This window comes from Triturus cristatus, chromosome 1_1 (genome assembly GCF_964204655.1).
Source record: "Triturus cristatus chromosome 1_1, aTriCri1.1, whole genome shotgun sequence".
Classification (NCBI taxonomy): Eukaryota; Metazoa; Chordata; class Amphibia; order Caudata; family Salamandridae; genus Triturus; species Triturus cristatus.
The window spans coordinates 212,087,883-212,159,971 of NC_140579.1; positions in this window are offsets into that span (position 1 = coordinate 212,087,883).

Sequence of the window (72,089 nt, forward strand, 5' to 3'; positions counted from 1 at the left end):
AATCTTGAAGTGAGTGCCAAACAAGTATGGCCTCAGCTTCTTCAGGGCCCACACCACAGCAAAGGCCTCCCTCTCAATAGCTGACCAATTCTTCTCTCTGGGGGTCAACCTTCTGCTAATAAAAGCAATGGGTTGGTCTTGACCATCTACATTAAGTTGTGACAGCACAGCTCCCACACCCAACTCAGAAGCATCTGTTTGGACAATAAACTCTTTGGAGTAGTCAGGACTTTTCAGGATAGGTGCAGAGCACATGGCCTCCTTCAGGTCATCAAATGCCTTTTGACAGCTTACTGTCCACTGAACCTTTTTGGGCATCTTCTTGGATGTCAGATCATTAAGAGGAGTCACAATGGACCCATAGTTCTTAACAAACTTCCTGTAATACCCAGTCAAGCCCAAGAAAGCTCGAACTTGAGTCTGGGTGGTTGGAGGGGACCAGTCCTTGATGGATTGTATCTTACTCTCCAGTGGTTGAACTTGGCCTCCACCTACAAGGTGGCCCAAATATACAACCTTACTCTGCCCTATCTGGCACTTAGTAGCCTTGATAGCGAGGCCTGCCCTCTGCAGGGCCTCAAGAGCCTTCTTCAGGTGGATCAGGTGATCCTCCCAGGTGGAGCTAAAGACAGCAATGTCATCAAGATATGCTGCACAAAAGTCATCCAACCCAGTAAGGACTTGGTTCACCAGCCTTTGGAAGGTGGCAGGTGCATTCTTCAGACCAAAGGGCATCACCACAAACTGATAATGCCCACCTGGGGTTGAGAATGCTGTTTTGGCCTTAGACTCCTCAGCTAACCTGATTTGCCAATAGCCAGCTGTCAAGTCAAATGTGCTCAAAAACTTTGCAGAAGCTAGTCTGTCTATGAGCTCATCTGCCCTTGGAATAAGGTGTGCATCTGTCCTGGTGACAGCATTGAGTCCTCTGTAGTCCACACAGAACCTCATCTCTCTCTTGCCATCTTTGGTGTGAGGTTTGGGGACCAGAACCACTGGGCTAGCCCAGGGGCTCTCTGAGGGTTCAATGGCACCTAATTCCAGCATTTTATGTACCTCAGCCTTTATACAGTCCCTGACGTGGTCAGGTTGTCTGTAAAGTTTGTTCTTTACAGGCAGACTGTCACCAGTGTCCACAACATGGGTACACCAGTCAGTTTGACTAGGTATCAAGGAAAACATATGTGAAAATGATTGTAGAACCTGTCTACATTCAGTCTGCTGATGGGCAGTGAGGTTGCCTCCAAGGGTCACTCCTTCAACTGAGCCATCTTCAGGGTTCTGAGACAACAGGTCTGGGAGAGGGTCACTCTCTTCCTCCTGTCCCTCATCTGTAGCCATGAGCAAGCCCATGTCTGCCCTGTCAACATATGCTTTAAGCCTGTTAACATGGAGTACCCTGTGGGGACTCCTGGGAGTTCCTAGGTCGACCAAGTAGGTGACCTCTCCCTTCTTTTCCAGGATTGTATGGGGTCCAGACCATTTGTCTTGGAGTGCTGCTGGGGCCACTGGCTCCAACACCCATACCTTCTGTCCTGGCTGATACTCAACCAAGACAGCCTTTTGGTCATGCCAAGCTTTCTGTAAGGCCTGGCTTGCCTCAAGGTTTTTAGATGCCTTCTCCATATACTCAGCCATCCTGGAGCGGAGACCAAGTACATAGTCCACTATGTCTAGCTTAGGCTTTTTGAGAGGTAACTCCCATCCTTCCTTCACCAAACACAGTGGGCCTCTCACAGGGTGCCCAAACAACAATTCAAAGGGGCTGTAGCCAACTCCTTTTTGTGGGACCTCTCTGTAAGCAAACAGAAGGCAGGGTAGAAGGATATCCCATCTTCGCCTGAGCTTTTCAGGTAATCCTTTGATCATACCCTTTAGGGTCTTGTTGAATCTCTCAACAAGCCCATTGCATTGTGGGTGATAAGGGGTGGTGAACTTGTAGTTGACACCACATTCCTTCCACATAGCTGTCAAGTATCCTGACATAAAGTTGGTACCTCTGTCAGATACTACCTCCTTAGGAAACCCCACTCTGGAGAATACTCCCAGCAGGGCCCTGGCCACAACAGGAGCTGTAGTGGTCCTAAGGGGAATTGCCTCTGGATACCTGGTGGCATGATCCACTACCACCAGTATAAATCTGTGCCCAGATGCAGTGGGAGGATCCATGGGACCCACTATGTCTATTCCCACTCTTTCAAAGGGGACCCCCACCACAGGTAGTGGTATTAGGGGGGCCTTTGTTGTGCCACCTGATTTGCCACTGGCTTGGCAGGTAACACAGGAGCGACAAAACTCCTTTGTATCTTCATTCATATGAGGCCAGTGAAAGTGAGGGACAAGTCTGTCCCAGGTCTTGTTCTGGCCTAGGTGTCCTGCTAAAGGAATATCATGGGCCAAGGTAAGAAGGAAGCCCCTAAATTGCAGAGGTATGACCAACCTCCTGGTTGCACCAGGCTTGGGGTCTCTAGCCTCTGAATAAAGGAGCCCTTCATCCCAATACACTTTATGGGTACCTTGAGCATTCCCAGCAGCCTCAGCAGCAGCCAGCTGTCTGAGGGGTTCAAGAGAGGGACAGGATAACTGAGCCTGCCTCAAGTCAGCCCTTGAAGGTCCCCCTGTCCCCAGAAACTCAACCTGATCAGGTTCAAGCTCTTCAGGGACAGTTCCTTCAGGGTCCTCTAGATCAGCTTCCTGGGAAGGCTGATCATCACTCTGAGGCAGGGGGGAAGGCACAGCCTTGACCCTCCTGTTCTTCTTCTTGGTAGGTGCTTGGTCCATTGTTCCAGGATCCAAGACCTGTGGTTCAGTGAGGCACTTTTTGGCCTGTGACCTGGTCACAGCAAGGACATGTGATGATATACCTAACATCTCTGCATGAGTCCTGTACTCCACTTCTGACCATAGAGAACTCTCTAGGTCATTGCCCAACAAACATTCTACTGGGAGGTCTGCACTAACCACAACCCTTTTGAGGCCAGTTACCCCTCCCCATGAGAAGTTAACAACTGCCACACTGTGTGAAGTAGTGGCATTGCTGGCATTGGTCACCAGGTAGTTCTCACCTGGTATGTACTGTCCAGGGTCCACAAAGCCTGGTGTCACCATAGTGACACTGGCACATGTGTCCCTGTAGGCTTGAGCCACTTTGTCATTAATTAAAGGAGTCTGTCTGTACTTGCCCAGGTTACTGGGGCTCACAGTCAGGGACAAATCAATGTCCCCATCACAGATCAAGACTGCCTGTGTAAGGGTTCTGTCTAAGTCAGAATCTCCTTCAGTTCCCATAGTGATTCCCACTACACCCTTTGTCTGGGGACCAACACTGCTAACAGTAGTACTGGGAGCAGGTGCCTTAGGGGCAACAGTGTTGGGGGCTCCACCCTTTTTGCAATCACTAGTCCAGTGAGTTGTATTTTTACAATGATTGCACCAGGGTTTCTTCTGACCTTCTTTCTTCTTCTTGGACTGTTGGGACCCACCCTCCTTAGCAGTAGTTTGGGGCCCTGTTGAAGACTTCTGGTCTTTAGGTTTCTGATCTCCACCCTTTTGGTCTGTTTTCTTCTGATCACCCCCTTGGCCCTGGTTCTGGTTCTTTTGCTTAACCCTGGTTCTGACCCATTTGTCTGCCTTCTTTCCCAATTCTTGGGGAGAGGTCAGATCAGAGTCAACCAAGTGTTGATGCAGTTGCTGGTTTTGACAGTTATTTAAAATCTGTTCTCTCATCATCAAATTATACAATCCTGTAAAATCAGATACCTTACTTCCCAGCAACCAACCCTCCAAAGCCTTAGTGGCACATTCAATGTATTCAGACCAGTCCTGAGTCTGTGTCTTTTGGGTGTCTCTGAACATTAACCTGTACTGCTCAGTGGTTAAGCCTAACCCATCAACTAGAACACTCTTCAGGACTCTGTAGTTTCTGACATCCTCTTCTCTAACAGTGAGGAGTCTGTCTCTGCCTCTTCCTTCAAAGGAGAGCCAGAGGATTGCTGCCCACTGATCTTCAGGAACCTGCTGTACTTTGCAGGCTCTCTCAAGAGCAGTTATCCACTTGTGGATGTCATCCCCACTTTTGTAGGGGGGCACAACCTTAGACAGGTTTCTATTATCGAAAACCCTATCTTTGTCCTTAGGGACAATGCTGCCACCAGTGGGTATAGACCCACTCTCTTTATGCTGTCTAGCCTTGCTAAGTTTCTCTTCCATCAGGGCTACTTCTAGCTCCTGCTTCCTGATCCTCAGCTGGGCCTCTTGCATCTTGGCCTCATGTTCCCTCCTCTGAGGGGTGGTCATCCTTCTCCTGGAGTGACCTTGAGAGCCTCTAGAGCCATGGGAAGCATTGGAGTCACCTGAGCGATTCCTTTGCCTTCCAAGCCCTGTGTTAAGTCCACTGGGGAGATCCAGTGGGTTGAACCCACTGTCAGTCCCCAATAGCCTTGGTTTAGCTGGGCCAAGTATAATACTTGGCACTGGGCTAGTTCTCCCTTCATCCTCACTACTGTCAGTATCCTTTTCACTCTCATCCTCTGTGGTAGGCATCCCATCTAAGGGGTGACTATTGGAACTGGGTACCTCTGTAGTATCTTCAGAAGGGGGGCCTCCTGTTCCTGACCCTAAGGGGGCTAACTGGGAAGCTTTCTTGAGTGCTCTCTGATTCTCATCATTCTGTAAGAGCTCTCTGAGCTCAGCAGAGTTTGGGTTCTTGGGCTGTTTAAGGCCTCTAAGAGTTGCCAAATGCCTGAGCTCATTCTGATTAAGGGTAGCAAAGCTGGATGGTGCCCTCTGGGGGTCACTCTCAACAGAGATGGGTACAGTGGACCCCTCTGCCCCGGCCATTGCTCTTAAGTGTGGGTGGATGTGTTGCAATCTACCTACACTTGGGTTTACCTACTAAACCTATCTAGTAGTTGTAGTCAGGGTGTGCTACTCCCTTTGCTCTACAACAACTAAGTTCAGTAGAACTTATGTATATCTAATCTTGTTTTATATGTACCTACAGGTACCTATGTGATCTTTCAATTGGTAACCAAGAGATTACAATGGTAAAACACAGCAAGCTCAAATCCAACCGCTGCTCACCAATGTGAGAAGTTGGCCTGGTATATGCTGTTCACTAGTTCTAGTGACCACCTTGTACCATGCCAAGCAACCCTTATGGTGTGGTTGTAAGTCAACCTTTTTGGACTAGCTGCCCTAGTGGTAGCGTAGGCTAAGCAGTCTTTGAGGCTAAACTCGTGATGCGTGTTAAGCAAGCTGTTTTACCAATAGTAACCCCCTTTTATACCAATGAAAGGACACCACACAGATATATATTCAAAATATATATGTATTTATTTCTCAAAGTAACCCCTAGTCTCTTTATGAGCACAGGAGCACAAATCGTCAAACAAGATTATCACAGAATACACAGAAGTTGCACTTTATATGGATAGGCCCTGGTGGCCACTCGAACCATATACTAAAATAGTGGTATAAGTACCACGAACAGAAAAGGGAAAAGGCCTAGGGCCTCTAGAATCGCTGGGCCTACGAGGAGCTAACGTCAGTTAGTGACCAGGAGGTCCACGGGTGGCGTGTGCAGAGCAAATAGTCACACGCGTGCTCCCATAGGTTTCAATGGGTGCGTAAAAAGTACAAAGTTACTGCAAAAGGAATCTTCCGGATGACCTAGGAACTTAAGATTTGGAACACAGGCACTAGAGATGTATTACTACACATGGGCACCGGAGTACCAGCTTTACCTCACCCACAGGAAGCGGGTGCATAGGCCTCAAAGTGCGTCGGGTTTCTTCTATCTGTTCCGTTGAGCCTGGGACAAAGATGCTGCAGGCGGTCGGTCGGGAAGAGATGCAGTGGATCCAAGAGTGGATCGGAGATGTTGAAGACCTGTAAGCAGAGGGGACAGTGTTCACAGTCACTAGCCAGTGACCAGCGTGGCACCAGGTGGGTACCAGGCGATGTCGGGTGCAAACAGGTGATGAGGGGTAGCTTGTCTCCGCAGCCACGTGGTCCCTGAAGGTCGACGACGTCCAGGAGTCGGCTCACGAGCTGTCCCACGCAGGCTCTCGCTGTCGGCGGTGTCGGCGACTTGATCGAAGCAAACAAGCCTTGGCAAAAGCAATTGCAGGAGGATTCGGAAATCAGCTGTTGGTTCTGACCAGCAAGGTCAGAGGGATTGCTCCTTTGGAGGGGAGCAAGGGCCAGTCTGGAGCAACCAGACCAGCGGTGTTTGTCGTAGATTTCGTCGCCAAGATGGCCACTAGCCAGCGGGCCAGCAACCGGTTAGGCGCATCGAGTGGCAAAATGCAGAAGGGCCCCACGCAGATCGTGGAGATGCTGGAGGGCTCACCTTTGGTGCAGATGCTGCTCGAGGGTTGGGCTTCTCAGGACCCAAAGCACAACTTGGAGGGAGCCTCGGTTGTTGCACTGGTCAGCTTGTCGTAGTCGTTCCAAGATGGCTGGCTCCACGTGTCTCGGTGCCTCCACGGGTCTCCTCTTTTCAGGGACTGTGGATCGGGCGGTGAGAGGTCTGGAGGTCCAGGTCTTGTCAGTCTCTGGGCTCGGGCTCCGGCGGGAGGCGGCGGCAAAGCAGACGGTGATTCGCTGGATGGTGCTTGCGTTAGCAAGGTGGTCACTCCCTGACCACAGGGGAGATTTTCTTCAGTCTTCTGTGCAGCAGAATGTCGAAGTTCCCGTCTTCTTCTTAGTTTCAAGTTGATTCCAGGATGTCTGAAGTCTTAGGACACAGCTCCTACCTTTATTCGGATTCTAGGGGCCGGACTACCTGCTAGGTCCCTCCCTATGGGTGGGACCAGGAAGGGGGGTGGTTACACCCCCAATCCTTTGTCCAGCTCGCCCCAGGCCCGGGACTGGTGTGCCCCAGGACCGGTTTGAACTGGCATATGCACCGAGGCTCCTTGTGAGCCACAGGCATGTCTGGTTTCTTTCAAGCCCTACCTGACCAATACACAAAATCCTGTCTGGGGTGGTGCATGCACCTCCCCTGGCAGGAAACCCTTTGTCCACACCTCCCAAGCTGGAAGGACTCCCAGCAGCAGGAGGGCAGACTTGTGTCTGTGGTGGCAGCATCCATTTTGTGGAGCTGAGGCTATGTCTGATTTTACCCGGGTTTCAGGTACTGTACATGTCGTGTCCCTCTAGAAGGGTGGAATGCTAACCCCGTCGCCAGAATTGGCGAGGGGTTAGTATTCCAATTCGTATGACACCTTACTCGACATGTTTTGATAAAGCCAAACCAAAGATAGCATTTAACCGCGAGGTTCATAATGCACTTAAGAGTATATGGTATGACGATATCTGGAAACAGTAGAAGGAAGTTGTTCCGACCACTGCAGACAGGCTCAGCTCATGCCAGAGCACCATCTCACATGGAACCAAGCACTCTGCCTTCAGGATTGTTAAGGCCTGCCATAGGAGTGACTTATAGGTTACCAGGTGTCCCATTTAAGGTTAGGTATAGGTATACTACACCTAAGTAAGAGGTGATTACACCAACTTACCCCAGCTGAGTGATCAGCCAGTTGTGTCAGATTGTTAGGCCAAGCCTGGGGTGGCATAATACATGCTGCAGCCCCTGGCAGGCCTTGGGTACACCAATGCCCTGGGTACCTAGTGTACACTGGTACAGGGGCTGACAGGGTGATCCACTTCCAATTGGTTATGCACCTAGGGTGCATAGTTTTAATTTAGTAGAGAGAACAGCAGGCTGGGGGTCTGATTGGCAGGCCCACAGCCTCAATATGTCAAAAACCAGTGAAGCAAAAAGCAAAAATTTGGGGTGACCATAGGATAGCAGACCCTACTCTCCTACAGTCAGTTAGTGACCAGGAGGTCCACGGGTGGCGTGTGCAGAGCAAATAGTCACACGCGTGCTCCCATAGGTTTCAATGGGTGCGTAAAAAGTACAAAGTTACTGCAAAGAGGATCTTCCGGATGGACTAGGAACTCAAGATTTGGAACACAGGCACTAGAGATGTAATACTACACTTGGGCACAGGTGTGCCAGCTTTACCTCACCCACAGGAAGCGGGTGCATAGGCCTCGAAGTGCGTCGGGTTTCTTCTATCTGTTCCGTGGAGCTTGAAGACAAAGATGCTGCAGGCGGTCGGTCCAGGAGAGATGCAGTGGATCCAAGAGTGGATCGGAGATGTTGAAGACCTGTAAGCAGAGGGGACAGTGTTCACAGTCACTAGCCAGTGACCAGCGTGGCACCAGGTGGGTACCAGGCAATGTCGGGTGCAAACAGGAAGAAAGGGGTAGCTTGTCTCTGCAGCCACGTGGTCCCTGGAGGTCGACGACGTCCAGGAGTCGAGTCACGAGCTGTCCCACGCAGGCTCTCGCTGTCGGCGGTGTCGGCGACTTGATTGAAGCAAACAAGCCTTGGCAAAAGCAATTGTTGTAGGAAAAGGAAATAAGCTGATGGTTCTGACCAGCAAGGTCAGAAGGACTGCTCCTTTGGAGGGGAGCAAGGGCCAGTCTGGAGCAACCAGACCAGCGGTGTATTTCTTGAAGTTCGTCGCCAAGATGGCTACTAGCCAGCGGGCCAGCAACCGGTTAGGCGCGTCGAGTGGCAAAATGCAGAAGGGCCCCACGCAGATCGTGGAGATGCTGGAGGGCTCACCTTTGGTGCAGATGCTGCTCGGGTGTTGGGCTTCTCAGATCCCAAAGCACAACTTGGAGGGAGCCTCGGTTGTTGCACTTGTCAGCTTGTCGTAGACGTTCCAAGATGGCTGGCTCCACGTGTCTCGGTGCCTCCACGGGTCTCCTCTTTTCAGGGACTGTGGATCGGGCGGTGAGAGGTCTGGAGGTCCAGGTCTTGTCAGTCTCTGGGCTCGGGCTCCGGCAGGAGGCGGCGGCAAAGCAGACGTTGATTCGCTGGATGGTGCTTGCGTTAGCAAGGTGGTCACTCCCTGACCACAGGGGAGATTGGCTTCAGTCCTCTGTGCAGCAGAGCGTCGAAGTTCCCGTCTTCTTCTTAGTTTTAAGTTGATTCCAGGATGTCTGAAGTCTTAGGACACAGCTCCTACCTTTAAGCGGATTCTAGGGGCCGGACTACCTGCTAGGTCCCTCCCTATGGGTGGGACCAGGAAGGGGGGTGGTTACACCCCCAATCCTTTGTCCAGCTCGCCCCAGGCCCGGGACTGGTGTGCCCCAGGACCGGTTTGAACTGGCATATGCACCGAGGCTCCTTGTGAGCCACAGGCATGTCTGGTTTCTTTCAAGCCCTACCTGACCAAATACACAAAATCCTGTCTGGGGTGGTGCACGCACCTCCCCTGGCAGGAAACCCTTTGTCCACACCTCCCAAGCTGGAAGGACTCCCAGCAGCAGGAGGGCAGACTTGTGTCTGTGGTGGCAGCATCCATTTTGTGGAGCTGAGGCTATGTCTGATTTTACCCGGGTTTCAGGCACTGTACATGTCGTGTCCCTCTAGAAGGGTGGAATGCTAACCCCGTCGCCAGAATTGGCGAGGGGTTAGTATTCCAATTCGTATGACACCTTACTCGACATGTTTTGATAAAGCCAAACCAAAGATAGCATTTAACCGCGAGGTTCATAATGCACTTAAGAGTATATGGTATGACGATATCTGGAAACAGTAGAAGGAAGTTGTTCTGACCACTGCAAACAGGCTCAGCTCATGCCAGAGCACCATCTCACATGGAACCAAGCACTCTGCCTTCAGGATTGTTAAGGCCTGCCATAGGAGTGACTTATAGGTTACCAGGTGTCCCATTTAAGGTTAGGTATAGGCAAACTACACCTAAGTAAGAGGTGATTACACCAACTTACCCCAGCTGAGTGATCAGCCAGTTGTGTCAAATTGTTAGGCCAAGCCTGGGGTGGCATAATACATGCTTCAGCCCTTGGCAGGCCTTGGGTACACCAATGCCCTGGGTACCTAGTGTACACTGGTACAGGGGCTGACAGGGTGATCCAACCAATTGGGTATGTACCTAGGGTACATGGAGTCCATTTTAAAGAGAGAACAGCCAGGCTGAGATCCTGAATAGCAGGATCTCAGGCCAACTAAGTCGAAAAACCAGCTAGACACTAGGCAAAAATTTGGGGGTAACCATAGTCAGATATCCACCTTCCTACAGTCCCTGACTGTGAGCCCCAGTAACCTGGGCAAGTACAGACAGACTCCTTTAATTAACGAAAAAGTGGCTCAAGCCTACAGGGACACATGTGCCAGTGTCACTATGGTGACACCAGGCTTTGTGGACCCTGGACAGTACATACCAGGTGAGAACTACCTGGTGACCAATGCCAGCAATGCCACTACTTCACATAGTGTGGCAGTTGTTAACTTCTCATGGGGAGGGGTAACTGGCCTCACAAGGGTTGTGGTTAGTGCAGACCTCCCAGTAGAATGTTTGTTGGGCAATGACCTAGAGAGTTCTCTATGGTCAGAAGTGGAGTACAGGACTAATGCAGAGATGTTAGGTATATCATCACATGTCCTTGCTGTGACCAGGTCACAGGCCAAAAAGTGCCTCACTGAACCTCAGGTCTTGGATCCTGGAACAATGGACCAAGCACCTACCAAGAAGAAGAACAGGAGGGTCAAGGCTGTGCCTTCCCCCCTGCCTCAGAGTGATGATCAGCCTTCCCAGGAAGCTGATCTAGAGGACCCTGAAGGAACTGTCCCTGAAGAGCTTGAACCTGATCAGGTTGAGTTTCTGGGGACAGGGGGAGCTTCAAGGGCTGACTTGAGGCAGGCTCAGTTATCCTGTCCCTCTCTTGAACCCCTCAGACAGCTGGCTGCTGCTGAGGCTGCTGGGAATGCTCAAGGTACCCATAAAGTGTATTGGGATGAAGGGCTCCTTTATTCAGAGGCTAGAGACCCCAAGCCTGGTGCTACCAGGAGGTTGGTTATACCTCTGCAATTTAGGGGCTTCCTTCTTACCTTGGCCCATGATATTCCTTTAGCAGGACACTTAGGCCAGAACAAGACTTGGGACAGGCTTGTCCCTCACTTTCACTGGCCTCACATGAATGAAGATACAAAGGAGTTGTGTCGCTCCTGTGTGACCTGCCAAGCCAGTGGCAAATCAGGTGGCACAACAAAGGCCCCCCTAATACCACTACCTGTGGTGGGGGTCCCCTTTGAAAGAGTGGGAATAGACATAGTGGGTCCCATGGATCCTCCCACTGCATCTGGGCACATATTTATACTGGTGGTAGTGGATCATGCCACCAGGTATCCAGAGGCAATTCCCCTTAGGACCACTACAGCTCCTGTTGTGGCCAGGGCCCTGCTGGGAGTATTCTCCCAACTGGGGTTTCCTAAGGAGGTAGTATCTGACAGAGGTACCAACTTCATGTCAGGATACTTGACAGCTATGTGGAAGGAATGTGGTGTCAACTACAAGTTCACCACCCCTTATCACCCACAATGCAATGGGCTTGTTGAGAGATTCAACAAGACCCTAAAGGGTATGATCAAAGGATTACCTGACAAGCTCAGGCGAAGATGGGACATCCTTCTACCCTGCCTTCTGTTTGCTTACAGAGAGGTCCCACAAAAAGGAGTTGGCTACAGCCCCTTTGAATTGTTGTTTGGGCACCCTGTAAGAGGCCCACTGTGTTTAGTGAAGGAAGGATGGGAGTTACCTCTCAAAAAGCCTAAGCAAGACATAGTGGACTATGTACTTGGTCTCCGCTCCAGGATGGCTGAGTATATGGAGAAGGCATCCAAAAACCTTGAGGCAAGCCAGGCCTTACAGAAAGCTTGGCATGACCAAACGGCTGTCTTGGTTGAGTTTCAGCCAGGACAGAAGGTATGGGTGTTGGAGCCAGTGGCCCCAGCAGCACTCCAAGACAAATGGTCTGGACCCCATACAATCCTGGAAAAGAAGGGAGAGGTCACCTACTTGGTGGACCTAGGAACTCCCAGGAGTCCCCACAGGGTACTCCATGTTAACAGGCTTAAAGCATATGTTGACAGGGCAGACATGGGCTTGCTCATGGCTACAGATAAGGGACAGGAGGAAGAGAGTGACCCTCTCCCAGACCTGTTGTCTCAGAACCCTGAAGATGGCTCAGTTGAAGGAGTGACCCTTGGAGGCAACCTCACTGCCCATCAGCAGACTGAATGTAGACAGGTTCTACAATCATTTTCACATATGTTTTCCTTGATACCTAGTCAAACTGACTGGTGTACCCATGTGGTGGACACTGGTGACAGTCTGCCTGTAAAGAACAATCTTTACAGACAACCTAACCACGTCAGGGACTGTATAAAGGCTGAGGTACATAAAAGGCTGGAATTAGGTGTCATTGAACCCTCAGAGAGCCCCTGGGCTAGACCAGTGGTTCTGGTCCCCAAACCTCACACCAAAGATGGCAAGAGAGAGATTAGGTTCTGTGTGGATTACAGAGGACTCAATGCTGTCACCAGGACAGATGCACACCCTATTCAAAGGGCAGATGAGCTCATAGACAAACTAGCTTCTGCAAAGTTTTTGAGCACATTTGACTTAACAACTGGCTATTGGCAAATCAGATTAGCTGAGGAGTCTAAGGCCAAAACAGCATTCTCAACCCCAGGTGGGCACTACCAGTTTGTGGTGATGCCCTTTGGTCTGAAGAATGCACCTGCCACCTTCAAAAAGGCTGGTGAACCAAGTCCTTACTGGGTTGGATGACTTTTGCGCAGCATATCTTGATGACATTGCTGTCTTTAGCTCCACCTGGGAGGATCACCTGATCCACCTGAAGAAGGCTCTTGAGGCTCTGCAAAGGGCAGGCCTCACTATCAAGGCTACTAAGTGCCAGATAGGGCAGAGTAAGGTTGTATATTTGGGCCACCTTGTAGGTGGAGGCCAAGTTCAACCACTGGAGAGTAAGATACAATCCATCAAGGACTGGTCCCCTCCAACCACCCAGACTCAAGTTCGAGCTTTCTTGGGCTTGACTGGGTACTACAGGAAGTTTGTTAAGAACTATGGGTCCATTGTGACTCCTCTTAATGATCTGACATCCAAGAAGATGCCCAAAAAGGTTCAGTGGACAGTAAGCTGTCAAAAGGCATTTGATGACCTGAAGGAGGCCATGTGCTCTGCACCTATCCTGAAAAGTCCTGACTACTCCAAAGAGTTTATTGTCCAAACAGATGCTTCTGAGTTGGGTGTGGGAGCTGTGCTGTCACAACTTAATGCAGATGGTCAAGACCAACCCATTGCTTTTATTAGCAGAAGGTTGACCCCCAGAGAGAAGAATTGGTCAGCTATTGAGAGGGAGGCCTTTGCTGTGGTGTGGGCCCTGAAGAAGCTGAGGCCATACTTGTTTGGCACTCACTTCAAGATTCAGACCGACCATAAGCCCCTCTTGTGGCTAAATCAGATGAAGGGTGAAAACCCCAAACTGCTTAGGTGGTCCATTTCCCTACAGGGGATGGACTTTACAGTGGAGCACCGGCCAGGTACTGACCATGGGAATGCAGATGGTCTCTCCAGGTACTTCCACTTAGGACATGAAGACGAGACTGGTCAAGGCTAGTTTAATGTCCCAGCGTTTGGGGGGGGGGGTTGTGTAGGAGAGTAGGGTCTGCTATCCTATGGTCACCCCAAATTTTTGCTTTTTTGCTTCACTGGTTTTTGACATATTGAGGCTGTCGGCCTGCCAATCAGACCCCCAGCCTGCTGTTCTCTCTACTAAATTAAAACTATGCACCCTAGGTGCATAACCAATTGGAAGTGGATCACCCTCTCAGCCCCTGTACCAGTGTACACTAGGTACCCAGGGCATTGGTGTACCCAAGGCCTGCCAGGGGCTGAAGCATGTATTATGTCACCCCAGGCTTGGCCTAACAATCCGACACAACTGGCTGATCACTCAGCTGGGGTAAGTTGGTGTAATCACCTCTTACTTAGGTGTAGTATACCTATACCTAACCTTAAATGGGACACCTGGTAACCTATAAGTCACTCCTATGGCAGGCCTTAACAATCCTGAAGGCAGAGTGCTTGGTTCCATGTGAGATGGTGCTCTGGCATGAGCTGAGCCTGTCCGCAGTGGTCGGAACAACTTCCTTCTACTGTTTCCAGATATCGTCATACCATATACTCTTAAGTGCATTATGAACCTCGCGGTTAAATGCTATCTTTGGTTTGGCTTTATCAAAACATGTCGAGTAAGGTGTCATACGAATTGGAATACTAACCCCTTGCCAATTCTGGCGACGGGGTTAGCATTCCACCCTTCTAGAGGGACACGACATGTACAGTACCTGAAACCCGGGTAAAATCAGACATAGCCTCAGCTCCACAAAATGGATGCTGCCACCACAGACACAAGTCTGCCCTCCTGCTGCTGGGAGTCCTTCCAGCTTGGGAGGTGTGGACAAAGGGTTTCCTGCCAGGGGAGGTGCATGCACCACCCCAGACAGGATTTTGTGTATTGGTCAGGTAGGGCTTGAAAGAAACCAGACATGCCTGTGGCTCACAAGGAGCCTCGGTGCATATGCCAGTTCAAACCGGTCCTGGGGCACACCAGTCCCGGGCCTGGGGCGAGCTGGACAAAGGATTGGGGGTGTAACCACCCCCCTTCCTGGTCCCACCCATAGGGAGGGACCTAGCAGGTAGTCCGGCCCCTAGAATCCGCTTAAAGGTAGGAGCTGTGTCCTAAGACTTCAGACATCCTGGAATCAACTTGAAACTAAGAAGAAGACGGGAACTTCGACATTCTGCTGCACAGAAGACTGAAGGAAATCTCCCCTGTGGTCAGGGAGTGACCACCTTGCTAACGCAAGCACCATCCAGCGAATCAATGTCTGCTTTGCCGCCGCCTCCCGCCGGAGCCCGAGCCCAGAGACTGACAAGACCTAGACCTCCAGACCTCTCACCGCCCGATCCACAGTCCCTGAAAAGAGGAGACCCGTGGAGGCACCGAGACACGTGGAGCCAGCCATCTTGAAACGAGCACGACAAGCTGACATGTGCAACAACCGAGGCTCCCTCCAAGTTGTGCTTTGGGATCTGAGAAGCCCAACCCTCGAGCAGCATCTGCACCAATGGTGAGCCCTCCAGCATCTCCACGATCTGCGTGGGGCCCTTCTGCATTTTGCCACTCGACGCGCCTAACCGGTTGCTGGCCCGCTGGCTAGTAGCCATCGTGGCGACGAACTTTAAGAAATACACCACTGGTCTGATTGCTCCAGACAGGCCCTTGCTCCCCTCCAAAGGAGCAGTCCCTCTGACCTTGCTGGTCAGAACCATCAGCTTATTTTGTTTTCCACAACAATTGCTTTTGCCAAGGCTTGTTTGCTTCGATCAAGTCGCCGACACCGCCGACAGCGAGAGCCTGCGTGGGACAGCTCGTGAACCGACTCCTGGACGTCGTCACCCTCCAGGGACCACGTGGCTGCAGAGACACGCTACACCTTTCTTCCTGTTTGCACCCGACATTGCCTGGTACCCCCCTGGTGCCACGCTGGTCACTGGCTAGTGACTGTGAACACTGTCCCCTCTGCTTACAGGTCTTCAACATCCCCGATCCACTCTTGGATCCACCGCATCTCTCCCGGACCGACCACCTGCAGCATCTTTGTCTTCAGGCTCCACGGAACAGATAGAAGAAACCCGATGCACTTCTAGGCCTATGCACCCGCTTCCTCTGGGTGAGGTAAAGCTGGCACACCTGTGCCCAAGTGTAGTATTACATCTCTAGTGCCTGTGTTCCAAATCTTGAGTTCCTAGTCCATCCGGAAGATCCTCTTTGCAGTAACTTTGTACTTTTTACGCACCCATTGAAACCTATGGAAGCACGCGTGTGACTATTTGCTCTGCACACGCCACCCGTGGACCTCCTGGTCACTAACTGAAGTTAGCTCCTTGTAGGCCCAGCGATTCTAGTGGCCCTAGGCCTTTTCCCTTTTCTGTTCGTGGTACTTATACCACTATTTTAGTATATGGTTCGAGCAGCCACCAGGGCCTATCCATATAAAGTGCAACTTCTGTGTATTCTACTGTAATCTTGTTTGACGATTTGTGCTCCTGTGCTCATAAAAAGACTAGGGGTTACTTTGAGAAATAAATACATATATATTTTGAATATATATCTGTGTGGTGTCCTTTCATTGGTATAAAAGTGGGTTGCATTTGGTAAAACAGCTGGCTTAACACGCTTCACGAGTTTAGCCTCAAAGACTGCTTAGCCTACGCTACCACTAGGGCAGCTAGTCCGAAAAGGTTGACTTACAACGACACCATAAGGGTTGCTGGGCATGGTAAAAGGTGATCACTTTAACTAGTGAGCATCATATACCAGGCCAACTTCTCACAGATACCCACACAACACCACACCCACACTCAACACCACACCCACACAACACCACACCCACACACAACACCACACCAACACAACACCACACTCACACACAACACCACACCCACACACAACACCACACCCATACAACACCACACCCACACAACACCACACCCATACACAACACCACACCCACACAACACCACACCCACACACAACACCTCACCCACACAACACCACACCCCCACACAACACCACACCCATCACCACACACACACACAACACCACACCCACACAACACCACACCCACACACAACACTATACCCACACACAACACCACACCCACACAACACCATACTCACACACAACACCACACACAACACCACACCCACACAACACCACACCCACACACCACACCCACACAACACCACACCCACACAACACCACACCCACACACAACACCACACCCACACAACACCACACCCCCACACAACACCACACCCAACACCACACACACACACCACCACACCCACACAACACCACACCCACACACAACACTATACCCACACACAACACCACACCCACACAACACCACACCCACACACAACACCACACACAACACCACACCCACACAACACCACACCCACACACCACACCCACACAACACCACACCCACACAACACCACACCCACACACAACACCACACCCATACACAACACCACACCCATACAACACCACACACACACACAATATCCCACACACAACACCACACACACAACACCCCACCCACACACACCCCACCCACACAACTCCACACCCTCACACAACACCTTACACAACACCACACACACACAACACCACACCCACACATAACACCACACCCACACAACACCATACTCACACATAACACCACACACAGCACCACACACACAACACCACACACAACACCACATCATACCCACACAACACCACACACACACAACACCACACACACAACACCACACACACAACACCACACTCACACAACACTACACCCACACTACACCACACCCACACAACACCACACACACACACACCACACACAACACCACACACACACACACAACACACCCACACACGACACCACACCCACACAACACCACACCCACACACAACACTAAACACAACACCAAACACACACACACAACACCATACCCACATACAACACCACACCCACACAACACAACACCACACCCACACAGAACACCACACACAACACCACAAACACACAACACCACACCCACACACAACACCACACCCACACACAACACCACTCTCACATACAACACCTCACCCACAAACAACACCACACCCACACAACACCACACCCACACAACACCACACCCACACACAACACCACACCCACACAACACCACACCTACACACAACACCACACCCATACAACACCACACCCCTACACAACACCACACCCAACACCACACACACACACCACCACACACACACAACACCACACCCACACAAAACACTACACCCACACACAATACCACACCCACACAACACCACACCCACACACACCACACACACACACACCACACACACACACACCACACACACAACACCACACACACAATACCACACCCACACAACACCACACCCATGCAACACCACACCCACACAAACCACACCTACACACAACACCACACCCACACAACACCACAAACACACACAACACCACACCCACACACACCACACACACACACCACACACACACCACAAACACAACACCACACACACAACACCACACTCACACAACACTACACCCACACAACACCACACCCACACAACACCACCCACCCAACACCACACCCAACACCACACACACACACTGTGAGAAGTTGGCCTGGTATATGCTGTTCACTAGTTCTAGTGACCACCTTGTACCATGCCAAGCAACCCTTATGGTGTGGTTGTAAGTCAACCTTTTTGGACTAGCTGCCCTAGTGGTAGCGTAGGCTAAGCAGTCTTTGAGGCTAAACTCGTGATGCGTGTTAAGCAAGCTGTTTTACCAATAGTAACCCCCTTTTATACCAATGAAAGGACACCACACAGATATATATTCAAAATATATATGTATTTATTTCTCAACGTAACCCCTAGTCTCTTTATGAGCACAGGAGCACAAATCGTCAAACAAGATTATCACAGAATACACAGAAGTTGCACTTTATATGGATAGGCCCTGGTGGCCACTCGAACCATATACTAAAATAGTGGTATAAGTACCACGAACAGAAAAGGGAAAAGGCCTAGGGCCTCTAGAATCGCTGGGCCTACAAGGAGCTAACGTCAGTTAGTGACCAGGAGGTCCACGGGTGGCGTGTGCAGAGCAAATAGTCACACGCGGGCTCCCATAGATTTCAATGGGTGCGTAAAAAGTACAAAGTTACTGCAAAAGGAATCTTCCGGATGACCTAGGAACTTAAGATTTGGAACACAGGCACTAGAGATGTATTACTACACATGGGCACCGGAGTGCCAGCTTTACCTCACCCACAGGAAGCGGGTGCATAGGCCTCAAAGTGCGTCGGGTTTCTTCTATCTGTTCCGTTGAGCCTGGGACAAAGAGGCTGCAGGCGGTCGGTCGGGAAGAGATGCAGTGGATCCAAGAGTGGATCGGAGATGTTGAAGACCTGTAAGCAGAGGGGACAGTGTTCACAGTCACTAGCCAGTGACCAGCGTGGCACCAGGTGGGTACCAGGCGATGTCGGGTGCAAACAGGTGATGAGGGGTAGCTTGTCTCCGCAGCCACGTGGTCCCTGAAGGTCGACGACGTCCAGGAGTCGGCTCACGAGCTGTCCCACGCAGGCTCTCGCTGTCGGCAGTGTCGGCGACTTGATCGAAGCAAACAAGCCTTGGCAAAAGCAATTGCAGGAGGATTCGGAAATCAGCTGTTGGTTCTGACCAGCAAGGTCAGAGGGATTGCTCCTTTGGAGGGGAGCAAGGGCCAGTCTGGAGCAACCAGACCAGCGGTGTTTGTCGTAGATTTCGTCGCCAAGATGGCCACTAGCCAGCGGGCCAGCAACCGGTTAGGCGCGTCGAGTGGCAAAATGCAGAAGGGCCCCACGCAGATCGTGGAGATGCTGGAGGGCTCACCTTTGGTGCAGATGCTGCTCGAGGGTTGGGCTTCTCAGGACCCAAAGCACAACTTGGAGGGAGCCTCGGTTGTTGCACTGGTCAGCTTGTCGTAGTCGTTCCAAGATGGCTGGCTCCACGTGTCTCGGTGCCTCCACGGGTCTCCTCTTTTCAGGGACTGTGGATCGGGCGGTGAGAGGTCTGGAGGTCCAGGTCTTGTCAGTCTCTGGGCTCGGGCTCCGGCGGGAGGCGGCGGCAAAGCAGACGGTGATTCGCTGGATGGTGCTTGCGTTAGCAAGGTGGTCACTCCCTGACCACAGGGGAGATTTTCTTCAGTCTTCTGTGCAGCAGAATGTCGAAGTTCCCGTCTTCTTCTTAGTTTCAAGTTGATTCCAGGATGTCTGAAGTCTTAGGACACAGCTCCTACCTTTATTCGGATTCTAGGGGCCGGACTACCTGCTAGGTCCCTCCCTATGGGTGGGACCAGGAAGGGGGGTGGTTACACCCCCAATCCTTTGTCCAGCTCGCCCCAGGCCCGGGACTGGTGTGCCCCAGGACCGGTTTGAACTGGCATATGCACCGAGGCTCCTTGTGAGCCACAGGCATGTCTGGTTTCTTTCAAGCCCTACCTGACCAATACACAAAATCCTGTCTGGGGTGGTGCATGCACCTCCCCTGGCAGGAAACCCTTTGTCCACACCTCCCAAGCTGGAAGGACTCCCAGCAGCAGGAGGGCAGACTTGTGTCTGTGGTGGCAGCATCCATTTTGTGGAGCTGAGGCTATGTCTGATTTTACCCGGGTTTCAGGTACTGTACATGTCGTGTCCCTCTAGAAGGGTGGAATGCTAACCCCGTCGCCAGAATTGGCGAGGGGTTAGTATTCCAATTCGTATGACACCTTACTCGACATGTTTTGATAAAGCCAAACCAAAGATAGCATTTAACCGCGAGGTTCATAATGCACTTAAGAGTATATGGTATGACGATATCTGGAAACAGTAGAAGGAAGTTGTTCCGACCACTGCAGACAGGCTCAGCTCATGCCAGAGCACCATCTCACATGGAACCAAGCACTCTGCCTTCAGGATTGTTAAGGCCTGCCATAGGAGTGACTTATAGGTTACCAGGTGTCCCATTTAAGTTTAGGTATAGGTATACTACACCTAAGTAAGAGGTGATTACACCAACTTACCCCAGCTGAGTGATCAGCCAGTTGTGTCAGATTGTTAGGCCAAGCCTGGGGTGGCATAATACATGCTTCAGCCCCTGGCAGGCCTTGGATACACCAATGCCCTGGGTACCTAGTGTACACTGGTACAGGGGCTGACAGGGTGATCCAACCAATTGGGTATGTACCTAGGGTACATGGAGTCCATTTTACAGAGAGAGCAGATAGCCTGAGAGCCTGAATGGCAGGATCTCAGGCCAACTAAGTCGAAAAACCAGCTAGACACTAGGCAAAAATTTGGGGGTAACCATAGTCAGATATCCACCTTCCTACACAACCCCCCCCCAAACGAAGGGAGATAAGGCTGACCTTGACCAGGTAAGCCTATATTGCCCAAGTGGCCATATAAGGAGGAACCAGCACTGGCATGGTTACCCCCTGTCTCATGGTCCACTAAGCAATCCCTCACCCTAAGGGTATCAGAGGGTCTCCACCATAGGGAATCTCTACCTGTGGTGTGTCTTGGCAAAGTAAAAGGCTGGTGTTGAGATGGAGTACTGAAGTGAGTGTCCTCAAAGTGAGGCCTCAGCTTCCTCCAATCATCCTCCACCATGGATGCCTTTCTTTCTTTAACTGAGTTGCACTGTGCTCTCAGGGTCAGCCTCTGGCTACCTAAAGCTGGAGGCTGGGTCCCTTTTGTGGGCTTACTGGAGGGACAGGTCAGGTTTGGGGCCCTAAGGTCCCATGTTTGCCTGTGCCCAACAGAATCCCCCTGGGGGAGGTCCCTAACTACCTGTAAAGGAGATCCCTCAGGAATGTTTTTACCCATCACCTGACTAGGGCTACTAGCCAGGCAATCCTCATTCTTTTGATGGGGGGGTTCTTGTGGACAGGGGCCCTCTGGGGGTCCACTGGCCTCCCTGACCTCTGCAGCCCTGGGCTGACTGAGGCAGGGTAGAGAGAGGCAGGCTACCTGCACCAGACTGGATCCCACCTTGGAAGGGGCCACTGACATCAGAGGCTCTGCCAGGCCAGGCCTGGCTACCTCTGGGGCAGTTCCTTCACAAGGGGTGAGGTCAGATCCCTGAGGAGGCTGACCTTTTCCTAATGTCTGGGGAGAGGGAGACTTTTCTTCCTCCCCACTACTCTCAGTTTGTGTGGAGTGATCCATTGTTTCAGGCTTCACTACACCTATGTCAGTCTGAGTATAGGCTGAGACCATTACAGCCTTGCCAACCTTTTCAGGGGGGCACTCAGTTTGTGTTTGAGCTGTGACTGTCACAGCTCTGCCAGTCCCTACAGGGAAGTCTGTCTGTGCCTGGGCTGTGGCTACCACTGCCCTTCCAACCTTTTCAGGGAGGAAATCTATTTGGACAGGGGTTGTGAATGGCACAACCCCCCTACCCTTTTGTGAAAGGCCTACCATTTTAGAATGGGTGTCTTGTTCAACTCCAGCCCAAGCTGAGAGTTCTAAGTCATTCCCCAGTAAGCAGTCTACAGGCAAGGTTGGGGACACTGCTACCCTTTTAGGGCCAGTGACCCCTCCCCAGCTGAGACATACCTCTGCCATGGGATGACTGTTCTGTTTGCCATCAATGTTAGTCACCTGGTAGGAGAAACCGGGCAAAAGCTGCTCAGAGGGAACTAGCCAATGGGCCACTGTGAGAAGTTGGCCTGGTATATGCTGTTCACTAGTTCTAGTGACCACCTTGTACCATGCCAAGCAACCCTTATGGTGTGGTTGTAAGTCAACCTTTTTGGACTAGCTGCCCTAGTGGTAGCGTAGGCTAAGCAGTCTTTGAGGCTAAACTCGTGAAGCGTGTTAAGCAAGCTGTTTTACCAATAGTAACCCCCTTTTATACCAATGAAAGGACACCACACAGATATATATTCAAAATATATATGTATTTATTTCTCAAAGTAACCCCTAGTCTCTTTATGAGCACAGGAGCACAAATCGTCAAACAAGATTATCACAGAATACACAGAAGTTGCACTTTATATGGATAGGCCCTGGTGGCCACTCGAACCATATACTAAAATAGTGGTATAAGTACCACGAACAGAAAAGGGAAAAGGCCTAGGGCCTCTAGAATCGCTGGGCCTACAAGGAGCTAACGTCAGTTAGTGACCAGGAGGTCCACGGGTGGCGTGTGCAGAGCAAATAGTCACACGCGTGCTCCCATAGGTTTCAATGGGTGCGTAAAAAGTACAAAGTTACTGCAAAGGAGATCTTCCGGGTTGACTAGGAACTTAAGATTTGGAACACAGGCACTAGAGATGTATTACTACACATGGGCACCGGAGTACCAGCTTTACCTCACCCACAGGAAGCGGGTGCATAGGCCTCAAAGTGCGTCGGGTTTCTTCTATCTGTTCCGTTGAGCCTGGGACAAAGATGCTGCAGGCGGTCGGTCCGGTAGAGATGCGGTGGATCCAAGGGTGGATCGGAGATGTTGAAGACCTGTAAGCAGAGGGGACAGTGTTCACAGTCACTAGCCAGTGACCAGCGTGGCACCAGGTGGGTACCAGGCGATGTCGGGTGCAAACAGGTGATGAGGGGTAGCTTGTCTCCGCAGCCACGTGGTCCCTGAAGGTCGACGACGTCCAGGAGTCGGCTCACGAGCTGTCCCACGCAGGCTCTCACTGTCGGCGGTGTCGGCGACTTGATCGAAGCAAACAAGCCTTGGCAAAAGCAATTGTAGAAGGATTCGGAAATCAGCTGTTGGTTCTGACCAGCAAGGTCAGAGGGATTGCTCCTTTGGAGGGGAGCAAGGGCCAGTCTGGAGCAACCAGACCAGCGGTGTTTGTCGTAGATTTCGTCGCCAAGATGGCCACTAGCCAGCGGGCCAGCAACCGGTTAGGCGCGTCGAGTGGCAAAATGCAGAAGGGCCCCACGCAGATCGTGGAGATGCTGGAGGGCTCACCTTTGGTGCAGATGCTGCTCGAGGGTTGGGCTTCTCAGGACCCAAAGCACAACTTGGAGGGAGCCTCGGTTGTTGCACTGGTCAGCTTGTCGTAGTCGTTTCAAGATGGCTGGCTCCACGTGTCTCGGTGCCTCCACGGGTCTCCTCTTTTCAGGGACTGTGGATCGGGCGGTGAGAGGTCTGGAGGTCCAGGTCTTGTCAGTCTCTGGGCTCGGGCTCCGGCGGGAGGCGGCGGCAAAGCAGACGGTGATTCGCTGGATGGTGCTTGCGTTAGCAAGGTGGTCACTCCCTGACCACAGGGGAGATTGGCTTCAGTCCTCTGTGCGGCAGAGCGTCGAAGTTCCCGTCTTCTTCTTAGTTTCAAGTTGATTCCAGGATGTCTGAAGTCTTAGGACACAGCTCCTACCTTTAAGCGGATTCTAGGGGCCGGACTACCTGCTAGGTCCCTCCCTAAGGGTGGGACCAGGAAGGGGGGTGGTTACACCCCCAATCCTTTGTCCAGCTCGCCCCAGGCCCGGGACTGGTGTGCCCCAGGACCGGTTTGAACTGGCATATGCACCGAGGCTCCTTGTGAGCCACAGGCATGTCTGGTTTCTTTCAAGCCCTACCTGACCAATACACAAAATCCTGTCTGGGGTGGTGCACGCACCTCCCCTGGCAGGAAACCCTTTGTCCACACCTCCCAAGCTGGAAGGACTCCCAGCAGCAGGAGGGCAGACTTGTGTCTGTGGTGGCAGCATCCATTTTGTGGAGCTGAGGCTATGTCTGATTTTACCCGGGTTTCAGGCACTGTACATGTCGTGTCCCTCTAGAAGGGTGGAATGCTAACCCCGTCGCCAGAATTGGCGAGGGGTTAGTATTCCAATTCGTATGACACCTTACTCGACATGTTTTGATAAAGCCAAACCAAAGATAGCATTTAACCGCGAGGTTCATAATGCACTTAAGAGTATATGGTATGACGATATCTGGAAACAGTAGAAGGAAGTTGTTCCGACCACTGCAGACAGGCTCAGCTCATGCCAGAGCACCATCTCACATGGAACCAAGCACTCTGCCTTCAGGATTGTTAAGGCCTGCCATAGGAGTGACTTATAGGTTACCAGGTGTCCCATTTAAGTTTAGGTATAGGTATACTACACCTAAGTAAGAGGTGATTACACCAACTTACCCCAGCTGAGTGATCAGCCAGTTGTGTCAGATTGTTAGGCCAAGCCTGGGGTGGCATAATACATGCTTCAGCCCCTGGCAGGCCTTGGATACACCAATGCCCTGGGTACCTAGTGTACACTGGTACAGGGGCTGACAGGGTGATCCAACCAATTGGGTATGTACCTAGGGTACATGGAGTCCATTTTACAGAGAGAGCAGATAGCCTGAGAGCCTGAATGGCAGGATCTCAGGCCAACTAAGTCGAAAAACCAGCTAGACACTAGGCAAAAATTTGGGGGTAACCATAGTCAGATATCCACCTTCCTACACAACCCCCCCCCAAACGAAGGGAGATAAGGCTGACCTTGACCAGGTAAGCCTATATTGCCCAAGTGGCCATATAAGGAGGAACCAGCACTGGCATGGTTACCCCCTGTCTCATGGTCCACTAAGCAATCCCTCACCCTAAGGGTATCAGAGGGTCTCCACCATAGGGAATCTCTACCTGTGGTGTGTCTTGGCAAAGTAAAAGGCTGGTGTTGAGATGGAGTACTGAAGTGAGTGTCCTCAAAGTGAGGCCTCAGCTTCCTCCAATCATCCTCCACCATGGATGCCTTTCTTTCTTTAACTGAGTTGCACTGTGCTCTCAGGGTCAGCCTCTGGCTACCTAAAGCTGGAGGCTGGGTCCCTTTTGTGGGCTTACTGGAGGGACAGGTCAGGTTTGGGGCCCTAAGGTCCCATGTTTGCCTGTGCCCAACAGAATCCCCCTGGGGGAGGTCCCTAACTACCTGTAAAGGAGATCCCTCAGGAATGTTTTTACCCATCACCTGACTAGGGCTACTAGCCAGGCAATCCTCATTCTTTTGATGGGGGGGTTCTTGTGGACAGGGGCCCTCTGGGGGTCCACTGGCCTCCCTGACCTCTGCAGCCCTGGGCTGACTGAGGCAGGGTAGAGAGAGGCAGGCTACCTGCACCAGACTGGATCCCACCTTGGAAGGGGCCACTGACATCAGAGGCTCTGCCAGGCCAGGCCTGGCTACCTCTGGGGCAGTTCCTTCACAAGGGGTGAGGTCAGATCCCTGAGGAGGCTGACCTTTTCCTAATGTCTGGGGAGAGGGAGACTTTTCTTCCTCCCCACTACTCTCAGTTTGTGTGGAGTGATCCATTGTTTCAGGCTTCACTACACCTATGTCAGTCTGAGTATAGGCTGAGACCATTACAGCCTTGCCAACCTTTTCAGGGGGGCACTCAGTTTGTGTTTGAGCTGTGACTGTCACAGCTCTGCCAGTCCCTACAGGGAAGTCTGTCTGTGCCTGGGCTGTGGCTACCACTGCCCTTCCAACCTTTTCAGGGAGGAAATCTATTTGGACAGGGGTTGTGAATGGCACAACCCCCCTACCCTTTTGTGAAAGGCCTACCATTTTAGAATGGGTGTCTTGTTCAACTCCAGCCCAAGCTGAGAGTTCTAAGTCATTCCCCAGTAAGCAGTCTACAGGCAAGGTTGGGGACACTGCTACCCTTTTAGGGCCAGTGACCCCTCCCCAGCTGAGACATACCTCTGCCATGGGATGACTGTTCTGTTTGCCATCAATGTTAGTCACCTGGTAGGAGAAACCGGGCAAAAGCTGCTCAGAGGGAACTAGCCAATGGGCCACCATTGTGATGCTAGCCCCAGTGTCTCTGTAGGCCTCAGCTTTTGTACCATTGATGTAGGGCTCCTGTCTGTACCTACCCAAAGTGTTGGGACAGGCAGTGAAGTTGGCAAACCCCATGCCACCATCACAGACAAGAGTGGTTGCTGTAGGGGAATTGGCTAAGCCAGGGTCCCCCTGTGTTCCCCAAGTAAACCCACCCAGATTTCTGGGGGCACTCCCACCACCTGGGGGATTACTGCTGACAGTAATAGGTGGTGTGACAGGAGTAATTGGAGGAACAGTTTTGTTTTTAGCCCTTGGGCAACCGCTGTCAGTTTTCCAATGCCCAGGAGTTTTACACTCATGGCAGTAGGGCTTTTTAGCTGTGGTAGAGGAGGGAGCTTGGGACCCACCACCCTGTGTGGAGTTTTGGGGCCCTGAGGAAGGTTTCTCTTTTTCTTTATCCCCACCCTTCTCTTGAGGCTTGGTGGTATCTTTCTTTTGGTCACCACCCTGGTTTTTAGGCCTGATCCTGGTCCTGACCCATTTATCTGCCCTCTTTCCCAATTCTTGGGGAGAGGTCAAATCTGAGTCTACCAGGTGTTGATGGAGAAGCTGGTTTTGACAATTACTTAAAATCTGCTCTCTCATCATCAAATTGTACAATCCTGTATAATCAGACACCTTACTTCCCAGCAACCAACCCTCCAAAGCCTTAGTGGCACATTCCACATATTCAGACCAGTCCTGAGTCTGTGTCTTCTGGGTGTCTCTGAACATTAACCTGTACTGTTCAGTGGTTAAGCCTAACCCATCAACTAGGACACTCTTCAGGACTCTGTAATTTCTGACATCCTCTTCTCTAACAGTGAGGAGTCTATCTCTGCCTCTCCCCTCAAAGGAGAGCCATAAGATTGCTGCCCACTGGTCTTCAGGAACCTGCTGCACTTTGCAGGCTCTCTCAAGAGCAGTCATCCATTTGTGGATGTCATCCCCACTTTTGTAGGGGGGCACAATCTTGGACAGGTTCCTATTGTCAAAGACCCTATCTTTGTCCCTAGGGACATTGCTGCCACCAGTGGGTATAGACCCACTCTCTCTATGCTGCCTAGCCTTGCTCAGTTTTTCTTCCATCAGGGCTACTTCTAGCTCCTGCTTCCTGATCCTCAGCTGGGCTTCCTGCATTCTGGCCTCATGTTCCCTCCTCTGAGGGGTGGTCAGTCTCCTTCTGGAGTGACCTTGAGAGCCTCTAGAGCCATGGGAAGCATTGGAGTCACCTGAGCGATTCCTTTGCCTTCCAAGCCCTGTGTTAAGTCCACTGGGGAGATCCAATGGGGTGAACCCACTGTCAGTCCCCAATAGCCTTAGTTTAGCTGGGCCAAGTATAACACTTGGCACTGGGCTAGTTCTCCCTTCATCCCCACTCACATCTGTATCCCCATCACTTTCTTCCTCTGTGGTAGGCATCCCATCTAAGGGGTGACTATTGGGAAGGGGTACTTCAGTGGCATCTTCAGAAGGGGGGCCTCCTGTTCCTGTCCCTAAGGGGGCTAACTGGGAAGCTTTCTTGAGTGCTCTCTGATTCTCATCATTCTGTAAGAGCTCTCTGAGCTCAGCAGAGTTTGGGTTCTTGGGCTGTTTAAGGCCTCTAAGAGTTGCCAAATGCCTGAGCTCATTCTGATTAAGGGTAGCAAAGCTGGTTGGTGCCCTCTGGGGGTCACTCTCGACAGAGATGGGTACAGTGGACCCCTCTGCCCCGGCCATTGCTCTTAAGTGTGGGTGGATGTGTTGCAATCTACCTACACTTGGGTTTACCTACTAAACCTATCTAGTAGTTGTAGTCAGGGTGTGCTACTCCCTTTGCTCTACAACAACTAAGTTCAGTAGAACTTAAGTATATCTAATCTTGTTTTATATGTACCTACAGGTACCTATGTGATCTTTCAATTGGTAACCAAGAGATTACAATGGTAAAACACAGCAAGCTCAAATCCCACCGCTGCTCACCAATGTGAGAAGTTGGCCTGGTATATGCTGTTCACTAGTTCTAGTGACCACCTTGTACCATGCCAAGCAACCCTTATGGTGTGGTTGTAAGTCAACCTTTTTGGACTAGCTGCCCTAGTGGTAGCGTAGGCTAAGCAGTCTTTGAGGCTAAACTCGTGAAGCGTGTTAAGCAAGCTGTTTTACCAATAGTAACCCCCTTTTATACCAATGAAAGGACACCACACAGATATATATTCAAAATATATATGTATTTATTTCTCAAAGTAACCCCTAGTCTCTTTATGAGCACAGGAGCACAAATCGTCAAACAAGATTATCACAGAATACACAGAAGTTGCACTTTATATGGATAGGCCCTGGTGGCCACTCGAACCATATACTAAAATAGTGGTATAAGTACCACGAACAGAAAAGGGAAAAGGCCTAGGGCCTCTAGAATCGCTGGGCCTACAAGGAGCTAACGTCAGTTAGTGACCAGGAGGTCCACGGGTGGCGTGTGCAGAGCAAATAGTCACACGCGTGCTCCCATAGGTTTCAATGGGTGCGTAAAAAGTACAAAGTTACTGCAAAGGAGATCTTCCGGGTTGACTAGGAACTTAAGATTTGGAACACAGGCACTAGAGATGTATTACTACACATGGGCACCGGAGTACCAGCTTTACCTCACCCACAGGAAGCGGGTGCATAGGCCTCAAAGTGCGTCGGGTTTCTTCTATCTGTTCCGTTGAGCCTGGGACAAAGATGCTGCAGGCGGTCGGTCCGGTAGAGATGCGGTGGATCCAAGGGTGGATCGGAGATGTTGAAGACCTGTAAGCAGAGGGGACAGTGTTCACAGTCACTAGCCAGTGACCAGCGTGGCACCAGGTGGGTACCAGGCGATGTCGGGTGCAAACAGGTGATGAGGGGTAGCTTGTCTCCGCAGCCACGTGGTCCCTGAAGGTCGACGACGTCCAGGAGTCGGCTCACGAGCTGTCCCACGCAGGCTCTCACTGTCGGCGGTGTCGGCGACTTGATCGAAGCAAACAAGCCTTGGCAAAAGCAATTGTAGAAGGATTCGGAAATCAGCTGTTGGTTCTGACCAGCAAGGTCAGAGGGATTGCTCCTTTGGAGGGGAGCAAGGGCCAGTCTGGAGCAACCAGACCAGCGGTGTTTGTCGTAGATTTCGTCGCCAAGATGGCCACTAGCCAGCGGGCCAGCAACCGGTTAGGCGCGTCGAGTGGCAAAATGCAGAAGGGCCCCACGCAGATCGTGGAGATGCTGGAGGGCTCACCTTTGGTGCAGATGCTGCTCGAGGGTTGGGCTTCTCAGGACCCAAAGCACAACTTGGAGGGAGCCTCGGTTGTTGCACTGGTCAGCTTGTCGTAGTCGTTTCAAGATGGCTGGCTCCACGTGTCTCGGTGCCTCCACGGGTCTCCTCTTTTCAGGGACTGTGGATCGGGCGGTGAGAGGTCTGGAGGTCCAGGTCTTGTCAGTCTCTGGGCTCGGGCTCCGGCGGGAGGCGGCGGCAAAGCAGACGGTGATTCGCTGGATGGTGCTTGCGTTAGCAAGGTGGTCACTCCCTGACCACAGGGGAGATTGGCTTCAGTCCTCTGTGCGGCAGAGCGTCGAAGTTCCCGTCTTCTTCTTAGTTTCAAGTTGATTCCAGGATGTCTGAAGTCTTAGGACACAGCTCCTACCTTTAAGCGGATTCTAGGGGCCGGACTACCTGCTAGGTCCCTCCCTAAGGGTGGGACCAGGAAGGGGGGTGGTTACACCCCCAATCCTTTGTCCAGCTCGCCCCAGGCCCGGGACTGGTGTGCCCCAGGACCGGTTTGAACTGGCATATGCACCGAGGCTCCTTGTGAGCCACAGGCATGTCTGGTTTCTTTCAAGCCCTACCTGACCAATACACAAAATCCTGTCTGGGGTGGTGCACGCACCTCCCCTGGCAGGAAACCCTTTGTCCACACCTCCCAAGCTGGAAGGACTCCCAGCAGCAGGAGGGCAGACTTGTGTCTGTGGTGGCAGCATCCATTTTGTGGAGCTGAGGCTATGTCTGATTTTACCCGGGTTTCAGGCACTGTACATGTCGTGTCCCTCTAGAAGGGTGGAATGCTAACCCCGTCGCCAGAATTGGCGAGGGGTTAGTATTCCAATTCGTATGACACCTTACTCGACATGTTTTGATAAAGCCAAACCAAAGATAGCATTTAACCGCGAGGTTCATAATGCACTTAAGAGTATATGGTATGACGATATCTGGAAACAGTAGAAGGAAGTTGTTCCGACCACTGCAGACAGGCTCAGCTCATGCCAGAGCACCATCTCACATGGAACCAAGCACTCTGCCTTCAGGATTGTTAAGGCCTGCCATAGGAGTGACTTATAGGTTACCAGGTGTCCCATTTAAGTTTAGGTATAGGTATACTACACCTAAGTAAGAGGTGATTACACCAACTTACCCCAGCTGAGTGATCAGCCAGTTGTGTCAGATTGTTAGGCCAAGCCTGGGGTGGCATAATACATGCTTCAGCCCCTGGCAGGCCTTGGATACACCAATGCCCTGGGTACCTAGTGTACACTGGTACAGGGGCTGACAGGGTGATCCAACCAATTGGGTATGTACCTAGGGTACATGGAGTCCATTTTACAGAGAGAGCAGATAGCCTGAGAGCCTGAATGGCAGGATCTCAGGCCAACTAAGTCGAAAAACCAGCTAGACACTAGGCAAAAATTTGGGGGTAACCATAGTCAGATATCCACCTTCCTACAGCCACCATTGTGATGCTAGCCCCAGTGTCTCTGTAGGCCTCAGCTTTTGTACCATTGATGTAGGGCTCCTGTCTGTACCTACCCAAAGTGTTGGGACAGGCAGTGAAGTTGCCAAACCCCATGCCACCATCACAGACAAGAGTGGTTGCTGTAGGGGAATTGGCTAAGCCAGGGTCCCCCTGTGTTCCCCAAGTAAACCCACCCAGATTTCTGGGGGCACTCCCACCACCTGGGGGATTACTGCTGACAGTAATAGGTGGTGTGACAGGAGTAATTGGAGGAACAGTTTTGTTTTTAGCCCTTGGGCAACCGCTGTCAGTTTTCCAATGCCCAGGAGTTTTACACTCATGGCAGTAGGGCTTTTTAGCTGTGGTAGAGGAGGGAGCTTGGGACCCACCACCCTGTGTGGAGTTTTGGGGCCCTGAGGACGGTTTCTCTTTTTCTTTATCCCCACCCTTCTCTTGAGGCTTGGTGGTATCTTTCTTTTGGTCACCACCCTGGTTTTTAGGCCTGATCCTGGTCCTGACCCATTTATCTGCCCTCTTTCCCAATTCTTGGGGAGAGGTCAAATCTGAGTCTACCAGGTGTTGATGGAGAAGCTGGTTTTGACAATTACTTAAAATCTGCTCTCTCATCATCAAATTGTACAATCCTGTATAATCAGACACCTTACTTCCCAGCAACCAACCCTCCAAAGCCTTAGTGGCACATTCCACATATTCAGACCAGTCCTGAGTCTGTGTCTTCTGGGTGTCTCTGAACATTAACCTGTACTGTTCAGTGGTTAAGCCTAACCCATCAACTAGGACACTCTTCAGGACTCTGTAATTTCTGACATCCTCTTCTCTAACAGTGAGGAGTCTATCTCTGCCTCTCCCCTCAAAGGAGAGCCATAAGATTGCTGCCCACTGGTCTTCAGGAACCTGCTGCACTTTGCAGGCTCTCTCAAGAGCAGTCATCCATTTGTGGATGTCATCCCCACTTTTGTAGGGGGGCACAATCTTGGACAGGTTCCTATTGTCAAAGACCCTATCTTTGTCCCTAGGGACATTGCTGCCACCAGTGGGTATAGACCCACTCTCTCTATGCTGCCTAGCCTTGCTCAGTTTTTCTTCCATCAGGGCTACTTCTAGCTCCTGCTTCCTGATCCTCAGCTGGGCTTCCTGCATTCTGGCCTCATGTTCCCTCCTCTGAGGGGTGGTCAGTCTCCTTCTGGAGTGACCTTGAGAGCCTCTAGAGCCATGGGAAGCATTGGAGTCACCTGAGCGATTCCTTTGCCTTCCAAGCCCTGTGTTAAGTCCACTGGGGAGATCCAATGGGGTGAACCCACTGTCAGTCCCCAATAGCCTTAGTTTAGCTGGGCCAAGTATAACACTTGGCACTGGGCTAGTTCTCCCTTCATCCCCACTCACATCTGTATCCCCATCACTTTCTTCCTCTGTGGTAGGCATCCCATCTAAGGGGTGACTATTGGGAAGGGGTACTTCAGTGGCATCTTCAGAAGGGGGGCCTCCTGTTCCTGTCCCTAAGGGGGCTAACTGGGAAGCTTTCTTGAGTGCTCTCTGATTCTCATCATTCTGTAAGAGCTCTCTGAGCTCAGCAGAGTTTGGGTTCTTGGGCTGTTTAAGGCCTCTAAGAGTTGCCAAATGCCTGAGCTCATTCTGATTAAGGGTAGCAAAGCTGGATGGTGCCCTCTGGGGGTCACTCTCAACAGAGATGGGTACAGTGGACCCCTCTGCCCCGGCCATTGCTCTTAAGTGTGGGTGGATGTGTTGCAATCTACCTACACTTGGGTTTACCTACTAAACCTATCTAGTAGTTGTAGTCAGGGTGTGCTACTCCCTTTGCTCTACAACAACTAAGTTCAGTAGAACTTAAGTATATCTAATCTTGTTTTATATGTACCTACAGGTACCTATGTGATCTTTCAATTGGTAACCAAGAGATTACAATGGTAAAACACAGCAAGCTCAAATCCAACCGCTGCTCACCAATGTGAGAAGTTGGCCTGGTATATGCTGTTCACTAGTTCTAGTGACCACCTTGTACCATGCCAAGCAACCCTTATGGTGTGGTTGTAAGTCAACCTTTTTGGACTAGCTGCCCTAGTGGTAGCGTAGGCTAAGCAGTCTTTGAGGCTAAACTCGTGATGCGTGTTAAGCAAGCTGTTTTACCAATAGTAACCCCCTTTTATACCAATGAAAGGACACCACACAGATATATATTCAAAATATATATGTATTTATTTCTCAACGTAACCCCTAGTCTCTTTATGAGCACAGGAGCACAAATCGTCAAACAAGATTATCACAGAATACACAGAAGTTGCACTTTATATGGATAGGCCCTGGTGGCCACTCGAACCATATACTAAAATAGTGGTATAAGTACCACGAACAGAAAAGGGAAAAGGCCTAGGGCCTCTAGAATCGCTGGGCCTACAAGGAGCTAACGTCAGTTAGTGACCAGGAGGTCCACGGGTGGCGTGTGCAGAGCAAATAGTCACACGCGGGCTCCCATAGATTTCAATGGGTGCGTAAAAAGTACAAAGTTACTGCAAAAGGAATCTTCCGGATGACCTAGGAACTTAAGATTTGGAACACAGGCACTAGAGATGTATTACTACACATGGGCACCGGAGTGCCAGCTTTACCTCACCCACAGGAAGCGGGTGCATAGGCCTCAAAGTGCGTCGGGTTTCTTCTATCTGTTCCGTTGAGCCTGGGACAAAGAGGCTGCAGGCGGTCGGTCGGGAAGAGATGCAGTGGATCCAAGAGTGGATCGGAGATGTTGAAGACCTGTAAGCAGAGGGGACAGTGTTCACAGTCACTAGCCAGTGACCAGCGTGGCACCAGGTGGGTACCAGGCGATGTCGGGTGCAAACAGGTGATGAGGGGTAGCTTGTCTCCGCAGCCACGTGGTCCCTGAAGGTCGACGACGTCCAGGAGTCGGCTCACGAGCTGTCCGACGCAGGCTCTCGCTGTCGGCGGTGTCGGCAACTTGATCGAAGCAAACAAGCCTTGGCAAAAGCAATTGCAGGAGGATTCGGAAATCAGCTGTTGGTTCTGACCAGCAAGGTCAGAGGGATTGCTCCTTTGGAGGGGAGCAAGGGCCAGTCTGGAGCAACCAGACCAGCGGTGTTTGTCGTAGATTTCGTCGCCAAGATGGCCACTAGCCAGCGGGCCAGCAACCGGTTAGGCGCGTCGAGTGGCAAAATGCAGAAGGGCCCCACGCAGATCGTGGAGATGCTGGAGGGCTCACCTTTGGTGCAGATGCTGCTCGAGGGTTGGGCTTCTCAGGACCCAAAGCACAACTTGGAGGGAGCCTCGGTTGTTGCACTGGTCAGCTTGTCGTAGTCGTTCCAAGATGGCTGGCTCCACGTGTCTCGGTGCCTCCACGGGTCTCCTCTTTTCAGGGACTGTGGATCGGGCGGTGAGAGGTCTGGAGGTCCAGGTCTTGTCAGTCTCTGGGCTCGGGCTCCGGCGGGAGGTGGCGGCAAAGCAGACGGTGATTCGCTGGATGGTGCTTGCGTTAGCAAGGTGGTCACTCCCTGACCACAGGGGAGATTTTCTTCAGTCTTCTGTGCAGCAGAATGTCGAAGTTCCCGTCTTCTTCTTAGTTTCAAGTTGATTCCAGGATGTCTGAAGTCTTAGGACACAGCTCCTACCTTTATTCGGATTCTAGGGGCCGGACTACCTGCTAGGTCCCTCCCTATGGGTGGGACCAGGAAGGGGGGTGGTTACACCCCCAATCCTTTGTCCAGCTCGCCCCAGGCCCGGGACTGGTGTGCCCCAGGACCGGTTTGAACTGGCATATGCACCGAGGCTCCTTGTGAGCCACAGGCATGTCTGGTTTCTTTCAAGCCCTACCTGACCAATACACAAAATCCTGTCTGGGGTGGTGCATGCACCTCCCCTGGCAGGAAACCCTTTGTCCACACCTCCCAAGCTGGAAGGACTCCCAGCAGCAGGAGGGCAGACTTGTGTCTGTGGTGGCAGCATCCATTTTGTGGAGCTGAGGCTATGTCTGATTTTACCCGGGTTTCAGGTACTGTACATGTCGTGTCCCTCTAGAAGGGTGGAATGCTAACCCCGTCGCCAGAATTGGCGAGGGGTTAGTATTCCAATTCGTATGACACCTTACTCGACATGTTTTGATAAAGCCAAACCAAAGATAGCATTTAACCGCGAGGTTCATAATGCACTTAAGAGTATATGGTATGACGATATCTGGAAACAGTAGAAGGAAGTTGTTCCGACCACTGCAGACAGGCTCAGCTCATGCCAGAGCACCATCTCACATGGAACCAAGCACTCTGCCTTCAGGATTGTTAAGGCCTGCCATAGGAGTGACTTATAGGTTACCAGGTGTCCCATTTAAGTTTAGGTATAGGTATACTACACCTAAGTAAGAGGTGATTACACCAACTTACCCCAGCTGAGTGATCAGCCAGTTGTGTCAGATTGTTAGGCCAAGCCTGGGGTGGCATAATACATGCTTCAGCCCCTGGCAGGCCTTGGATACACCAATGCCCTGGGTACCTAGTGTACACTGGTACAGGGGCTGACAGGGTGATCCAACCAATTGGGTATGTACCTAGGGTACATGGAGTCCATTTTACAGAGAGAGCAGATAGCCTGAGAGCCTGAATGGCAGGATCTCAGGCCAACTAAGTCGAAAAACCAGCTAGACACTAGGCAAAAATTTGGGGGTAACCATAGTCAGATATCCACCTTCCTACACACACACATAACACCACACCCACACACAACACCACACCCACACAACACCACACCCACACACAACACTACACACAACACCAAACACACACACATAACACCATACTTACACACAACACCACACCCACACAACACAACACCACACCCACACAGAACACCACACACAACACCACACACACACAACACCACACACAACACCACACCACACCCACACAACACCACACACACACAACACCACACACACAACACCACACACACAACACCACTCCCACACAACACCACACCCACACAACACCACACCCACACAATACCACACCCACACACAACATCACACCCACACAACACTACACCCACACACAACACCACACACAATACCACACACACAACACCACACACACACAACACCACACACACACCACGACACCCGCACAACACCACACCCACACACAACACCACACCCACCCACACACAACACCACACACACACAATACCATACATACACAACACCACACCCATACACACAACACCACACACAACACCACACCCACACAACACCACACCCACACAACACCACACACAACACCACACACAACACCACACAACACCACACCGTGGAGCCAGCCATCTTGAAACGAGCACGACAAGCTGACATGTGCAACAACCGAGGCTCCCTCCAAGTTGTGCTTTGGGATCTGAGAAGCCCAACCCTCGAGCAGCATCTGCACCAATGGTGAGCCCTCCAGCATCTCCACGATCTGCATGGGGCCCTTCTGCATTTTGCCACTTGACGCGCCTAACCGGTTGCTGGCCTGCTGGCTAGTAGCCATCGTGGCGACGAACTTTAAGAAATACACAACTGGTCTGATTGCTCCAGACTGGCCCTTGCTCCCCTCCAAAGGAGCAGTCCCTCTGACCTTGCTGGTCAGAACCATCAGCTTATTTTGTTTTCCACAACAATTGCTTTTGCCAAGGCTTGTTTGCTTCGATCAAGTCGCCAACACCGCCGACAGCGAGAGCCTGCGTGGGACAGCTCGTGAACTGACTCCTGGACGTCGTCACCCTCCAGGGACTACGTGGCTGCAGAGACAAGCTACACCTTTCTTCCTGTTTGCACCCGACATTGCCTGGTACCCCCCTGGTGCCACGCTGGTCACTGGCTAGTGACTGTGAACACTGTCCCCTCTGCTTACAGGTCTTCAACATCCCCGATCCACTCTTGGATCCACCACATCTCTCCCGGACCGACCACCTGCAGCATCTTTGTCTTCAGGCTCCACGGAACAGATAGAAGAAACCCGACGCACTTCTAGGCCTATGCACCCGCTTCCTCTGGGTGAGGTAAAGCTGGCTCACCTGTGCCCAAGTGTAGTATTACATCTCTAGTGCCTGTGTTCCAAATCTTGAGTTCCTAGTCCATCCGGAAGATCCTCTTTGCAGTAACTTTGTACTTTTTACGCACCCATTGAAACCTATGGGAGCACGCGTGTGACTATTTGCTCTGCACACGCCACCCGTGGACCTCCTGGTCACTAACTGAAGTTAGCTCCTTGTAGGCCCAGCGATTCTAGTGGCCCTAGGCCTTTTCCCTTTTCTGTTCGTGGTACTTATACCACTATTTTAGTATATGGTTCGAGCAGCCACCAGGGCCTATCCATATAAAGAGCAACTTCTGTGTATTCTACTGTAATCTTGTTTGACGATTTGTGCTCCTGTGCTCATAAAAAGACTAGGGGTTACTTTGAGAAATAAATACATATATATTTTGAATATATATCTGTGTGGTGTCCTTTCATTGGTATAAAAGTGGGTTGCATTTGGTAAAACAGCTGGCTTAACACGCTTCACGAGTTTAGCCTCAAAGACTGCTTAGCCTACGCTACCACTAGGGCAGCTAGTCCGAAAAGGTTGACTTACAACCACACCATAAGGGTTGCTTGGCATGGTACAAGGTGATCACTTTAACTAGTGAGCATCATATACCAGGCCAACTTCTCACAGACACCCACACAACACCACACCCACACTCAACACCACACCCACACAACACCACACCCACACACAACACCACACCAACACAACACCACACTCACACACAACACCACACCCACACACAACACCACACCCATACAACACCACACCCACACAACACCACACCCACACACACACACACCCACACAACACCACACCCACACACAACACCTCACCCACACAACACCACACCCCCACACAACACCACACCCAACACCACACACACACACAACACCACACCCACACAACACCACACCCACACACAACACTATACCCACACACAACACCACACCCACACAACACCATACTCACACACAACACCACACACAACACCACACCCACACAACACCACACCCACACACCACACCCACACAACACCACACCCACACAACACCACACCCACACACAACACCACACCCACACAACACAACACCCCCACACAACACCACACCCAACACCACACACATACACCACCACACCCACACAACACCACACCCACACACAACACTATACCCACACACAACACCACACCCACACAACACCACACCCACACACAACACCACACACAACACCACACCCACACAACACCACACCAACATACCACACCCACACAACACCACACCCACACAACACCACACCCACACACAACACCACACCCATACACAACACCACACCCATACAACACCACACACACACACAATATCCCACACACAACACCACACACACACAACACCCCTCCCACACACACCCCACCCACACAACTCCACACCCTCACACAACACCATACACAACACCACACACACACAACACCAAACCCACACATAACACCACACCCACACAACACCATACCCACACATAACACCACACACAACACCACACACACAACACCACACACAACACCACATCATACCCACACAACACCACACACACACAACACCACACACACAACACCACACACACAACACCACACTCACACAACACCACAGCCACACAACACCACACCCACACAACACCACACACACACACACCACACACAACACCACACACACACACAACACACCCACACACAACACCACACCCACACAACACCACACCCACACACAACACCAAACACAACACCAAACACACACACACAACACCATACCCACATACAACACCACACCCACACAACACCACACCCACACAGAACACCACACACAACACCACAAACACACAACACCACACCCACACACAACACCACACCCACACACAACACCACTCCCACATACAACACCTCACCCACAAACAACACCACACCCACACAACACCACACCCACACAACACCACACCCACACACAACACCACACCCACACAACACCACACCCACACACAACACCAAACCCATACAACACCACACCCCTACACAACACCACACCCAACACCACACACACACACCACCACACACACACACAACACCACACCCACACAAAACACTACACCCACACACAATACCACACCCACACAACACCACACCCACACACACCACACACACACACACCACACACACACACACCACACACACTACACCACACACACAATACCACACCCACACAACACCACACCCATGCAACACCACACCCACACACACCACACCTACACACAACACCACACCCACACAACACCACAAACACACACAACACCACACCCACACACACCACACACACACACCACACACACACCACACACACAACACCACACACACAACACCACACTCACACAACACTACACCCACACAACACCACACACACACAACACCACACACCCAACACCACACCCAACACCACACACACACACATAACACCACACCCACACACAACACCACACCCACACAACACCACACCCACACACAACACTACACACAACACCAAACACACACACATAACACCATACTTACACACAACACCACACCCACACAACACCACACCCACACAGAACACCACACACAACACCACACACACACAACACCACACACAACACCACACCACACCCACACAGCACCACACACACACAACACCACACACACAACACCACACACACAACACCACTCCCACACAACACCACACCCACACAACACCACACCCACACAATACCACACCCACACACAACATCACACCCACACAACACTACACCCACACACAACACCACACACAATACCACACACACAACACCACACACACACAACACCACACACACACCACGACACCCGCACAACACCACACCCACACACAACATCACACCCACACAACACTACACCCACACACAACACCACACACGATACCACACATACACAACACCACACCCATACACACAACACCACACACAACACCACACCCACACAACACCACACCCACACAACACCACACACAACACCACACACAACAACACACAACACCACACCCACACACAACACCAGACCCACACACAACACCACACTCACACACACCACACCCACACACAACACCACACCCACACACAACACCACACCCACACAACACCACACCCCCACAACACCACACCCACACACAACTCCACACCCACACAACACCACACCCACACACAACACCCACACCCACACCCACACACAACACTACACCCAACACCACACACACACAAAACCACACCACACAACACCACACCTACACACAACATTACACCCACACACACACATACCCACACAACACCACACCCACACACAATACCACACACACCACACACACACAAAACACCACACCCACACACCACACCCACACAACTCCACACCCACACAACACCACACCCACACACAACACCACACCCACACACAACACCACACCAATACAACACCACACCCACCCACAACACCACACACAACACCACACACACACACAATACCACACCCACACACAACACACACACCCACACACACACACACACACCACACCCAAACAACACCACACCCACACACAACACCACACCCACACACACAACACCACACACACACACACTACCACACACAACACCACACACACAACACCACACACACACAACACCACACACAACATGACACTCAACACACCACACACACACCACCACACCCACACACACCACCACGCCCATACACAACACCACACCCACACAACACCACACCCACACGCATACCACACACAACACCACACACACACACAACACCACACCCACACACAACACCACACCCACACAATACCACACACAACACCACACCCACACATAACACCACACCCACAAAACACCACACACACCACACACACAACACCACACCCACACAACACCATACCCACACACAATACCACACCCACACAACACCACACCCACAACACCACACCCACACAACACCACACCAATACAACACCACACCCACACAACACCACACCCACACAACACCCCACACACAATACCACACCCACACAACACCACACCCAAACAACACCACACACACACAACACCACACACACAACACCACACTCACAACACCACTCCCACACAACACCACACCCACACAACACCACACCCACACAACACCACACCCACACACAACACCACACCCACACACAACACCACACCCACACAACACTACACCCACACACAACACCACACACAATACCACACACACAACACCACACACACAACACCAAACACACAACACGACACCCACACAACACCACACCTGTAGGAGAGTAGGGTCTGCTATCCTATGGTCACCCCAAATTTTTGCTTTTTGCTTCACTGGTTTTTGACATATTGAGGCTGTGGGCCTGCCAATCAGACCCCCAGCCTGCTGTTCTCACTACTAAATTAAAACTATGCACCCTAGGTGCATAACCAATTGGAAGTGGATCACCCTGTCAGCCCCTGTACCAGTGTACACTAGGTACCCAGGGCATTGGTGTACCCAAGGCCTGCCAAGGGCTGCAGCATGTATTATGCCACCCCAGGCTTGGCCTAACAATCTGACACAACTGGCTGATCACTCAGCTGGGGTAAGTTGGTGTAATCACCTCTTACTTAGGTGTAGTATACCTATACCTAACCTTAAATGGGACACCTGGTAACCTATAAGTCACTCCTATGGCAGGCCTTAACAATCCTGAAGGCAGAGTGCTTGGTTCCATGTGAGATGGTGCTCTGGCATGAGCTGAGCCTGTCTGCAGTGGTCGGAACAACTTCCTTCTACTGTTTCCAGATATCGTCATACCATATACTCTTAAGTGCATTATGAACCTCGCGGTTAAATGCTATCTTTGGTTTGGCTTTATCAAAACATGTCGAGTAAGGTGTCATACGAATTGGAATACTAACCCCTCGCCAATTCTGGCGACGGGGTTAGCATTCCACCCTTCTAGAGGGACACGACATGTACAGTACCTGAAACCCGGGTAAAATCAGACATAGCCTCAGCTCCACAAAATGGATGCTGCCACCACAGACACAAGTCTGCCCTCCTGCTGCTGGGAGTCCTTCCAGCTTGGGAGGTGTGGACAAAGGGTTTCCTGCCAGGGGAGGTGCGTGCACCACCCCAGACAGGATTTTGTGTATTGGTCAGGTAGGGCTTGAAAGAAACCAGACATGCCTGTGGCTCACAAGGAGCCTCGGTGCATATGCCAGTTCAAACCGGTCCTGGGGCACACCAGTCCCGGGCCTGGGGCGAGCTGGACAAAGGATTGGGGGTGTAACCACCCCCCTTCCTGGTCCCACCCTTAGGGAGGGACCTAGCAGGTAGTCCAGCCCCTAGAATCCGCTTAAAGGTAGGAGCTGTGTCCTAAGACTTCAGACATCCTGGAATCAACTTGAAACTAAGAAGAAGACGGGAACTTCGACATTCTGCTGCACAGAAGACTGAAGAAAATCTCCCCTGTGGTCAGGGAGTGACCACCTTGCTAACGCAAGCACCATCCAGCGAATCAACATCCGCTTTGCCGCCGCCTCCCGCCGGAGCCCGAGCCCAGAGACTGACAAGACCTGGACCTCCAGACCTCTCACCGCCCGATCCACAGTCCCTGAAAAGAGGAGACCCGTGGAGGCACCGAGACACGTGGAGCCAGCCATCTTGGAACGACTACGACAAGCTGACAAGTGCAACAACCGAGGCTTCCTCTAAGTTGTGCTTTGGGATCTGAGAAGCCCAACCCCCGAGCAGAAGCTGCACCAAAGGTGAGCCCTCCAGCATCTCCATGATCTGCGTGGGGCCCTTCTGCATTTTGCCACTCGACGCGCCTAACCGGTTGCTGGCCCGCTGGCTAGTGGCCATCTTGGCGACGAAATCTACAACAAACACCGCTGGTCTGGTTGCTCCAGACTGGCCCTTGCTCCCCTCCAAAGGAGCAATCCCTCTGACGTTGCTGGTCAGAACCAACAGCTGATTTCCGAATCCTTCTACAATTGCTTTTGCCAAGGCTTGTTTGCTTCGATCAAGTCGCCGACACCGCAGACAGCGAGAGCCTGCGTGGGACAGCTCGTGAGCCAACTCCTGGACGTCGTCGACCTTCAGGGACCACGTGGCTGCGGAGACAAGCTACCCCTCATCACCTGTTTGCACCCGACATCGCCTGGTACCCACCTGGTGCCACGCTGGTCACTGGCTAGTGACTGTGAACACTGTCCCCTCTGCTTACAGGTCTTCAACATCTCCGATCCACTCTTGGATCCACTGCATCTCTCCCGGACCGACCGCCTGCAGCATCTTTGTCTTCAAGCTCCACGGAACAGATAGAAGAAACCCGACGCACTTCGAGGCCTATGCACCCGCTTCCTGTGGGTGAGGTAAAGCTGGCACACCTGTGCCCAAGTGTAGTATTACATCTCTAGTGCCTGTGTTCCAAATCTTAAGTTCCTAGTCAACCCGGAAGATCTTCTTTGCAGTAACTTTGTACTTTTTACGCACCCATTGAAACCTATGGGAGCACGCGTGTGACTATTTGCTCTGCACACGCCACCCGTGGACCTCCTGGTCACTAACTGACGTTAGCTCCTTGTAGGCCCAGCGATTCTAGAGGCCCTAGGCCTTTTCCCTTTTCTGTTCGTGGTACTTATACCACTATTTTAGTATATGGTTTGAGTGGCCACCAGGGCCTATCCATATAACGTGCAAACTTCTGTGTATTCTGTGATAATCTTGTTTGACGATTTGTGCTCCTGTGCTCATAAAGAGACTAGGGGTTACTTTGAGAAATAAATACATATATATTTTGAATATATATCTGTGTGGTGTCCTTTCATTGGTATAAAAGGGGGTTACATTTGGTAAAACAGCTGGCTTAACACGCTTCACGAGTTTAGCCTCAAAGACTGCTTAGCCTACGCTACCACTAGGGCAGCTAGTCCGAAAAGGTTGACTTACAACCACACCAGAAGGGTTGCTTGGCATGGTACAAGGTGATCACTTTAACTAGTGAGCATCATATACCAGGCCAACTTCTCACATTGGTGAGCAGCGGTTGGATTTGAGCTTGCTGTGTTTTACCATTGTAATCTCTTGGTTACCAATTGAAAGATCACATAGGTACCTGTAGGTACATATAAAACAAGATTAGATATACATAAGTTCTACTGAACTTAGTTGTTGTAGAGCAAAGGGAGTAGCACACCCTGACTACAACTACTAGATAGGTTTAGTAGGTAAACACAAGTGTAGGTAGATTGCAACACATCCACCCACACTTAAGAGCAATGGCCGGGGCAGAGGGGTCCACTGTACCCATCTCTGTTGAGAGTGACCCCCAGAGGGCACCATCCAGCTTTGCTACCCTTAATCAGAATGAGCTCAGGCATTTGGCAACTCTTAGAGGCCTTAAACAGCCCAAGAACCCAAACTCTGCTGAGCTCAGAGAGCTCTTACAGAATGATGAGAATCAGAGAGCACTCAAGAAAGCTTCCCAGTTAGCCCCCTTAGGGTCAGGAACAGGAGGCCCCCCTTCTGAAGATACTACAGAGGTACCCAGTTCCAATAGCCATCCCTTAGATGAGAACCATACTACAGGGGAGGAAAGTGGTGAGGATACAGAAAGTAGTGATGATGAAGGGAGAACTAGCCCAGTGCCAAGTATTATACTTGGCCCAGCTAAACTAAGGCTATTGGGGACTGACAATGGGTTCACCCCATTGGATCTCCCCAGTGGACTTAACACAGGGCTTGGGAGGCAAAGGAATCACTCAGGTGACTCCAATGCTTCTCATGGCTCTAGAGGCTCTCAAGGTCACTCCAGGAAAAGGATGACCACCCCTCAGAGGAGGGAACATGAGGCCAGAATGCAGGAAGCCCAGCTGAGGATCAGGAAGCAGGAGCTAGAAGTAGCCCTGATGGAAGAAAAACTGAACAAGGCTAGGCAACCTAGAGAGAGTGGGTCTATACCCACTGGTGGCAGCATTGTCCCTAAGGACAAAGATAGGGTCTTTGACAATAGGAACCTGTCTAAGGTTGTGCCCCCCTACAAAAGTGGGGATGACATCCACAAATGGATAACTGCTCTTGAGAGAGCCTGCAAAGTACAGCAGGTTCCTGAAGACCAGTGGGCAGCAATCCTCTGGCTCTCCTTTGAAGGAAGGGGCAGAGACAGACTCCTCACTGTTAGAGAAGAGGATGTCAGAAACTACAGAGTCCTGAAGAGTGTTCTGGTAGATGGGTTAGGCTTAACCACTGAACAGTACAGGTTAATGTTCAGAGACACCCAAAAGACACAGACTCAGGACTGGTCTGAATATGTTGAATGTGCCACTAAGGCTTTGGAGGGTTGGTTGCTGGGAAGTAAGGTATCTGATTTTACAGGATTGTATAATTTGATGATGAGAGAACAGATTTTAAATAACTGTCAAAACCAGCAACTGCATCAACACTTGGTTGACTCTGATCTGACCTCTCCCCAAGAATTGGGAAAGAAGGCAGACAAATGGGTCAGAACCAGGGTTAAGCAAAAGAACCAGAACCAGGGCCAAGGGGGTGATCAGAAGAAAACAGACCAAAAGGGTGGAGATCAGAAACCTAAAGACCAGAAGTCTTCAACAGGGCCCCAAACTACTGCTAAGGAGGGTGGGTCCCAACAGTCCAAGAAGAAGAAAGAAGGAAAGAAGAAACCCTGGTGCAATCATTGTAAAAATGCAACTCACTGGACTAGTGATTGCAAAAAGGGTGGAGCCCCCAACACTGTTGCCCCTAAGGCACCTGCTCCCAGTACTACTGTTAGCAGTGTTGGTCCCCAGACAAAGGGTGTAGTGGGAATCACTATGGGAACTGAAGGAGATTCTGACTTAGACAGAACCCTTACACAGGCAGTCTTGATCTGTGATGGGGACATTGATTTGTCCCTGACTGTGAGCCCCAGTAACCTGGGCAAGTACAGACAGACTCCTTTAATTAATGACAAAGTGGCTCAAGCCTACAGGGACACATGTGCCAGTGTCACTATGGTGACACCAGGCTTTGTGGACCCTGGACAGTACATACCAGGTGAGAACTACCTGGTGACCAATGCCAGCAATGCCACTACTTCACATAGTGTGGCAGTTGTTAACTTCTCATGGGGAGGGGTAACTGGCCTCAAAAGGGTTGTGGTTAGTGCAGACCTCCCAGTAGAATGTTTGTTGGGCAATGACCTAGAGAGTTCTCTATGGTCAGAAGTGGAGTACAGGACTCATGCAGAGATGTTAGGTATATCATCCCATGTCCTTGCTGTGACCAGGTCACAGGCCAAAAAGTGCCTCACTGAACCTCAGGTCTTGGATCCTGGAACAATGGACCAAGTACCTACCAAGAAGAAGAACAGGAGGGTCAAGGCTGTGCCTTCCCCCCTGCCTCAGAGTGATGATCAGCCTTCCCAGGAAGCTGATTGTAGGAAGGTGGATATCTGACTATGGTTACCCCCAAATTTTTGCCTAGTGTCTAGCTGGTTTTTCGACTTAGTTGGCCTGAGATCCTGCCATTCAGGCTCTCAGGCTATCTGCTCTCTCTGTAAAATGGACTCCATGTACCCTAGGTACATACCCAATTGGTTGGATCACCCTGTCAGCCCCTGTACCAGTGTACACTAGGTACCCAGGGCATTGGTGTACCCAAGGCCTGCCAAGGGCTGCAGCATGTATTATGCCACCCCAGGCTTGGCCTAACAATTTGACACAACTGGCTGATCACTCAGCTGGGGTAAGTTGGTGTAATCACCTCTTACTTAGGTGTAGTATACCTATACCTAACCTTAAATGGGACACCTGGTAACCTATAAGTCACTCCTATGGCAGGCCTTAACAATCCTGAAGGCAGAGTGCTTGGTTCCCTGTGAGATGGTGCTCTGGCATGAGCTGAGCCTGTCTGCAGTGGTCGGAACAACTTCCTTCTACTGTTTCCAGATATCGTCATACCATATACTCTTAAGTGCATTATGAACCTCGCGGTTAAATGCTAACTTTGGTTTGGCTTTATCAAAACATGTCGAGTAAGGTGTCATACGAATTGGAATACTAACCCCTCGCCAATTCTGGCGACGGGGTTAGCATTCCACCCTTCTAGAGGGACACGACATGTACAGTACCTGAAACCCGGGTAAAATCAGACATAGCCTCAGCTCCACAAAATGGATGCTGCCACCACAGACACAAGTCTGCCCTCCTGCTGCTGGGAGTCCTTCCAGCTTGGGAGGTGTGGACAAAGGGTTTCCTGCCAGGGGAGGTGCGTGCACCACCCCAGACAGGATTTTGTGTATTGGTCAGGTAGGGCTTGAAAGAAACCAGACATGCCTGTGGCTCACAAGGAGCCTCGGGGCATATGCCAGTTCAAACCGGTCCTGGGGCACACCAGTCCCGGGCCTGGGGCGAGCTGGACAAAGGATTGGGGGTGTAACCACCCCCCTTCCTGGTACCACCCATAGGGAGGGACCTAGCAGGTAGTCCGGCCCCTAGAATCCGAATAAAGGTAGGAGCTGTGTCCTAAGACTTCAGACATCCTGGAATCAACTTGAAACTAAGAAGAAGACGGGAACTTCGACATTCTGCTGCACAGAAGACTGAAGAAAATCTCCCCTGTGGTCAGGGAGTGACCACCTTGCTAACGCAAGCACCATCCAGCGAATCACCGTCTGCTTTGCCGCCGCCTCCCGCCGGAGCCCGAGCCCAGAGACCGACAAGACCTGGACCTCCAGACCTCTCACCGCCCGATCCACAGTCCCTGAAAAGAGGAGACCCGTGGAGGCACCGAGACACGTGGAGCCAGCCATCTTGGAACGACTACGACAAGCTGACCAGTGCAACAACCGAGGCTCCCTCCAAGTTGTGCTTTGGGTCCTGAGAAGCCCAACCCTCGAGCAGCATCTGCACCAAAGGTGAGCCCTCCAGCATCTCCACGATCTGCGTGGGGCCCTTCTGCATTTTGTCACTCGACGCGCCTAACCGGTTGCTGGCCCGCTGGCTAGTGGCCATCTTGGCGACGAAATCTACGACAAACACCGCTGGTCTGGTTGCTCCAGACTGGCCCTTGCTCCCCTCCAAAGGAGCAATCCCTCTGACCTTGCTGGTCAGAACCAACAGCTGATTTCCGAATCCTCCTGCAATTGCTTTTGCCAAGGCTTGTTTGCTTCGATCAAGTCGCCGACACCGCCGACAGCGAGAGCCTGCGTGGGACAGCTCGTGAGCCGACTCCTGGACGTCGTCGACCTTCAGGGACCACGTGGCTGCGGAGACAAGCTACCCCTCATCACCTGTTTGCACCCGACATCGCCTGGTACCCACCTGGTGCCACGCTGGTCACTGGCTAGTGACTGTGAACACTGTCCCCTCTGCTTACAGGTCTTCAACATCTCCGATCCACTCTTGGATCCACTGCATCTCTTCCCGACCGACCGCCTGCAGCATCTTTGTCCCAGGCTCAACGGAACAGATAGAAGAAACCCGACGCACTTTGAGGCCTATGCACCCGCTTCCTGTGGGTGAGGTAAAGCTGGCACACCTGTGCCCAAGTGTAGTAATACATCTCTAGTGCCTGTGTTCCAAATCTTAAGTTCCTAGGTCATCCGGAAGATTCCTTTTGCAGTAACTTTGTACTTTTTACGCACCCATTGAAACCTATGGGAGCCCGCGTGTGACTATTTGCTCTGCACACGCCACCCGTGGACCTCCTGGTCACTAACTGACGTTAGCTCCTTGTAGGCCCAGCGATTCTAGAGGCCCTAGGCCTTTTCCCTTTTCTGTTCGTGGTACTTATACCACTATTTTAGTATATGGTTCGAGTGGCCACCAGGGCCTATCCATATAAAGTGCAACTTCTGTGTATTCTGTTATAATCTTGTTTGACGATTTGTGCTCCTGTGCTCATAAAGAGACTAGGGGTTACTTTGAGAAATAAATACATATATATTTTGAATATATATCTGTGTGGTGTCCTTTCATTGGTATAAAAGGGGGTTGCATTTGGTAAAACAGCTGGCTTAACACGCTTCACGAGTTTAGCCTCAAAGACTGCTTAGCCTACGCTACCACTAGGGCAGCTAGTCCGAAAAGGTTGACTTACAACCACACCATAAGGGTTGCTTGGCATGGTACAAGGTGATCACTTTAACTAGTGAGCATCATATACCAGGCCAACTTCTCACATTGGTGAGCAGCGGTTGGATTTGAGCTTGCTGTGTTTTACCATTGTAATCTCTTGGTTACCAATTGAAAGATCACATAGGTACCTGTAGGTACATATAAAACAAGATTAGATATACTTAAGTTCTACTGAACTTAGTTGTTGTAGAGCAAAGGGAGTAGCACACCCTGACTACAACTACTAGATAGGTTTAGTAGGTAAACCCAAGTGTAGGTAGATTGCAACACATCCACCCACACTTAAGAGCAATGGCCGGGGCAGAGGGGTCCACTGTACCCATCTCTGTTGAGAGTGACCCCCAGAGGGCACCATCCAGCTTTGCTACCCTTAATCAGAATGAGCTCAGGCATTTGGCAACTCTTAGAGGCCTTAAACAGCCCAAGAACCCAAACTCTGCTGAGCTCAGAGAGCTCTTACAGAATGATGAGAATCAGAGAGCACTCAAGAAAGCTTCCCAGTTAGCCCCCTTAGGGACAGGAACAGGAGGCCCCCCTTCTGAAGATGCCACTGAAGTACCCCTTCCCAATAGTCACCCCTTAGATGGGATGCCTACCACAGAGGAAGAAAGTGATGGGGATACAGATGTGAGTGGGGATGAAGGGAGAACTAGCCCAGTGCCAAGTGTTATACTTGGCCCAGCTAAACTAAGGCTATTGGGGACTGACAGTGGGTTCACCCCATTGGATCTCCCCAGTGGACTTAACACAGGGCTTGGAAGGCAAAGGAATCGCTCAGGTGACTCCAATGCTTCCCATGGCTCTAGAGGCTCTCAAGGTCACTCCAGAAGGAGACTGACCACCCCTCAGAGGAGGGAACATGAGGCCAGAATGCAGGAAGCCCAGCTGAGGATCAGGAAGCAGGAGCTAGAAGTAGCCCTGATGGAAGAAAAACTGAGCAAGGCTAGGCAGCATAGAGAGAGTGGGTCTATACCCACTGGTGGCAGCAATGTCCCTAGGGACAAAGATAGGGTCTTTGACAATAGGAACCTGTCCAAGATTGTGCCCCCCTACAAAAGTGGGGATGACATCCACAAATGGATGACTGCTCTTGAGAGAGCCTGCAAAGTGCAGCAGGTTCCTGAAGACCAGTGGGCAGCAATCTTATGGCTCTCCTTTGAGGGGAGAGGCAGAGATAGACTCCTCACTGTTAGAGAAGAGGATGTCAGAAATTACAGAGTCCTGAAGAGTGTCCTAGTTGATGGGTTAGGCTTAACCACTGAACAGTACAGGTTAATGTTCAGAGACACCCAGAAGACACAGACTCAGGACTGGTCTGAATATGTGGAATGTGCCACTAAGGCTTTGGAGGGTTGGTTGCTGGGAAGTAAGGTGTCTGATTATACAGGATTGTACAATTTGATGATGAGAGAGCAGATTTTAAGTAATTGTCAAAACCAGCTTCTCCATCAACACCTGGTAGACTCAGATTTGACCTCTCCCCAAGAATTGGGAAAGAGGGCAGATAAATGGGTCAGGACCAGGATCAGGCCTAAAAACCAGGGTGGTGACCAAAAGAAAGATACCACCAAGCCTCAAGAGAAGGGTGGGGATAAAGAAAAAGAGAAACCTTCCTCAGGGCCCCAAAACTCCACACAGGGTGGTGGGTCCCAAGCTCCCTCCTCTACCACAGCTAAAAAGCCCTACTGCCATGAGTGTAAAACTCCTGGGCATTGGAAAACTGACAGCGGTTGCCCAAGGGCTAAAAACAAAACTGTTCCTCCAATTACTCCTGTCACACCACCTATTACTGTCAGCAGTAATCCCCCAGGTGGTGGGAGTGCCCCCAGAAATCTGGGTGGGTTTACTTGGGGAACACAGGGGGACCCTGGCTTAGCCAATTCCCCTACAGCAACCACTCTTGTCTGTGATGGTGGCATGGGGTTTGCCAACTTCACTGCCTGTCCCAACACTTTGGGTAGGTACAGACAGGAGCCCTACATCAATGGTACAAAAGCTGAGGCCTACAGAGACACTGGGGCTAGCATCACAATGGTGGCCCATTGGCTAGTTCCCTCTGAGCAGCTTTTGCCCGGTTTCTCCTACCAGGTGACTAACATTGATGGCAAACAGAACAGTCATCCCATGGCAGAGGTATGTCTCAGCTGGGGAGGGGTCACTGGCCCTAAAAGGGTAGCAGTGCCCCAACCTTGCCTGTAGACTGCTTACTGGGGAATGACTTAGAACTCTCAGCTTGGGCTGGAGTTGAACAAGACACCCATTCTAAAATGGTAGGCCTTTCACAAAAGGGTAGGGGGGTTGTGCCATTCACAACCCCTGTCCAAATAGATTTCCTCCCTGAAAAGGTTGGAAGGGCAGTGGTAGCCACAGCCCAGGCACAGACAGACTTCCCTGTAGGGACTGGCAGAGCTGTGACAGTCACAGCTCAAACACAAACTGAGTGCCCCCCTGAAAAGGTTGGCAAGGCTGTAATGGTCTCAGCCTATACTCAGACTGACATAGGTGTAGTGAAGCCTGAAACAATGGATCACTCCACACAAACTGAGAGTAGTGGGGAGGAAGAAAAGTCTCCCTCTCCCCAGACATTAGGAAAAGGTCAGCCTCCTCAGGGATCTGACCTCACCCCTTGTGAAGGAACTGCCCCAGAGGTAGCCAGGCCTGGCCTGGCAGAGCCTCTGATGTCAGTGGCCCCTTCCAAGGTGGGATCCAGTCTGGTGCAGGTAGCCTGCCTCTCTCTACCCTGCCTCAGTCAGCCCAGGGCTGCAGAGGTCAGGGAGGCCAGTGGACCCCCAGAGGGCCCCTGTCCACAAGAACCCCCCCATCAAAAGAATGAGGATTGCCTGGCTAGTAGCCCTAGTCAGGTGATGGGTAAAAACATTCCTGAGGGATCTCCTTTACAGGTAGTTAGGGACCTCCCCCAGGGGGATTCTGTTGGGCACAGGCAAACATGGGACCTTAGGGCCCCAAACCTGACCTGTCCCTCCAGTAAGCCCACAAAAGGGACCCAGCCTCCAGCTTTAGGTAGCCAGAGGCTGACCCTGAGAGCACAGTGCAACTCAGTTAAAGAAAGAAAGGCATCCATGGTGGAGGATGATTGGAGGAAGCTGAGGCCTCACTTTGAGGACACTCACTTCAGTACTCCATCTCAACACCAGCCTTTTACTTTGCCAAGACACACCACAGGTAGAGATTCCCTATGGTGGAGACCCTCTGATACCCTTAGGGTGAGGGATTGCTTAGTGGACCATGAGACAGGGGGTAACCATGCCAGTGCTGGTTCCTCCTTATATGGCCACTTGGGCAATATAGGCTTACCTGGTCAAGGTCAGCCTTATCTCCCTTCGTTTGGGGGGGGGTTGTGTAGGAAGGTGGATATCTGACTATGGTTACCCCCAAATTTTTGCCTAGTGTCTAGCTGGTTTTTCGACTTAGTTGGCCTGAGATCCTGCCATTCAGGCTCTCAGGCTATCTGCTCTCTCTGTAAAATGGACTCCATGTACCCTAGGTACATACCCAATTGGTTGGATCACCCTGTCAGCCCCTGTACCAGTGTACACTAGGTACCCAGGGCATTGGTGTACCCAAGGCCTGCCAAGGGCTGCAGCATGTATTATGCCACCCCAGGCTTGGCCTAACAATTTGACACAACTGGCTGATCACTCAGCTGGGGTAAGTTGGTGTAATCACCTCTTACTTAGGTGTAGTATACCTATACCTAACCTTAAATGGGACACCTGGTAACCTATAAGTCACTCCTATGGCAGGCCTTAACAATCCTGAAGGCAGAGTGCTTGGTTCCCTGTGAGATGGTGCTCTGGCATGAGCTGAGCCTGTCTGCAGTGGTCGGAACAACTTCCTTCTACTGTTTCCAGATATCGTCATACCAAATACTCTTAAGTGCATTATGAACCTCGCGGTTAAATGCTAACTTTGGTTTGGCTTTATCAAAACATGTCGAGTAAGGTGTCATACGAATTGGAATACTAACCCCTCGCCAATTCTGGCGACGGGGTTAGCATTCCACCCTTCTAGAGGGACACGACATGTACAGTACCTGAAACCCGGGTAAAATCAGACATAGCCTCAGCTCCACAAAATGGATGCTGCCACCACAGACACAAGTCTGCCCTCCTGCTGCTGGGAGTCCTTCCAGCTTGGGAGGTGTGGACAAAGGGTTTCCTGCCAGGGGAGGTGCGTGCACCACCCCAGACAGGATTTTGTGTATTGGTCAGGTAGGGCTTGAAAGAAACCAGACATGCCTGTGGCTCACAAGGAGCCTCGGGGCATATGCCAGTTCAAACCGGTCCTGGGGCACACCAGTCCCGGGCCTGGGGCGAGCTGGACAAAGGATTGGGGGTGTAACCACCCCCCTTCCTGGTACCACCCATAGGGAGGGACCTAGCAGGTAGTCCGGCCCCTAGAATCCGAATAAAGGTAGGAGCTGTGTCCTAAGACTTCAGACATCCTGGAATCAACTTGAAACTAAGAAGAAGACGGGAACTTCGACATTCTGCTGCACAGAAGACTGAAGAAAATCTCCCCTGTGGTCAGGGAGTGACCACCTTGCTAACGCAAGCACCATCCAGCGAATCACCGTCTGCTTTGCCGCCGCCTCCCGCCGGAGCCCGAGCCCAGAGACCGACAAGACCTGGACCTCCAGACCTCTCACCGCCCGATCCACAGTCCCTGAAAAGAGGAGACCCGTGGAGGCACCGAGACACGTGGAGCCAGCCATCTTGGAACGACTACGACAAGCTGACCAGTGCAACAACCGAGGCTCCCTCCAAGTTGTGCTTTGGGTCCTGAGAAGCCCAACCCTCGAGCAGCATCTGCACCAAAGGTGAGCCCTCCAGCATCTCCACGATCTGCGTGGGGCCCTTCTGCATTTTGTCACTCGACGCGCCTAACCGGTTGCTGGCCCGCTGGCTAGTGGCCATCTTGGCGACGAAATCTACGACAAACACCGCTGGTCTGGTTGCTCCAGACTGGCCCTTGCTCCACACCAAAGGAGCAATCCCTCTGACCTTGCTGGTCAGAACCAACAGCTGATTTCCGAATCCTCCTGCAATTGCTTTTGCCAAGGCTTGTTTGCTTCGATCAAGTCGCCGACACCGCCGACAGCGAGAGCCTGCGTGGGACAGCTCGTGAGCCGACTCCTGGACGTCGTCGACCTTCAGGGACCACGTGGCTGCGGAGACAAGCTACCCCTCATCACCTGTTTGCACCCGACATCGCCTGGTACCCACCTGGTGCCACGCTGGTCACTGGCTAGTGACTGTGAACACTGTCCCCTCTGCTTACAGGTCTTCAACATCTCCGATCCACTCTTGGATCCACTGCATCTCTTCCCGACCGACCGCCTGCAGCATCTTTGTCCCAGGCTCAACGGAACAGATAGAAGAAACCCGACGCACTTTGAGGCCTATGCACCCGCTTCCTGTGGGTGAGGTAAAGCTGGCACACCTGTGCCCAAGTGTAGTAATACATCTCTAGTGCCTGTGTTCCAAATCTTAAGTTCCTAGGTCATCCGGAAGATTCCTTTTGCAGTAACTTTGTACTTTTTACGCACCCATTGAAACCTATGGGAGCCCGCGTGTGACTATTTGCTCTGCACACGCCACCCGTGGACCTCCTGGTCACTAACTGACGTTAGCTCCTTGTAGGCCCAGCGATTCTAGAGGCCCTAGGCCTTTTCCCTTTTCTGTTCGTGGTACTTATACCACTATTTTAGTATATGGTTCGAGTGGCCACCAGGGCCTATCCATATAAAGTGCAACTTCTGTGTATTCTGTTATAATCTTGTTTGACGATTTGTGCTCCTGTGCTCATAAAGAGACTAGGGGTTACTTTGAGAAATAAATACATATATATTTTGAATATATATCTGTGTGGTGTCCTTTCATTGGTATAAAAGGGGGTTGCATTTGGTAAAACAGCTGGCTTAACACGCTTCATGAGTTTAGCCTCAAAGACTGCTTAGCCTACGCTACCACTAGGGCAGCTAGTCCGAAAAGGTTGACTTACAACCACACCATAAGGGTTGCTTGGCATGGTACAAGGTGATCACTTTAACTAGTGAGCATCATATACCAGGCCAACTTCTCACACTGATCTAGAGGACCCTGAAGGAACTGTCCCTGAAGAGCTTGAACCTGATCAGGTTGAGTTTCTGGGGACAGGGGGACCTTCAAGGGCTGACTTGAGGCAGGCTCAGTTATCCTGTCCCTCTCTTGAACCCCTCAGACAGCTGGCTGCTGCTGAGGCTGCTGGGAATGCTCAAGGTACCCATAAAGTGTATTGGGATGAAGGGCTCCTTTATTCAGAGGCTAGAGACCCCAAGCCTGGTGCAACCAGGAGGTTGGTCATACCTCTGCAATTTAGGGGCTTCCTTCTTACCTTGGCCCATGACATTCCTTTAGCAGGACACTTAGGCCAGAACAAGACCTGGGACAGGCTTGTCCCTCACTTTCACTGGCCTCATATGAATGAAGATACAAAGGAGTTTTGTCGCTCCTGTATCACCTGCCAAGCCAGTGGCAAATCAGGTGGCACAACAAAGGCCCCCCTAATACCACTACCTGTGGTGGGGGTCCCCTTTGAAAGAGTGGGAATAGACATAGTGGGTCCCATGGATCCTCCCACTGCATCTGGGCACAGATTTATACTGGTGGTAGTGGATCATGCCACCAGGTATCCAGAGGCAATTCCCCTTAGGACCACTACAGCACCTGTTGTGGCCAGGGCCCTGCTGGGAGTATTCTCCAGAGTGGGGTTTCCTAAGGAGGTAGTATCTGACAGAGGTACCAACTTTATGTCAGGATACTTGACAGCTATGTGGAAGGAATGTGGTGTCAACTACAAGTTCACCACCCCTTATCACCCACAATGCAATGGGCTTGTTGAGAGATTCAACAAGACCCTAAAGGGTATGATCAAAGGATTACCTGAAAAGCTCAGGCGAAGATGGGATATCCTTCTACCCTGCCTTCTGTCTGCTTACAGAGAGGTCCCACAAAAAGGAGTTGGCTACAGCCCCTTTGAATTGTTGTTTGGGCACCCTGTGAGAGGCCCACTGTGTTTGGTGAAGGAAGGATGGGAGTTACCTCTCAAAAAGCCTAAGCTAGACATAGTGGACTATGTACTTGGTCTCCGCTCCAGGATGGCTGAGTATATGGAGAAGGCATCCAAAAACCTTGAGGCAAGCCAGGCCTTACAGAAAGCTTGGCATGACCAAAAGGCTGTCTTGGTTGAGTTTCAGCCAGGACAGAAGGTATGGGTGTTGGAGCCAGTGGCCCCAGCAGCACTCCAAGACAAATGGTCTGGACCCCATACAATCCTGGAAAAGAAGGGAGAGGTCACCTACTTGGTCGACCTAGGAACTCCCAGGAGTCCCCACAGGGTACTCCATGTTAACAGGCTTAAAGCATATGTTGACAGGGCAGACATGGGCTTGCTCATGGCTACAGATGAGGGACAGGAGGAAGAGAGTGACCCTCTCCCAGACCTGTTGTCTCAGAACCCTGAAGATGGCTCAGTTGAAGGAGTGACCCTTGGAGGCAACCTCACTGCCCATCAGCAGACTGAATGTAGACAGGTTCTACAATCATTTTCACATATGTTTTCCTTGATACCTAGTCAAACTGACTGGTGTACCCATGTTGTGGACACTGGTGACAGTCTGCCTGTAAAGAACAAACTTTATAGACAACCTGACCACGTCAGGGACTGTATAAAGGCTGAGGTACATAAAATGCTGGAATTAGGTGTCATTGAACCCTCAGAGAGCCCCTGGGCTAGCCCAGTGGTTCTGGTCCCCAAACCTCACACCAAAGATGGCAAGAGAGAGATGAGGTTCTGTGTGGATTACAGAGGACTCAATGCTGTCACCAGGACAGATGCACACCCTATTCCAAGGGCAGATGAGCTCATAGACAAACTAGCTTCTGCAAAGTTTTTGAGCACATTTGACTTAACAGCTGGCTATTGGCAAATCAGATTAGCTGAGGAGTCTAAGGCCAAAACAGCATTCTCAACCCCAGGTGGGCATTATCAGTTTGTGGTGATGCCCTTTGGTCTGAAGAATGCACCTGCCACCTTCCAAAGGCTGGTGAACCAAGTCCTTACTGGGTTGGATGACTTTTGTGCAGCATATCTTGATGACATTGCTGTCTTTAGCTCCACCTGGGAGGATCACCTGATCCACCTGAAGAAGGCTCTGGAGGCCCTGCAGAGGGCAGGCCTCACTATCAAGGCTACTAAGTGCCAGATAGGGCAGAGTAAGGTTGTATATTTGGGCCACCTTGTAGGTGGAGGCCAAGTTCAACCACTGGAGAGTAAGATACAATCCATCCAGGACTGGTCCCCTCCAACCACCCAGACTCAAGTTCGAGCTTTCTTGGGCTTGACTGGGTACTACAGGAAGTTTGTTAAGAACTATGGGTCCATTGTGACTCCTCTTAATGATCTGACATCCAAGAAGATGCCCAAAAAGGTTCAGTGGACAGTAAGCTGTCAAAAGGCATTTGATGACCTGAAGAAGGCCATGTGCTCTGCACCTATCCTGAAAAGTCCTGACTACTCCAAAGAGTTTATTGTCCAAACAGATGCTTCTGAGTTGGGTGTGGGAGCTGTGCTGTCACAACTTAATGTAGATGGTCAAGACCAACCCATTGCTTTTATTAGCAGAAGGTTGACCCCCAGAGAGAAGAATTGGTCAGCTATTGAGAGGGAGGCCTTTGCTGTGGTGTGGGCCCTGAAGAAGCTGAGGCCATACTTGTTTGGCACTCACTTCAAGATTCAGACCGACCATAAGCCCCTCTTGTGGCTAAATCAGATGAAGGGTGAAAACCCCAAACTGCTTAGGTGGTCCATTTCCCTACAGGGGATGGACTTTACAGTGGAGCACCGGCCAGGTACTGACCATGGGAATGCAGATGGTCTCTCCAGGTACTTCCACTTAGGACATGAAGACGAGACTGGTCAAGGCTAGTTTAATGTCCCAGCGTTTGGGGGGGGGTTGTGTAGGAGAGTAGGGTCTGCTATCCTATGGTCACCCCAAATTTTTGCTTTTTGCTTCACTGGTTTTTGACATATTGAGGCTGTGGGCCTGCCAATCAGACCCCCAGCCTGCTGTTCTCTCTACTAAATTAAAACTATGCACCCTAGGTGCATAACCAATTGGAAGTGGATCACCCTGTCAGCCCCTGTACCAGTGTACACTAGGTACCCAGGGCATTGGTGTACCCAAGGCCTGCCAAGGGCTGCAGCATGTATTATGCCACCCCAGGCTTGGCCTAACAATCTGACACAACTGGCTGATCACTCAGCTGGGGTAAGTTGGTGTAATCACCTCTTACTTAGGTGTAGTATACCTATACCTAACCTTAAATGGGACACCTGGTAACCTATAAGTCACTCCTATGGCAGGCCTTAACAATCCTGAAGGCAGAGTGCTTGGTTCCATGTGAGATGGTGCTCTGGCATGAGCTGAGCCTGTCTGAAGTGGTCGGAACAACTTCCTTCTACTGTTTCCAGATATCGTCATACCATATACTCTTAAGTGCATTATGAACCTCGCGGTTAAATGCTATCTTTGGTTTGGCTTTATCAAAACATGTCGAGTAAGGTGTCATACGAATTGGAATACTAACCCCTCGCCAATTCTGGCGACGGGGTTAGCATTCCACCCTTCTAGAGGGACACGACATGTACAGTACCTGAAACCCGGGTAAAATCAGACATAGCCTCAGCTCCACAAAATGGATGCTGCCACCACAGACACAAGTCTGCCCTCCTGCTGCTGGGAGTCCTTCCAGCTTGGGAGGTGTGGACAAAGGGTTTCCTGCCAGGGGAGGTGCGTGCACCACCCCAGACAGGATTTTGTGTATTGGTCAGGTAGGGCTTGAAAGAAACCAGACATGCCTGTGGCTCACAAGGAGCCTCGGTGCATATGCCAGTTCAAACCGGTCCTGGGGCACACCAGTCCCGGGCCTGGGGCGAGCTGGACAAAGGATTGGGGGTGTAACCACCCCCCTTCCTGGTCCCACCCTTAGGGAGGGACCTAGCAGGTAGTCCGGCCCCTAGAATCCGCTTAAAGGTAGGAGCTGTGTCCTAAGACTTCAGACATCCTGGAATCAACTTGAAACTAAGAAGAAGACGGGAACTTCGACATTCTGCTGCACAGAAGACTGAAGAAAATCTCCCCTGTGGTCAGGGAGTGACCACCTTGCTAACGCAAGCACCATCCAGCGAATCAACGTCCGCTTTGCCGCTGCCTCCCGCCGGAGCCCGAGCCCAGAGACTGACAAGACCTGGACCTCCAGACTTCTCACCGCCCGATCCACAGTCCCTGAAAAGAGGAGACCCGTGGAGGCACCGAGACACGTGGAGCCAGCCATCTTGGAACGACTACGACAAGCTGACAAGTGCAACAACCGAGGCTCCCTCCAAGTTGTGCTTTGGGATCTGAGAAGCCCAACCCCCGAGCAGCAGCTGCACCAAAGGTGAGCCCTCCAGCATCTCCACGATCTGCGTGGGGCCCTTCTGCATTTTGCCACTCGACGCGCCTAACCGGTTGCTGGCCCGCTGGCTAGTGGCCATCTTGGCGACGAAATCTACGACAAACACCGCTGGTCTGGTTGCTCCAGACTGGCCCTTGCTCCCCTCCAAAGGAGCAATCCCTCTGACCTTGCTGGTCAGAACCAACAGCTGATTTCCGAATCCTTCTTCAATTGCTTTTGCCAAGGCTTGTTTGCTTCGATCAAGTCGCCGACACCGCCGACAGCGAGAGCCTGCGTATGACAGCTTGTGAGCCGACTCCTGGACGTCGTCGACCTTCAGGGACCACGTGGCTGCGGAGACAAGCTACCCCTCATCACCTGTTTGCACCCGACATCGCCTGGTACCCACCTGGTGCCACGCTGGTCACTGGCTAGTGACTGTGAACACTGTCCCCTCTGCTTACAGGTCTTCAACATCTCCGATCCACTCTTGGATCCACTGCATCTCTCCCGGACCGACCGCCTGCAGCATCTTTGTCTTCAAGCTCCACGGAACAGATAGAAGAAACCCGACGCACTTCGAGGCCTATGCACCCGCTTCCTGTGGGTGAGGTAAAGCTGGCACACCTGTGCCCAAGTGTAGTATTACATCTCTAGTGCCTGTGTTCCAAATCTTAAGTTCCTAGTCAACCCGGAAGATCTTCTTTGCAGTAACTTTGTACTTTTTACGCACCCATTGAAACCTATGGGAGCACGCGTGTGACTATTTGCTCTGCACACGCCACCCGTGGACCTCCTGGTCACTAACTGACGTTAGCTCCTTGTAGGCCCAGCGATTCTAGAGGCCCTAGGCCTTTTCCCTTTTCTGTTCGTGGTACTTATACCACTATTTTAGTATATGGTTTGAGTGGCCACCAGGGCCTATCCATATAACGTGCAAACTTCTGTGTATTCTGTGATAATCTTGTTTGACGATTTGTGCTCCTGTGCTCATAAAGAGACTAGGGGTTACTTTGAGAAATAAATACATATATATTTTGAATATATATCTGTGTGGTGTCCTTTCATTGGTATAAAAGGGGGTTACATTTGGTAAAACAGCTGGCTTAACACGCTTCACGAGTTTAGCCTCAAAGACTGCTTAGCCTACGCTACCACTAGGGCAGCTAGTCCGAAAAGGTTGACTTACAACCACACCAGAAGGGTTGCTTGGCATGGTACAAGGTGATCACTTTAACTAGTGAGCATCATATACCAGGCCAACTTCTCACAACACCCACACACAACACCACACCCACACACACACACAACACCACACACACACAACACCACACACACACATCACCACACCCACACACACAACACCACACACAACACCACACCCACACAACACCACACCCACACAACACCACACACAACACCACACACAACACCACACAACACCACACCCACACACAACACCACACCCACACACAACACCATACCCACACACAACACCACACCCACACAACACTACACCCACACACAACACCACACACAATGCCACACACACACAACACCATACCCACACATGACACCACACCCACACAACACAACACCCACACACAATACCACACACACCACCACACACACACACCACACCCAAACACAACACCACACCCACACAACACCATACCCATACTCAACACCACACACAACACCACACACACACAACACCACACATAACACCACACCACACCCACACAATACCACACCCACACAACACCACACACACAACACCACACCCACACAACACTACACCCACACAGCACCACACCCACACAACACCACACCCACACAACACCACACCCACACACAAGACCATACCCACACACAGCACCACACACACAACACCACACACACACAACACCACACACAACACTACCCACACACACAACACCACACACACACAACACCACACACAACACCACACACACACACACAACACCACACCCATATACAACACCACACCCATACAACACAACACCACACCCACACAGAACACCACACACAACACTACACACACACAACACCACACACAACACCATACCACACCCACACAACACCACACACACACAACACCGCACACACAACACCAAACACACAACACAACACCCACACAACACCACACCCATACAACACCACACCCACACAACACCACACCCACACACAACACCATACCCACACAACACTACACCCACACACAACACCACACATAATACCACACACACAACACCACACACACACAACACCACACATACACAACAACCACACAACACCACACCCACACACAACACCACACCCACACACAACACCACACCCACACAACACCACACACAACACCACACACAACACCACACCCACACAACACCACACCCACACACAACACCACACCCTCACTGTAGGAAGGTGGATATCTGACTATGGTTACCCCCAAATTTTTGCCTAGTGTCTAGCTGGTTTTTCGACTTAGTTGGCCTGAGATCCTGCCATTCAGGCTCTCAGGCTATCTGCTCTCTCTGTAAAATGGACTCCATGTACCCTAGGTACATACCCAATTGGTTGGATCACCCTGTCAGCCCCTGTACCAGTGTACACTAGGTACCCAGGGCATTGGTGTATCCAAGGCCTGCCAGGGGCTGAAGCATGTATTATGCCACCCCAGGCTTGGCCTAACAATCTGACACAACTGGCTGATCACTCAGCTGGGGTAAGTTGGTGTAATCACCTCTTACTTAGGTGTAGTATACCTATACCTAAACTTAAATGGGACACCTGGTAACCTATAAGTCACTCCTATGGCAGGCCTTAACAATCCTGAAGGCAGAGTGCTTGGTTCCATGTGAGATGGTGCTCTGGCATGAGCTGAGCCTGTCTGCAGTGGTCGGAACAACTTCCTTCTACTGTTTCCAGATATCGTCATACCATATACTCTTAAGTGCATTATGAACCTCGCGGTTAAATGCTATCTTTGGTTTGGCTTTATCAAAACATGTCGAGTAAGGTGTCATACGAATTGGAATACTAACCCCTCGCCAATTCTGGCGACGGGGTTAGCATTCCACCCTTCTAGAGGGACACGACATGTACAGTGCCTGAAACCCGGGTAAAATCAGACATAGCCTCAGCTCCACAAAATGGATGCTGCCACCACAGACACAAGTCTGCCCTCCTGCTGCTGGGAGTCCTTCCAGCTTGGGAGGTGTGGACAAAGGGTTTCCTGCCAGGGGAGGTGCGTGCACCACCCCAGACAGGATTTTGTGTATTGGTCAGGTAGGGCTTGAAAGAAACCAGACATGCCTGTGGCTCACAAGGAGCCTCGGTGCATATGCCAGTTCAAACCGGTCCTGGGGCACACCAGTCCCGGGCCTGGGGCGAGCTGGACAAAGGATTGGGGGTGTAACCACCCCCCTTCCTGGTCCCACCCATAGGGAGGGACCTAGCAGGTAGTCCGGCCCCTAGAATCCGAATAAAGGTAGGAGCTGTGTCCTAAGACTTCAGACATCCTGGAATCAACTTGAAACTAAGAAGAAGACGGGAACTTCGACATTCTGCTGCACAGAAGACTGAAGAAAATCTCCCCTGTGGTCAGGGAGTGACCACCTTGCTAACGCAAGCACCATCCAGCGAATCACCGTCTGCTTTGCCGCCGCCTCCCGCCGGAGCCCGAGCCCAGAGACTGACAAGACCTGGACCTCCAGACCTCTCACCGCCCGATCCACAGTCCCTGCAAAGAGGAGACCCGTGGAGGCACCGAGACACGTGGAGCCAGCCATCTTGAAACGACTACGACAAGCTGACCAGTGCAACAACCGAGGCTCCCTCCAAGTTGTGCTTTGGGTCCTGAGAAGCCCAACCCTCGAGCAGCATCTGCACCAAAGGTGAGCCCTCCAGCATCTCCACGATCTGCGTGGGGCCCTTCTGCATTTTGCCACTCGACGCGCCTAACCGGTTGCTGGCCCGCTGGCTAGTGGCCATCTTGGCGACGAAATCTACAACAAACACCGCTGGTCTGGTTGCTCCAGACTGGCCCTTGCTCCCCTCCAAAGGAGCAATCCCTCTGACCTTGCTGGTCAGAACCAACAGCTGATTTCCGAATCCTTCTACAATTGCTTTTGCCAAGGCTTGTTTGCTTCAATCAAGTCGCCGACACCGCCGACAGCGAGAGCCTGCGTGGGACAGCTCGTGAGCCGACTCCTGGACGTCGTCGACCTTCAGGGACCACGTGGCTGCGGAGACAAGCTACCCCTCATCACCTGTTTGCACCCGACATCGCCTGGTACCCACCTGGTGCCACGCTGGTCACTGGCTAGTGACTGTGAACACTGTCCCCTCTGCTTACAGGTCTTTAACATCTCCGATCCACTCTTGGATCCACTGCATCTCTTCCCGACCGACCGCCTGCAGCATCTTTGTCCCAGGCTCAACGGAACAGATAGAAGAAACCCGACGCACTTTGAGGCCTATGCACCCGCTTCCTGTGGGTGAGGTAAAGCTGGTACTCCGGTGCCCATGTGTAGTAATACATCTCTAGTGCCTGTGTTCCAAATCTTAAGTTCCTAGGTCATCCGGAAGATTCCTTTTGCAGTAACTTTGTACTTTTTACGCACCCATTGAAACCTATGGGAGCACGCGTGTGACTATTTGCTCTGCACACGCCACCCGTGGACCTCCTGGTCACTAACTGACGTTAGCTCCTTGTAGGCCCAGCAATTCTAGAGGCCCTAGGCCTTTTCCCTTTTCTGTTCGTGGTACTTATACCACTATTTTAGTATATGGTTCGAGTGGCCACCAGGGCCTATCCATATAAAGTGCAACTTCTGTGTATTCTGTGATAATCTTGTTTGACGATTTGTGCTCCTGTGCTCATAAAGAGACTAGGGGTTACTTTGAGAAATAAATACATATATATTTTGAATATATATCTGTGTGGTGTCCTTTCATTGGTATAAAAGGGGGTTACTATTGGTAAAACAGCTTGCTTAACACGCATCACGAGTTTAGCCTCAAAGACTGCTTAGCCTACGCTACCACTAGGGCAGCTGGTCCGAAAAGGTTGACTTACAACCACACCATAAGGGTTGCTTGGCATGGTACAAGGTGGTCACTAGAACTAGTGAACAGCATATACCAGGCCAACTTCTCACATTGGTGAGCAGCGGTTGGATTTGAGCTTGCTGTGTTTTACCATTGTAATCTCTTGGTTACCAATTGAAAGATCACATAGGTACCTGTAGGTACATATAAAACAAGATTAGATATACTTAAGTTCTACTGAACTTAGTTGTTGTAGAGCAAAGGGAGTAGCACACCCTGACTACAACTACTAGATAGGTTTAGTAGGTAAACCCAAGTGTAGGTAGATTGCAACACATCCACCCACACTTAAGAGCAATGGCCGGGGCAGAGGGGTCCACTGTACCCATCTCTGTCGAGAGTGACCCCCAGAGGGCACCAACCAGCTTTGCTACCCTTAATCAGAATGAGCTCAGGCATTTGGCAACTCTTAGAGGCCTTAAACAGCCCAAGAACCCAAACTCTGCTGAGCTCAGAGAGCTCTTACAGAATGATGAGAATCAGAGAGCACTCAAGAAAGCTTCCCAGTTAGCCCCCTTAGGGACAGGAACAGGAGGCCCCCCTTCTGAAGATGCCACTGAAGTACCCCTTCCCAATAGTCACCCCTTAGATGGGATGCCTACCACAGAGGAAGAAAGTGATGGGGATACAGATGTGAGTGGGGATGAAGGGAGAACTAGCCCAGTGCCAAGTGTTATACTTGGCCCAGCTAAACTAAGGCTATTGGGGACTGACAGTGGGTTCACCCCATTGGATCTCCCCAGTGGACTTAACACAGGGCTTGGAAGGCAAAGGAATCGCTCAGGTGACTCCAATGCTTCCCATGGCTCTAGAGGCTCTCAAGGTCACTCCAGAAGGAGACTGACCACCCCTCAGAGGAGGGAACATGAGGCCAGAATGCAGGAAGCCCAGCTGAGGATCAGGAAGCAGGAGCTAGAAGTAGCCCTGATGGAAGAAAAACTGAGCAAGGCTAGGCAGCATAGAGAGAGTGGGTCTATACCCACTGGTGGCAGCAATGTCCCTAGGGACAAAGATAGGGTCTTTGACAATAGGAACCTGTCCAAGATTGTGCCCCCCTACAAAAGTGGGGATGACATCCACAAATGGATGACTGCTCTTGAGAGAGCCTGCAAAGTGCAGCAGGTTCCTGAAGACCAGTGGGCAGCAATCTTATGGCTCTCCTTTGAGGGGAGAGGCAGAGATAGACTCCTCACTGTTAGAGAAGAGGATGTCAGAAATTACAGAGTCCTGAAGAGTGTCCTAGTTGATGGGTTAGGCTTAACCACTGAACAGTACAGGTTAATGTTCAGAGACACCCAGAAGACACAGACTCAGGACTGGTCTGAATATGTGGAATGTGCCACTAAGGCTTTGGAGGGTTGGTTGCTGGGAAGTAAGGTGTCTGATTATACAGGATTGTACAATTTGATGATGAGAGAGCAGATTTTAAGTAATTGTCAAAACCAGCTTCTCCATCAACACCTGGTAGACTCAGATTTGACCTCTCCCCAAGAATTGGGAAAGAGGGCAGATAAATGGGTCAGGACCAGGATCAGGCCTAAAAACCAGGGTGGTGACCAAAAGAAAGATACCACCAAGCCTCAAGAGAAGGGTGGGGATAAAGAAAAAGAGAAACCTTCCTCAGGGCCCCAAAACTCCACACAGGGTGGTGGGTCCCAAGCTCCCTCCTCTACCACAGCTAAAAAGCCCTACTGCCATGAGTGTAAAACTCCTGGGCATTGGAAAACTGACAGCGGTTGCCCAAGGGCTAAAAACAAAACTGTTCCTCCAATTACTCCTGTCACACCACCTATTACTGTCAGCAGTAATCCCCCAGGTGGTGGGAGTGCCCCCAGAAATCTGGGTGGGTTTACTTGGGGAACACAGGGGGACCCTGGCTTAGCCAATTCCCCTACAGCAACCACTCTTGTCTGTGATGGTGGCATGGGGTTTGCCAACTTCACTGCCTGTCCCAACACTTTGGGTAGGTACAGACAGGAGCCCTACATCAATGGTACAAAAGCTGAGGCCTACAGAGACACTGGGGCTAGCATCACAATGGTGGCCCATTGGCTAGTTCCCTCTGAGCAGCTTTTGCCCGGTTTCTCCTACCAGGTGACTAACATTGATGGCAAACAGAACAGTCATCCCATGGCAGAGGTATGTCTCAGCTGGGGAGGGGTCACTGGCCCTAAAAGGGTAGCAGTGTCCCCAACCTTGCCTGTAGACTGCTTACTGGGGAATGACTTAGAACTCTCAGCTTGGGCTGGAGTTGAACAAGACACCCATTCTAAAATGGTAGGCCTTTCACAAAAGGGTAGGGGGGTTGTGCCATTCACAACCCCTGTCCAAATAGATTTCCTCCCTGAAAAGGTTGGAAGGGCAGTGGTAGCCACAGCCCAGGCACAGACAGACTTCCCTGTAGGGACTGGCAGAGCTGTGACAGTCCCAGCTCAAACACAAACTGAGTGCCCCCCTGAAAAGGTTGGCAAGGCTGTAATGGTCTCAGCCTATACTCAGACTGACATAGGTGTAGTGAAGCCTGAAACAATGGATCACTCCACACAAACTGAGAGTAGTGGGGAGGAAGAAAAGTCTCCCTCTCCCCAGACATTAGGAAAAGGTCAGCCTCCTCAGGGATCTGACCTCACCCCTTGTGAAGGAACTGCCCCAGAGGTAGCCAGGCCTGGCCTGGCAGAGCCTCTGATGTCAGTGGCCCCTTCCAAGGTGGGATCCAGTCTGGTGCAGGTAGCCTGCCTCTCTCTACCCTGCCTCAGTCAGCCCAGGGCTGCAGAGGTCAGGGAGGCCAGTGGACCCCCAGAGGGCCCCTGTCCACAAGAACCCCCCCATCAAAAGAATGAGGATTGCCTGGCTAGTAGCCCTAGTCAGGTGATGGGTAAAAACATTCCTGAGGGATCTCCTTTACAGGTAGTTAGGGACCTCCCCCAGGGGGATTCTGTTGGGCACAGGCAAACATGGGACCTTAGGGCCCCAAACCTGACCTGTCCCTCCAGTAAGCCCACAAAAGGGACCCAGCCTCCAGCTTTAGGTAGCCAGAGGCTGACCCTGAGAGCACAGTGCAACTCAGTTAAAGAAAGAAAGGCATCCATGGTGGAGGATGATTGGAGGAAGCTGAGGCCTCACTTTGAGGACACTCACTTCAGTACTCCATCTCAACACCAGCCTTTTACTTTGCCAAGACACACCACAGGTAGAGATTCCCTATGGTGGAGACCCTCTGATACCCTTAGGGTGAGGGATTGCTTAGTGGACCATGAGACAGGGGGTAACCATGCCAGTGCTGGTTCCTCCTTATATGGCCACTTGGGCAATATAGGCTTACCTGGTCAAGGTCAGCCTTATCTCCCTTCGTTTGGGGGGGGGTTGTGTAGGAAGGTGGATATCTGACTATGGTTACCCCCAAATTTTTGCCTAGTGTCTAGCTGGTTTTTCGACTTAGTTGGCCTGAGATCCTGCCATTCAGGCTCTCAGGCTATCTGCTCTCTCTGTAAAATGGACTCCATGTACCCTAGGTACATACCCAATTGGTTGGATCACCCTGTCAGCCCCTGTACCAGTGTACACTAGGTACCCAGGGCATTGGTGTATCCAAGGCCTGCCAGGGGCTGAAGCATGTATTATGCCACCCCAGGCTTGGCCTAACAATCTGACACAACTGGCTGATCACTCAGCTGGGGTAAGTTGGTGTAATCACCTCTTACTTAGGTGTAGTATACCTATACCTAAACTTAAATGGGACACCTGGTAACCTATAAGTCACTCCTATGGCAGGCCTTAACAATCCTGAAGGCAGAGTGCTTGGTTCCATGTGAGATGGTGCTCTGGCATGAGCTGAGCCTGTCTGCAGTGGTCGGAACAACTTCCTTCTACTGTTTCCAGATATCGTCATACCATATACTCTTAAGTGCATTATGAACCTCGCGGTTAAATGCTATCTTTGGTTTGGCTTTATCAAAACATGTCGAGTAAGGTGTCATACGAATTGGAATACTAACCCCTCGCCAATTCTGGCGACGGGGTTAGCATTCCACCCTTCTAGAGGGACACGACATGTACAGTGCCTGAAACCCGGGTAAAATCAGACATAGCCTCAGCTCCACAAAATGGATGCTGCCACCACAGACACAAGTCTGCCCTCCTGCTGCTGGGAGTCCTTCCAGCTTGGGAGGTGTGGACAAAGGGTTTCCTGCCAGGGGAGGTGCGTGCACCACCCCAGACAGGATTTTGTGTATTGGTCAGGTAGGGCTTGAAAGAAACCAGACATGCCTGTGGCTCACAAGGAGCCTCGGTGCATATGCCAGTTCAAACCGGTCCTGGGGCACACCAGTCCCGGGCCTGGGGCGAGCTGGACAAAGGATTGGGGGTGTAACCACCCCCCTTCCTGGTCCCACCCATAGGGAGGGACCTAGCAGGTAGTCCGGCCCCTAGAATCCGAATAAAGGTAGGAGCTGTGTCCTAAGACTTCAGACATCCTGGAATCAACTTGAAACTAAGAAGAAGACGGGAACTTCGACATTCTGCTGCACAGAAGACTGAAGAAAATCTCCCCTGTGGTCAGGGAGTGACCACCTTGCTAACGCAAGCACCATCCAGCGAATCACCGTCTGCTTTGCCGCCGCCTCCCGCCGGAGCCCGAGCCCAGAGACTGACAAGACCTGGACCTCCAGACCTCTCACCGCCCGATCCACAGTCCCTGCAAAGAGGAGACCCGTGGAGGCACCGAGACACGTGGAGCCAGCCATCTTGAAACGACTACGACAAGCTGACCAGTGCAACAACCGAGGCTCCCTCCAAGTTGTGCTTTGGGTCCTGAGAAGCCCAACCCTCGAGCAGCATCTGCACCAAAGGTGAGCCCTCCAGCATCTCCACGATCTGCGTGGGGCCCTTCTGCATTTTGCCACTCGACGCGCCTAACCGGTTGCTGGCCCGCTGGCTAGTGGCCATCTTGGCGACGAAATCTACGACAAACACCGCTGGTCTGGTTGCTCCAGACTGGCCCTTGCTCCCCTCCAAAGGAGCAATCCCTCTGACCTTGCTGGTCAGAACCAACAGCTGATTTCCGAATCCTTCTACAATTGCTTTTGCCAAGGCTTGTTTGCTTCAATCAAGTCGCCGACACCGCCGACAGCGAGAGCCTGCGTGGGACAGCTCGTGAGCCGACTCCTGGACGTCGTCGACCTTCAGGGACCACGTGGCTGCGGAGACAAGCTACCCCTCATCACCTGTTTGCACCCGACATCGCCTGGTACCCACCTGGTGCCACGCTGGTCACTGGCTAGTGACTGTGAACACTGTCCCCTCTGCTTACAGGTCTTTAACATCTCCGATCCACTCTTGGATCCACTGCATCTCTTCCCGACCGACCGCCTGCAGCATCTTTGTCCCAGGCTCAACGGAACAGATAGAAGAAACCCGACGCACTTTGAGGCCTATGCACCCGCTTCCTGTGGGTGAGGTAAAGCTGGTACTCCGGTGCCCATGTGTAGTAATACATCTCTAGTGCCTGTGTTCCAAATCTTAAGTTCCTAGGTCATCCGGAAGATTCCTTTTGCAGTAACTTTGTACTTTTTACGCACCCATTGAAACCTATGGGAGCACGCGTGTGACTATTTGCTCTGCACACGCCACCCGTGGACCTCCTGGTCACTAACTGACGTTAGCTCCTTGTAGGCCCAGCGATTCTAGAGGCCCTAGGCCTTTTCCCTTTTCTGTTCGTGGTACTTATACCACTATTTTAGTATATGGTTCGAGTGGCCACCAGGGCCTATCCATATAAAGTGCAACTTCTGTGTATTCTGTGATAATCTTGTTTGACGATTTGTGCTCCTGTGCTCATAAAGAGACTAGGGGTTACTTTGAGAAATAAATACATATATATTTTGAATATATATCTGTGTGGTGTCCTTTCATTGGTATAAAAGGGGGTTACTATTGGTAAAACAGCTTGCTTAACACGCATCACGAGTTTAGCCTCAAAGACTGCTTAGCCTACGCTACCACTAGGGCAGCTGGTCCGAAAAGGTTGACTTACAACCACACCATAAGGGTTGCTTGGCATGGTACAAGGTGGTCACTAGAACTAGTGAACAGCATATACCAGGCCAACTTCTCACACTCACACAACACCACTCTCACACACAACACCACACCCACACACAACACCACACCACACCCACACACAACACCACACCCACACAACACCACACCCACACATAACACCACACACAACACCGCACACACAATACCACACACAACACCACAATATACCCACACAACACCACACACACACACACACACAACACCACACACAAAACACCACACACACAACACCATACTCACACAACACCACACCCACACACAACACCACACACAACACGACACACACAACACCACACCCACACACAACACCACACCCACACAACACCACACCCACACACAACACCACACACAACACACAACACACAACACCATACCCACACACAACACCACACCCACACAACACAACACCACACCCACACAGAATACCACACACACCACACACACACAATACCACACACAATACCACACCACACCCACACAACACCACACACACACAACACCGCACACAAAACACCACACACACGACACCACACACACACAACACCACACCCACACACCACCACACACATACAACACCATACCCACACACAACACCACCTCCACACAACACTACACCCACACACAACACCACACACAATGCCACACACACACACAACACCATACCCACACACGACACCACACCCACACAACACAACACCCACACACAACACCACACACAACACCACACACCACACCCAAACACAACACCACACCCACACTCAACACCACACACAACACCACACACACACAACACCACACATAACACCACACCACACCCACACAACACCACACCCACACAACACCACACACACAACACCACACCCACACAACACCACACCCATACAACACCACACCCACACAACACAACACCCACACACAACACCACACACACAACACCACACACA